The sequence below is a fragment of the Medicago sativa genome, chromosome 6 (genome assembly GCF_051527215.1).
Source record: "Medicago sativa cultivar Bolivia chromosome 6, Bolivia_mono, whole genome shotgun sequence".
Classification (NCBI taxonomy): Eukaryota; Viridiplantae; Streptophyta; class Magnoliopsida; order Fabales; family Fabaceae; genus Medicago; species Medicago sativa.
Window position 1 is genome coordinate 93,479,545 of NC_140754.1, and position 72,089 is coordinate 93,551,633.

At 33.9% G+C, this 72,089-nt stretch overlaps 3 protein-coding genes, 1 non-coding gene and 1 pseudogene across 6 annotated transcripts; 1 reads left to right on the top strand and 4 right to left on the bottom strand.

The window, feature by feature from the left end:
• Positions 1–9,289: 9,289 nt before the first annotated feature.
• On the bottom strand, positions 9,290–13,269 carry LOC146918334 (strigolactone esterase D14-like; annotated as a pseudogene). The gene is made up of 2 exons (XR_015016160.1): positions 12,767–13,269; positions 9,290–9,820 (listed from the first exon to the last, which is right to left on the bottom strand). The product of XR_015016160.1 is annotated as a strigolactone esterase D14-like (transcript).
• Positions 13,270–20,434: 7,165 nt separating this feature from the next.
• LOC146918335 (U6 spliceosomal RNA) lies at positions 20,435–20,534 on the bottom strand. Its single transcript, XR_015016986.1, has one exon. It is a non-coding gene; the product is annotated as a U6 spliceosomal RNA (small nuclear RNA).
• A 5,922-nt stretch (positions 20,535–26,456) lies between these two features.
• HCF101 (ATP binding protein) lies at positions 26,457–32,769 on the bottom strand. 2 transcript variants are annotated; one of them, XM_085719994.1, is made up of 15 exons: positions 32,660–32,769; positions 32,213–32,344; positions 30,853–30,995; positions 30,719–30,769; positions 30,318–30,473; positions 29,788–29,931; positions 29,564–29,706; positions 29,065–29,134; positions 28,728–28,823; positions 28,507–28,596; positions 28,333–28,386; positions 28,079–28,202; positions 27,514–27,638; positions 27,307–27,429; positions 26,457–26,764 (listed from the first exon to the last, which is right to left on the bottom strand). In XM_085719994.1, the coding sequence occupies exons 1-15, from the start codon at positions 32,733–32,735 to the stop codon at positions 26,711–26,713; spliced, it is 1,581 nt and encodes a 526-aa protein (XP_085576120.1). In that variant the 5' UTR covers positions 32,736–32,769; the 3' UTR covers positions 26,457–26,710. The 2 variants fall into 2 exon arrangements, with proteins under 2 accessions (XP_085576120.1, XP_085576119.1); XM_085719993.1 differs by having other exon boundaries at positions 32,213–32,347.
• A 3,736-nt stretch (positions 32,770–36,505) lies between these two features.
• VRN5 (Fibronectin type III domain-containing protein) lies at positions 36,506–43,773 on the bottom strand. The gene is made up of 4 exons (XM_085719995.1): positions 43,657–43,773; positions 39,634–40,208; positions 38,470–38,774; positions 36,506–38,058 (listed from the first exon to the last, which is right to left on the bottom strand). The coding sequence occupies exons 2-4, from the start codon at positions 40,053–40,055 to the stop codon at positions 36,863–36,865; spliced, it is 1,923 nt and encodes a 640-aa protein (XP_085576121.1). The 5' UTR covers positions 40,056–40,208; positions 43,657–43,773; the 3' UTR covers positions 36,506–36,862.
• Positions 43,774–47,693: 3,920 nt separating this feature from the next.
• On the top strand, positions 47,694–49,260 carry LOC146918338 (BURP domain-containing protein BNM2A-like). The gene is made up of 2 exons (XM_085719989.1): positions 47,694–47,796; positions 48,307–49,260. The coding sequence occupies exons 1-2, from the start codon at positions 47,713–47,715 to the stop codon at positions 49,207–49,209; spliced, it is 987 nt and encodes a 328-aa protein (XP_085576115.1). The 5' UTR covers positions 47,694–47,712; the 3' UTR covers positions 49,210–49,260.
• Positions 49,261–72,089: the final 22,829 nt, after the last annotated feature.

Genomic DNA, 72,089 nt, shown 5'->3' on the forward strand with positions numbered 1-72,089 from the left:
GTCGGCCCTAGGCATAGAGTATGTCACGGGTGCGACGACCTAGGGAACTCTCACTATGCCACGGTAGGGTTAAAAAAAATGCGTGGGGGAATGTATATAGAAATATTTGGATTGTGAGTGCAAGTGTATAACGCAAAGTTCATCGAAAGGTCCCAAACATTGACATGATTGAAGAGGTGACACAGAGGATGTTAATGTTTTTGGTACGATTTGCTATATATAACCCCGAATAGCACAAAGATTTCTATACATATCCTCCCTATAAAAAATATAAAAAAAATTTGGTTTGTTCTTTATAATGTGCAAAAAAATTATTGTCTAAGAAATTTGTGATATTTTTTTGGGTCTTTTGTTCCTAATAATGTGTCTCATTAATATTAAAAATATTGGTGATATTTATTATCGCACGAAATTGAGACATAATTTTATAACAAAACAAATTATATTTTAGTTGAAAATGGGTCTACTAGAGAAATTAATCTTAATATTGTCTTTCAAAGGTTCCAAAAAATAAAATTATATCAATATAGTATTGTCAACTTTCTTGAATTGATTGAAAGGATTGCAAAATTGAATTTAATAATAGAAAGAATCATGCGAGATTTTATTATCTATTGATCAGGAAAATGAAACCGATGCGAGATGCATTTAGGATCATGTGGCCTACTCAACTTTTTTTTGTTATTATTTTTTATCAATAGCTGCATTTGCATAGAATGTTTTGTGGTGCTAGCATAGTTGAGATATCAAATGTCAAAATTAATGTGTGTCTCATCAATTTCAATGAGGTAATTTCTATTAATCATGTGTGATAAAATTATTGATATAAGTTATTAAGTGTGCTAACATTCATCATTGAAGGTACACTTTTAAACAACGGTCTAACATTGATTTTGTATCATCAAGTAATGAACTTGTTAGATATACTTATAACATATTATAAAGGATGCATGACGTAGTTCAGTTAGCATACAAAAGGGAGTTCTTGTATTTATAATTACTTTAAAAAGTTTAACACTAATTTTGTATAATGTATTATTGTTGTTCTAAGTTTAACATTGGAGAATTTTTCATCCAAAAAGTTAAAAATTTAATTAATTACGTGTTGATATACTTTTACTTTTTGGAGGTTATTATTCTTAGGTGCTAAAATTTTTAAGTCTACTTCACATGTGCTATTGTTTCCTCTCTGCTTTTACGGTATTTTATATTGTTTTGGTGTCTATGGAGTATTTGATTTATTTTAAAATATTGCCTAAAAAAACATTTATTTGGTAGTAAAAAGTGAAAGAAAAAAAATGAAATGAAGAGCTAATAAAAATCACAACAATGAGCTAAAAAAAATTATGAATTATTATGTAAGGAGCCATTTTCTCATATTATGCATACGGCTCGTAAAATTACGGGGAACGACCTTGAAAATTCTGCATATACTTTTTTATGCCATATTATGAGTTTTTCTGATTATTTTTTGGGGTTTTTGAGTGAATTTTATGATTTTTTAGTTGTTTTTAATTAAAAAAAAGATAACAATGTTGACATTTTATAAACATAAAATATTGAATTAAAAAAAATAAAAGTATTAACTCAAATTAAATTAAAGGAGGAGGTCAATTGTATATTTTTGCATATAATCAATTACACCTACTTAAATTTTTTTTTGGTACAATACACCTACTTAATTTAATTAGTATGTAAACTAACTTTTTACATCTCTAAAATTTCTCTCTTGTATCAATATATAAAACCAACAAATATATCTAAAAACAAGTCTAACACGTTATTTTAAATGATTTATTTAATTAACAGGAGCATAAATATCGTGCCACAGCTTCAATGTACTATTAGATAATGTACTATTTGTCCTCACATCTTAACTTAAGCTTGTACGAACAATCGCATAATATACGTGAAGCGTCGAAAGCTCAAACCCCGACCACCACCAAAAAGATAAGGTACTAACTTTTTATCAATCTTAAGTTAGATACATCCCCTCCGTTTCAAAATACATTACGTCCAACTTCAGAATGCGCACTATTCACTCGACTTACTAATCGACCATACTTTTTTAACTAATGTATAAATACAAATATTAAATACGTAAAGATGTTGTTTGATTTTGTCTCGACAAATATTTTCAAAATATTAAATTTTTATAATTTTTTACTTTAGTATAATTAAAGATATTAACGGTCAAAATTGTACATTGACACATGCGAAAATGGGCCATGACTCGACATGTATTTTGAAAAAAGAGTGCAGAGTATAAGGTACTATTTTTTTATCAATCTTAGTTAATTAGATTTAAGGTACTATAAGAATGGAAACTGTCTTCACTTCCAAAAAGTCATAAACATGTTTTGTTGAACATGGGTAACTGAACTGAATAATTCAAAAACAATATAGTTTAACTGAAATCAGTGGCGGAGGACCGTATGGGTCAGCAAGTGTGGGCTACATGGCCCACCCCAAAAAAATTCTAATTTTTTTCAGGAAAATTACGAAAAATATCCTTAGCTTCGATTTGTTTTTTTTTCTAACTAAACAACCCTACTCTTCACGTTCCGTCTCGTCGCATAACTAAACTTCTCATTCTCTTCTCACTCTCTCATTCTCTCGTGTTTGCTCGTATTGTTGGTAATTGAATTTTAAAACAGCAATCTTATTTACTGGACCTACTTGGCTTAACCGAATAGGATTATATGATTGAAGGACCATATAAGATGGATGTTTCAACTTATGCATATGTCATGCCACTTTGAGTTAGTGTTTATTGATTTGTTCTTGTTTGCTACAAAGACTTTTTTTTTTTTTTTATATTGTAGTTCAATTTAAGTTCAGTTTATGTTTAACTAAGAAGGCTTTTTTTTCAACTTATGCATATTGTAGTTTATGTTTAACTACGAAGGTTTTTCTCTATACTTGTTAGTTTCTTTTTTTTTTCTTCCTTTTGTAAACTTTTAATAATGCTTAATTTCTTTAATTCTAGATTGATGCTTTTCTTAATTTTTTTCTCTTTATCAACAAATTAAAGAATTGGAAGCTACTCATCAAGTTATAGTTTTGTATTTCTCCTCTCCTTATTCTTTCAATCTTTGTGTGGAATATATCATTGTGAAATTCAACTTACTCTTGCAGTGATTTAATTGCAAGAACTAAAGAGTGAAGCAAAACAACCATTGTAAAGAATACTTCCCATATGCCATCATCAATATCTAAATGACGCAGACTATACAAAGAAGAGGACAAATCACATACTTAAACACAAATTCTGGATGTAAAGTAAAAAATGAAGATTTTTGTGGGTAATTATTATTGACATTTTTATTTTTGAGATTTTTGTGATTGTGACATTGCTCGCTGAGGTGCCAATTAGGAAAGTAGCTAAAAGCACATGTACATACCAATGAAAATGCATTTTTCTGTCACAAGGTACCTGACTTTAGGATAAGCTTCTGATAGATTTCGAGAACCTAGGAGATTTGAGTTGTGTTGTAAAACTTAATGGAATAGAAGTTGAATTAACTCAAGCATTGAGCCAAGTGAATTGTCCTTTGATAATATCTGTATATGATTTTTTTTATTTTTTATTTTTAAAAACCAAGATAATATCTGTATATGATCGTTAGCTTCAGACACAAAACGACCACTAACAGACTTTATATAATCTCTTCATGCAAATTTTCAATAGACTATGAAGTATATGCGTTCTTTTTAAACATGTGGATTTGAGTAGTTAGGCAAGTTGTCAATCTACTAATAATTGTGTTGCTTAACAAATAGACGCCTCTGCAATGTACTCAAGAAATATTGGAGGTGGTTTGCCTTCTAGGGCTAGTGCAAAATTTTGGTCCATAAATTTTGCTTAATAAAGATTCTTCAAAAAAATCTTAATAAAGCACTTTGTTTTTTGCTTTATGTGCTGGTATATCGGTTCAATGATAACGCTGGAAGCTAATATGGAATACAGAGTATTATGAATTGATTATCATAGAGTTGGAGTCTAATGGGTAAAATTACTCATTATATGCTTATCTTTTCAGTAGTAACATGTTTGTTGAAGATGCCACATATGAAATTAACCTACCCAACCCATCAATTTTGAAGCAAAGTGTGCCCCTTGGATACTACAAATGCCATTCTTTAGATCCTACGTTTTGCTTATCAAGCCACTTATAGAATCTAACTGAAAGAATTCTTGCTAAATTAGTTATTTTCTATCTTCTGTTAGTTTTCATTTATTTTCGAGAGTTTAATTTTATGATGTGTCACAATCTAACATGTTTTTAATGAAAATTTTGATCAAACTACTTATGAATGCTGGTGATTAGTTTTATTAAATTTGATTGTGCTTTTAGGATCGTTAGTTTAATTTTGTAGAAGTTGGTACAAACTGAGCCATAGGTGTTTTGTTTAAGATTAAAGATTTGAAAGCGTTTTTTATTTAAAACTATCAGCAGAGCCATTTATGGATAGTTTTATGACCTCATTGACCTTTTTGATTAACTTGATGGGAACTTGCAGGAAATTGAAGTCGATTTTAATTTTGCTATATAATCTGATTAAACAGTCGCCTATAAGCTTCATGAGAAAGGAATTACAAGTTTTATCATTGGTACTTGAGAATGTCAAGCAAGAAAGTGGCTTTTAGGTCTCTATTACAGTATTATATTTTTGGAAAGTTTGGGATGAGATCAAAACTTCAACAATTAAGTTATGCAACTCTAATTAATGTCTAGAAAGTTGTCGCCATAAAACAGTGTATACAATTTTGGTTGAGACAAAATTTCTGAAATGTGTAATATATAATATAATATTGCATCTAATTATTTTTTTTAATTACACGATCTAGCCTATTTTTATTATATGTTATATTCTGCTTTCTTTTATTACACACTATATATGAACCAATGTCGTATACAATGAAGTATTTTGTATCGTATGAACTTCTACATACAATATAAGAATCATTGAGCTTATTTTGTAATTCTCTTTATCTAACATTTTCATTAATTGTATTTTCATATTATGCTTCATTTTATTCTTTGTTACTATATAAGACCTGGCTTGGAACTATTTACCAACATACGTACATATATATTATGTGTTATATTCTACTAATTATGTGTTATATTCTACTATTGTTTTATTCCACACTATAAATGCCCGTGCGTCGGCACGGGTAGGGGATCTAGTTTTAATTAGTATGTAACTAACTTTTTTGGTCTCTAATATTTCTCTCTCGTATCAATATATAAAATATATAAAATCAACAAGATACATCCAAAAAACAATATATAATACCAATTTATTAACAAATTTAATACCTTATTTTACATGATTTATTTAGTTAACAGGATTAAGGTAATGATCGTGCCACAACTTCTAGTTCTACGTACTATTAGATAAGGTACTATATAAGAATGGAATTGACTTCACTTCCAAGAGTCACAAACATGTTGTGTTGAACATGTGTAACTGAACTGAATAATTCAAGACTACATAGCTTAACTGAAATGATGGGAATGACATGCAACGTGCAATACACTCACGTGGGGCAATGTTCTTATCTTCAAGGATACTTCCATAAAGTCCAACATTGAAATCGTGGTTCTGTCATGCGAGTTCTTACCTTAATTACATCTCTTTTTTTTGTCTTGTTCTGCTTTTTGCTTCCTTAGAGAAAACAATGAAGGTAAACAACCGTAGTACCTAAATGTAAAAATGTGCATGTTGGTGTCACTATAGTACTCTTTGAATGTATGAAAGTACAAACACATTCGAAAGTGTTTAGGCTAATGTGATAATAGCGTGTTTTTTAAGGCAAGTGAATATGCAATTTGATGTCACTATAGCGAGTTTTGATTGACTTATTTAAATTTTATGTACTCGCATAAATATCTGAGACTTTTTGAGAATAGCTTATAAAAACAACTTGTGATGATATCAATAAGTTATTTTTCAGCATATTTCTATAAGTTCTATCGGATAGCTTCTGAAAATGGCTTGCCTTTATTTTAACTTTTGTTATATAAATAGTTTATACATAAACACTTAATTAAGTGGTATATCCAATGAGGGCGTTGGGAGAGCCGATGAAAACTATTTATGACATGTCCATAATACGACGTTTTTAGTTTATTTTCATAAAAAACAACTTAAGTTTAGATGAAAAATAGTTTGACTTTATTTCATTTTTTGTTATAGAAAAAAAAACTTATATAAAGTGTTTATGCTATAAGCGTGTTTAGTGATTTGTTCATTTTTCCTAAAGATGAAGTCCCCTTTGGTGATTATGTTTCATTGCATCCATTAATTACTGAAGACGGCTGAAGAATGAGGTATGAATTATTAATTTGATATCATCATTGATCATTCTAATGTATGCTTTTCCAACACCTAACTCATGCTTTTTGTCCATATTTTATTAGATATAACCAGGTGAAATCATCATTTGGTGCACTGGTTCTTTTTGCATTAGAACGTGATGCAGCTCCTTATTAATAGATACAAAGGTATGTGGAAAGGGAATACTCTAGGTAATTAATTACCTAAATAAATTTATCACATTTACTTCAAACATTTGAAATTTATTCCAACATCAAGTTGAAGGTCACACTCCGCTTTTCCAAGGTATTGTCCAAGGTTTTGACCCTTCAACAAGTCATCCATCGTGGCATTTTCCTTAGTTAAAGGGTCCTCCGATTAGTACGTCTTGTGCTCGGGTTTGTTTCAATGAATATATGGTGATTAAATTTAAAAATAAAAAGCATCCCGGTGGGTTGAGGAGAATGAAAATTTATAAATGTCGTATGTTTTTGGTATTGTCTCGCTTTGGATCGTGTGTAAGCCATCACAGTTTTGTCCTTGGTTAAAACTTAAAAGGCATTTGATTGAGTTGAAGAGAGTCTGTGTTTGTTTAAAGACTATTCTTAAACTTGATTCTCAAGTAATGTTAGACTTTGTGGGTGAACCCAAACAAAATCTATTATTCCATCCATTTACATGTGTTAACTATACAAATCTCTACTGATGCTATTAAAAGTTTTGTCTCTTATATATTTATACTCTACTCCTCTAGAGAAGCATATTAAGCCACAATTCATTGTTTTCGGTGAAGACTGAAGACTAATTTTTGCCCTAGATACCATGTCAAGATAAACCATTTCATGTCACAATAAATTTTAACGTAACAAATTTTAAATAAACTAGTCAAGTATATTCATTCATTGCCAAATTGAAAAGTTAAAATTGAACTTGCATTAATTTCATGGAAATGCATGCTACCTATAATGCTATCTTACATTCTGGGATTATTTTGCATATACTATAGATTTTCATCTTCAAACAGGATATAGTATAATTCTATACTATTTGTTTTATGACAAACTTATTTATTGATAGTCCAAGATTGCATCCTAGAGTTCTTGTTGGTTAGAACTTATAACTTATCATTCTTAACCTTTGTATTTCTTGGCAATGTTGAGCTTGGATAGGAAGAAGCACCTATGATGGCTAGGGAAGAGAAGTCACAAGAAATCCAAACATATCCTGAAATGCTTGAGATCAACTAGGTTGCAGGAGGATTGTTTGTAGTTTCATTTGTATCCATTTGCACAATAAGCCAATTAATTAGAATTTTAAAATTTAATTAGCCTTGATATAGGCAAACATTTCTTCTTGAAAACTACTATTTCCACACGTGGAAATAAATACTATAAGTTGATAGAATCAATTTACTATATCAAGTGTTTCTATTAGTTTAATGTGTATTATTAGCTCGAGTTTCTCTGAATTAAACGTTATTGTCACAACCACACATAATTGTCAAGAAAAATGTTGTAAAGAGGAAAGCAAGACATCACCAAGATTAATCTTACAACTACTTCACTTTCGCCAAACCAACTCGAAATTAGCTTTGATATTCAATTCAACGATTAACTAATCAAATAATTCAAATTTGAACTAATTAAAAATGAGTTATGTGTAATTCGATTCATTTAGTTCATGAAGTTGACAAAACTTGTTTTACTGTTCTCACAGGGCCAAACATGTTGGTGATGTTTCATATGTAGACATTGATGGCTATATATAGATAAGAGATATTCTATTTTGCTATGATTTGAAACTTCCACAAAATTTTATACCAAAAATGAAGGCAAGAAAAGCAAGCTTCTTTTTAAAATGTTATTCTAATTTTATTCTAGTCATGTCTTGATCACCCTTTGTTATAACTTGTTAAATAAAAATATCAAATGGAGAAGTGAAAGCTTCAAATTGATTCCTCGTTAAGCAAAAGTATGGAGTCATTCGCAAGACACAATTTTTCAAACCAAATGATGCTATCGTGATCATTGACTTCCTAACCGATCTCATTTAAATTGGATTAAAACACGATTGTTGTTTGGCAGGATCATTGATTCCCTTTCTATTTTAACACGGATATGTGTCACGCTATTGTATTATCTCTATAAAGTGATATCTACATAGTAAATAATTAATGACTATAAAAAAATTACACCGTTAGGCAATGGTTACTGAATTCTTTTTCATTCCCATGTTGTTGGGTTTCTTTGGTTATTATTGTCATTTATATACATATGAAAGTTCAAACTTCAAAGAGAGATTATCTTAAGTAGTAGTATAAACAAATTGGTTAATTTAATAGTCTTTATCACCATCAACTTCGATGCATATTTTTTGGCCTTTTTTGTCAATTGGTAAGAAAGGATCTTATGGAAAACATTAAATATTTTGTTCAAAGAAGACTAGAAGAGCAAAAATCTTTGACATTATAGATTTTATGCTATCATAATTAATTACGGCGGTTTGACATTCTAGTTGCAATTGCCTTCAAAATGTGGACAAAACTATGGTCCAAATTCCAAATCATTTTTTACCATATATTTATTTATTTATCATTCCACCAATAACAAAATTATTGAAAGAAAAATAAAAGACACCAATGTTAAGATTCATATCCACCTAATGTGGAAAAAAAGTTATGGACTCACTCACAACACTTGTCATTTCCTCAAATCTAATTAACACCACAAATACAAAACTACAAACAATTATTAATTAACACATACCACACATCTATGGAAGCATTCATACAAAACATGGACACTCAAAACACTAATTGATCAACACCGATAATTGAACGTAACCACATATGTTGATGTTAGGCATTGACACGTTGCGCACCGAACCTCGCCTTCAATTCGATGCTCCAAGCAACTATTTTCACAATATAACTAAGAAACCATAGGACTATACTACACATAAATTTTACAAGCAAGTAAAATTAAATGTGCCAAAAGGAATGAAATTGAAAACAACTCTACACATACAAAACTAAACATAGCTAAGTTCAAGGGAAGTGATCAAACCCTAAAACACCCTTAAGCACATCAACAAGCTGAAGTGGAGCAGTTAGTTGAGGAAAATGTCCAAAAGTGTCAATTACCTCCAATGTAACTTTCCCTTTAATTTTCTTCTCCATGTAAAGAGCTACACTATATGGAACAACCATGTCACTAGAGGTTTGAATAATTGTGCATGGAGTTTCAACTTTCTCAAGTATATCTCTCTATAGTCACCGGCAAAACACTGTCTTGGCTAAGGACAATGGAACTTCATTTCTCATTTTTTTCAAACACTCTCTTGAATTTGTTCACAGATGGTTCATCATTTGGATCCACTACATTTGTGGAGAAATAAGAAACCCAATTTTCATAGTTGGATTCTATGTTCTTTCAATAAATTCTCAATATCTGAGCTTGTGAATCCTCCCTCATAGTCATCTGTATTTATATATCTGTATATCACATTGTCATCACATCTTAGTAACATTAAAATTTTATTCCTTGAAAATTAAAAAATGTTAAATTTAAAAGATAAACATCTTAGGTTCATGAATAAATTATTGAAAAAATGAAATAATATTCCACCACATCATTTTATTTTAACATATACTTTATTTAAAACATATGTAAATATCTATATATTATTAAAACATACACACTTCCTTCCAAAAAAAAAAATACACACAAATATCTAAATTTTTTGATGCTATGCATATATGATCATCAACACAATATAAGATAATTCAACGGTTAAATTATTTGATTTAATTTATCGTCTACACAGAACATTATTGAAGATGTAAGTATGTTAAAGTTAACATCTGATGTCAAGTGTGAACAGATCATGACCTACCCAAATGAGTATACATACTTGTACATATAAAAATATATAATTTTTATTAAATTAACATTTATAATCATGTGAAATGTGTCTATCTTAGAGAAATCGGTTTTAATAACATCAAAGGTTTTTAATGACACCAAAAATGTTTGACATCTCTATTGTTAATAGTATTTTTTTTCTCAAATCATACAAGAGAACATAATCTTTCCTAGCTGTACCTAAAAGGTTCTTTTTGTTGGGTATGAAACAATAGATAATTATAAACATGTGGAAGAAATCTCTTTGGATTTATACAAGGAAATGTCTTGGATGTATTAATTGGTGGTTCAAATTTCAAAAGGAGGGAATCTTCCAATCACATTTTATCAAAAGTTTGTGACGAAATAATTATAGTGATGTAAGTGGGGAAATGAAAATGAAGTTTTGTTATTTTTATTTTGTTAGCTAGAGGCATGTGGAACACCTGATATTTTATTTTTTTGTCGGTAGATGAAGATACAAAACATCAAATAAAAACTCACACGCATAAAAGAAAAAGATCTTGATTTCGAACTCAAATAACTACGAAAAATCTTTAACCTAACGATCTTAAAGCATTGTCAATTGAGTTAAACATTATATACTTTTTTTTATCTAAGGTAGATCGAAGTTACAAACATTAAATAAAACTCTCACATATAAAAGAAAGATTTTGATTTCGAACTCAAATAAATACGAAAAATCTTTAACCTAACGATCTTAGCATTATCTATTGAGTTAGACATTACAACCACCATATACTTATTTTATTCTTTAATTTTTATGGATGAGAGAACCAGCCGCATCAAATTCACCTTAAAAAGGAATCACAACATAGAACAAGAGTACATAAACATTTTGTCTCCCCTCTTACCCAATCCTACTGACACCATATGTTTTGGTTGGTTCATTTCAATACAGAAACACAACTCTATTAAAAATTGGTTTAAATGTGTAATTGGTCCCTGCACTTTTAACAGATTTTCGCATTCGTCCCTGCACTTTTTTCGTTCTATTGGTCCCCGCACTTTGTAAAAATATTTCCATTTATGTCGTTATCTCTTTTTGTTTAGCATTTATCACTCGCACTTTGTAAAAATATATATTGGCCCCGCACTTTGGAAAATATTGGCATTGGTGCCACGTGGCATGAAATGATTAAACACCAATACCAATATTTTTCCAAAGTGCAGGGACCAATACCAATATTTTTACAAAGTGCAGGGACCAACGCCAAAACAAAAAAAGCGCAGCACCAATGCCAATATTTTTACAAAGTGCATAAGAGACCAATGCCAAACAAAAAAGTTGCGAGTGACCAACGCCAAAATCTGCTGAAAGTGCAGGTGGACCAATTACACATTTAAACCTTAAAAATTTAGCCACTAAAATCTTAAGAACAGATACTTGGTCTTTGAATTTAATGAAATTTTAATTTACTTTTTTAGATTAAAATTATCTTTTATATTGATCTTCTCTTCAAGAACAATATTTTAGTAACTACCTTTCAAAAAAATATTTCAGTGACTAAACTAACTCACTCAAAAGAATTAATATTATTTTAAATTTTATTTAATTTCAGGTATAACAAATTATTTTATACCTATAATTTGAAGATTCAAATAATTAATTTTTTTCCTTCCAAAAAAAAATTTATGACTTTTTTTTTTACAGTTGCTAAACTAGAGATTTAGTAAAAAGGAAAATACTTTGGTTGGGGTATGATTTATATATCCTTATCTCATATAGTCTATTACAAGTGGCCTAGTTCATTTGGCATGATATGCTGTCTTTTCTCCATCACATCTATATAGTAATTAATAATTTTTATAGGGATAAAGTCCTAGGCAGTATTTTGGGAAGAAATTATTCCAATTCCCTAAAATTTAAACTATTTTATGATACTACAAGGAAGCATTTTTCATTTCAAGTTAAAAAATACCATTTCATTTCAATTCTAAATTAAATTAAAATAAAAATACATATAGATAATGAAATTAGTGAGACAAATAATAAGTACAAAAAAAAATGACAAATGTTAAGAAAGGGAATATATGCATGTTTGAGGAGAACAACAAAGGGAAAAAAGGTAAAGCTGTAAAACTGATATAAAAGAGAGAAAGAAAGAAAAATCAAGTAAATCCATTAAATATTAAAATCATCCTAGAAAACAATAACTTTACATTTCAAAGGATAAAGAAGAAGAGGAACATTTTTAATCAAATCAAATGAAAAAATTAAATAATTATGTGAGTTTTTAATTAACTATCCAAGTAACAATAACAAACAAAGAACATAGTTACAGGAGGACTTAATTCAACGATAAAAGTTTGACTTTATAAATTTTACTAGACAACTTAAATCTTTCATACGAGACAGTTCTAAAATAAAAATTTGTGTCATCGTTCTTAATAATAATTAATCATTCTCCAATTTTTTTTTAAATTAAAAAATAACATAGAACATAGACTTTTATAGAAGAAAAAAAGCATGAAAAATATATCATTATTTTCAGTAGAGTACATAACAAATATACCTTGGGGAAGCACCAACAAGAATAAGCCTCTTGAAAAGTTGAGGTCTTTTAATGGAAGCTAAACAACCAATCATACCAGACATGGAATGACCAACAAAGTTAACAACTTTAAGCTCCATTTGATCCAATAAACTGATCAAGTCATCTGCAAAAGCATCTAAAGAAGAATACTTTGAAGGGTCATAAAGATTTTGATCTTTAATAGCACCAGAAAAAGGCCAATCAAATAGAACAACTCTATAGTTTTTTTCAGTAAAATAAGGTGTGATTTTGTCCCATATTGATTGGTCTGTTCCATAACCATGAGCAAAAACTATAGTTTCTGTTCCTGTTCCTAGGATTCTAGCATTCAGAAGAGTTGAAAGATTGTTATGGTGTTCTAACATGTTTGGTTTGGTGTTTGGTTCCATAATTAAAGAAAGAGAAAGAAAGATAGAAGAAGAAAAATGAATGAAGTGGAAGAGAGGTAACTAGAAACAATAGAATGTGTGGTTTTTATTATTAAATAAAAGTGTTGGTTTGGACCCTATTTATTTATATCCATCACAATGGTCTTTTATGTAAAAACATATTGGTGTGAATGCAACCATATTGTGTACAATAAATGTGCACATCTAGTTGGTGTTTAACCAAATGCGATTTCTTTTTTTCATTCCATTTTTGGTATTTTTTTTGCAAAAATGCACCAAGGCTTTTACACTTAATTTAAAGTTCGAAAATTGTTTGGTGGATAGTCAAACACCCAATGACACCATGAGAGGGAGAAAAAAATAGAGACAATAATGTGATATATTGAATATTGATGATATGATAGAAGAGAGAAATAAAATATTAAATAGATGTATAAAATTTAGAGATGTTCAAGTACAAAATTGTTCAAAATTTAAAATAAATATTTAAGTATTTTTGTCCTTATCAAGTTAATCCAATCATTTTAAAAATGTTAACAATATTGGACCAAATTATCAAAAGTCTTGTATCGAAGAATTTATTTGACATTCAGGAGGGGAATGAGGGTGGCGATGCGAGTTGGTTTAAGGAGAGGGTGGGTAAGATAGTTGGCAATGACACGTCTTTTTGGTGTGACCTTTGGTTGGGTGGTAGTGTTTGTGTTTTTTTATTTAGGCGTCTTTTTAAATTATGTAATGGTACGGGGGATTACCATAGCAGAGAAAAGGAGGTAAGGGTGGGGGTGGATGGGTTAGGGCGGCAGTGGAGAAGGCGCCTTTTTGCTAGGAGGAGGAGCAATTGGGTAAAAGTATTTCCTCGTTACATAACATTTCTATGCAGGTTAACGTTGTTGATAGATGAGTTTGGTTGCTTAACTCTCCCTATGGTCATATAGGAAAAGGTGATTATCACATAATTTCTCAAAATGAGAAACCCATTATTACTGCACATTCTGACATCATGTGGAACAAAACAGTGCCTCCGAAGGTGTCACTTTTTGCTTAAAGACTTTTTAACATCATGATTCCAACAAAAGACAATTTATCTCGTCATGGGGCGGTGATTTCATGGAGGAACTACCTGCGATTGAGGTTGTGGAAAGGAAGAATCAAGTAATCATTTGTTTTTAAGGTGCAAGTTTTTTGGCAGTATTTGGCATTTCATTAATCATTGGTTGGGTATTTCAATTGTTAACCCAACTGATGTTTTGGAGCACGCGGTCCAATTCGGAGGTTCAATTGGTTTCAGGAAAGCAATTTGTGTTGAATTCAAGTTGTATGGTCGACTACTCTTTGGATTGTTTGGAAGGAATACAATCCAAAGATTTTCCGAAACAAAGAGTTAATGTTCGATCAATTATTGAACTATATCAATCTTCATTTTTAATGTGGCTGAAATTGCATAACTTTCAATCTTTCAACGACTTTCATTCGTGGTGGTCCAACCCTTTAACTTGTCTTGGTTTTAATACTTTGTAATGGGAAATGTTAATCAGTGCCCCCGGGGCACCGGTTAAGGAGTTAAATATAGTAATATCTTGCATTGGAAGTTGTGTTGTCATTGTATTAAAAGCTTAAAAAAAATGTTCTTTATGACTTAAAATTTTCACTTTTGGTTCTTTTTCTTCTTCTTTAGCTAATTTTCTAACGAGACATGTATTGTTTGCTACTTTTAGTTCCATTGCGGCACTACTTATACTACAAAGTGGGTTTATTTTATAATATATCATTTGGCATCTTAATAAAAAGTAATAATATTTTTTAAATTTTTATACTAGTATTATTCTATCATTTGGCATCTTAAGTGAGGTGATTTTGCACAAAAAAAATATATCTCAAAATTAAGCTATATTTTAAGAGGTGACTAATATAAACCTTTCACAAATAGTTTAAATGTGAACATTTATCCTTTTTAATAAAAAAAAAGTTATAACAAAAAACAGAGAACAAAAATACTATTACCTCATATCTTAAATCATTAAGACAACTATTATTTTTTTTTTTAAAAACCAACATTTTCTTTTAAACAAAAGGATCATATATACTTCCAAACCAACTTTGAAGCCATCCTCCATAAACTTCAACATTTTACTCCTAATGAAGACAAGTTACTTTTACTTAATTAACACGCTAAAAAACCTAAACCTTCAAATTTATTATAAACTTTTTTGGCAGTTGGAGACATTTATTTGCTTCTATAACTATTAGGTTAAACAGTACTGTAGGCAACTGTTGCCGCAAAAATATGCAGTATATAAATAGACTACCCACTCCCTCAAAAAAAAAAAAAAAAAAAAATAGACTACCCACCAAAACAAAAGAAAATTCAAACTTTCATATCTTGCAGTTTGAATTTTCGTTTACCATAGCTCCTTCTATGATCTACACCACATAATATATAGAGTATACTTGTATTATTTTCAATCTATATTTTTTTCTTAGGAAAAAAAAAAACTTCAGTAATGTTTAATAGTGAGCTTATATTTCTAAAATCTATTTTGTCTATATTTTAATAGTGAGCTTATATTTCTAAAATCTATTTTGTCTATATTTTAATAGTGAGCTTATATTTCTAAAATCTATTTTGTCTATATATTACCTAAAATCTCATCAACATCATTTTCTAAGACTTTTTATAGACAAATTTATTAGTGTTAAGTACATGAAATACTCTAAACTCATTACAAAATTTTATTCTCATACACTTACTTTAAAGACAAGATAATGAATTATTCCATCAATCAAAAAACGTAAAATATGTACTTATATATTACTCATTCCGGTCACATTCATAAAATAAAAAAATAAAAAACTTTTTAGGTTCATTAAATATTTAAGGTATTTGCTCTATAATATAGACTAAATACATTATATATTCAATAAATTTAATTTAAAATGTAGTTTTTTACTTATACATATGATCGGATGAAATATTTTCTAAGATATTTACACGATAATAATCAAACCACAAAACTAGACTAATTACTACATAATATTGTGAAAATTACACGTCATGTAGACGTACCAAGACGTCTTAGAGTTAAATTGTTAACCTAAAATGCATTAAAAAATTCAATTCCAAGTAAAGCAAACCCCACAAGGCCACAACCAAGAAGAAGAAAAAAAGATTAAAAATGGGAAAACGTAATCGATTGTAGATTATACTATTACATAGTAAAATAAACTGAATTGTCATAACCTAATCCAATAGATTAATAATAATACCATAACATATAATCTAAGGATCATGGTTCACGTAATTAATGGTTTGGTGAGGTGGGGTACTTTATGAAAGAAAATACAAACGAGAAAAAAAGATAGTTGGGACCATGATTCCTTCCATTAGGCAGAAAAGGCCCCATTTGTCGTGTTATGTTGATAGCGCCATGACACATGCATAGTGGCAAGTGAACAACTCCAATCACAACCTTTTTCCTACCACTCAAATTTAATACTATTTATCTATAACTATATTTATTGTTTATTTTTATTTTGAATTTTTTTATTTATGAAACTTGATCCACAAAGTATAACATTTAAATGACGGTGGTTGGGCATAACACAACTCCACAAAATTGACTTGTGAGATGATGATTATTCTCACTTATAAAGTGATGTTTATGTCATCTTTTGTTTAATGTGAGACTCTTTAAGACACTCTCTCACGACCAACACTATTGAGTTTGGTTCGTGGACATAAATTGTAGGTGACCCGTTAGCGGAAACTTGATAGTCGGTGGACCAACAAATCTTAAAAGAGGCTCTGAAACCATCTTAAAAATGGTGGTTAGACCTAACACAAAACCACAAAATCAGCTTATGATGTGAGGATTGCCCCCACTTATAAACAGATGTTCAAGCCATCTTTTGTCCAATGTGAGACTCTTTAACAAATCAAATAATTTAACTCAAATAATTAATCAACTTTATTATAGAACAAATCGTTTAAAAGAAATCGAGTATGATTTCTGGATATAACAATCATTAGTCAGACTATATTTACCGCATAGGCGAATTTCAGATTACCAGAATCTCTTGAAGATTAAATGAAACAATTATTAAATGAAAAATTATGCACTTCAATTTGCATTTCAATATATCAAATTTCTTGCAGATTTTTAGCATATGAGATGCATTTACATGATTCTATCTTAAATTCAATTGATATATACACAGATTTTTTTTACACATAGATGCAATATAAATCACCAATATGTCATTTTTTACTGTATTTGTTTGTAAATGATTTTTCATAATTATATACACATTGAGATATGATTATATACATGTATAAAACTTATAAAATTTTGAGAATGCATATAAATTAAACTTTTATATTTTGTCATTAATCTATGCATAACCCGACTCAATATTAGTCTTTCAAAAACTGATAGTTGATGTTTGAATATAGAACAATATGAGATTTAAAAGTATGAATATTTTGATCATTTTTATTTTATCATATTTATAGGTATTTTTTCGTTACATGCTGTTATTAACTTGGTGTTATGAGTTAGGTCATAGATTTACCATTTTTAGTTTTAACACATTGAATTTGTGTTATTTTCTATATATATTCTACTAACTTAAAGGATTGAATATATTTTCTAGTAAGAAAACTAGGATTGTGGTATTTTCACTCTTCTCTTCTTGAATTTATTTATTTGGTACAAGTATTTTTATATCACCCACTTTGCGTAAAAGAATCTTTTGGTCTTAACACTTCTATCATCCACTTTATTGCACCGCACGTTATTACTGGTTTTAGTATAAAAAGATAAAAATAAATTTAAATTATGATATAACATTAGATTGATATTATTTGAACAATAAAAGAAATTAGCATTACAAATAATATAAAAATACACCACTTGTCAGCATTGATTTTTTTTTCTTGTGAAAGAACCACTTGTGAGTATTGATGTGAGTGAAAAAAGGAAGGGAAAAAAAAAGTCAAAATGTACCCCTCAACTGTATTTATGCTCGCAAATGGGATGTTAGACAAAATAAATTATTGTTCAAAATTCAAATAATATTTCTCATAATTATCTTGTATTGATATTATATTGTATTTGCAATGCTAGATCTTCAAAATGTCAATGAATCTTTGTTGAATGATGACCAGGTGAAACAGGCTCACATTCCAAATCTTGTTTTAGAGCAGCTCCAACTCCAAGCTTCAATATTATTATTTTTTGTCTAACATAATCATGTCACATCAAGTTTTAAAAACTTTATCAAACTTTTACACCACCTAATCACTTTTCTTTGGTTTTAAGGACCACCTAATTATGACCACTTACACTCACGCACTGCAAGATTCCAAGTTCGAACCAGAATAAAAACGTTCAACCTAATAATTTTAACACTTTTAGTTTAGTTGCGGACGACCTAATCAATTATATATATACGTTTAAAATGATTTTTATATAGGCGTGTTTAAATAAGTAATTAATTTTTTCTAAAAAAATAAAAATCATTTAATTTTTTTTTTATAAGGCCAGAGCAAATTGACATAAAAAAGAATAGTGTCCAACTAAGTTGGAACCTACTCTAATCTAATGCCAATTGCTCATAAATATTATTAAAAAAAGGAAAAAAAATACAAAAAAATACATAAAAAAATCATTTAATTAAAGACGTTTTCATATGAGTTTTCAACCCTCTTTTGTACCAAAAAGAGAAAAAGGAATATTTTCTACATAAACTATAAGCCGTTTTCATAAACTATCATAAAAATTTATGGACATATATATATATATATATATATATATATATATATATATATATATATATATATGGATATGTCATTAGATAATTTCAATAATTTAATATAAACATATGTTCATGCTCTGTTTGACATGACTTTTTTTTCTTTTTCATATAATGAGGAATTCGGCCAAACAAAATTTTAAAAGATCTTATTAAAATTTGAGCTTATTTTTTATGTATAGAAGTACATATAAAAAACTTTTTAAAAAAGTAGTTGAGATGAGTTTTTTAAATCAAGTAGGACACCTTTGATAATTTTATCTATTTTATTATATATTATTTAACTCAAATTATACCATTCTATAGAAAAATAAATTCTAAGTTCAAAATCATTGCCAAACAACTTTAACATTATTTCTAAACCTCTTATTTTTAACTTTAATTAATAAAAAAAAATCTTCTGTATAACAAATATTCTTACATTTTTTATGTTAAACTATTCTTACATTATACCATTAGATTTTTATTTCTCATCATTATCTCTCTCTTTTTTTTCTTCTTCAATATTTTCTCTTTTTCATTTTTCTTAATAACATTTTCACATTTATTTTTCTGAGGCAGAGAAGAAAGGAGGTGATATTTTTGTTTTTTGCATAGAACTATAGGTAATTCTAAATTATTCCCAAGACATCAAGGGAATCAAGCATTTCTTTTTTCATGAGAATCCCATCTTAGATACAACAATCCAGTTATAAGAATTTTGCCGCCCACCTTGTCCTTTTTGTCTGCGGATAGTCCAAATTATGTGGACAAGGCAAAAATGACACAATTTTTTTAATACACGGAATATTCCTTACCCACTTTCCTATACAAGCTAAGCTATTATGGATCTTGACGGTGCAATTTGAATCGATTTTGAGATGAAAAAATCATCTAATGTAAGTATAAAATTATGAGTATTGACTTCCTTACCCACTTTCTTATATAAGCTAAGCTATTATGGATATTGACGGTGCAATTTGAATCTATTTTGAGATAAAAAAAAAATTATCTAATTTAAGTATAAAATTATGAGTATTGACTGTGTAATTTAAATCGATTTTGAGATAAAAAAATTATATAATATAAATTAAAATATAAAATTATATATGATAATTTAAATCGATTTTGAGATAAAAAAATTATATAATATAAATTAAAATATAAAATTATATATGATATTGTTCAGTTTAGATGACTCGTTTAAAAATATATGATCCATTTTAATTTAGTGTAGTTTAATTTGGATGGATTTTTCGATATTCAAATTATAACTACACAAATTATTCGAATTATAACTACACATAGTCATGTATACGTGGGGGATAATATGGGAAAATGAATGTGTGAAAGTATCATAAAAAAATATCATTCATCATATAATGTGAGTTGAGTCATGCTTGAATTGAGAGTATGAATGACTGTGTGGTCTTGAATGGAAATGTTTTATTATTTTTTTTAAGGAAAAATAAATTTGAACCATTTCTCGATTTGTGCATGTCATCGTTGCGCATAAGTCATGTTAATCTTTGTATCGTTCCAATTTTATCAGATGTCTCTGAAGGGACGTTTAATTAATTGTTCGTTTGTACACGTTTAGTTGTATGTATGGCTTTACTTGCATGTAACATGATAACATATGATCAATTAGTAACATATCGTAGGCTTTGTATCTGAATTGTCATGTTATGTATGTTATCTTACAGGAGAATAACATGTTCAGATATGTGTCCATGCATTTTACGAGGTGCCATAATATGCTTCTTATGTCCTTCAAATGTTACTAATTGCTTAACATGATACTAATTGCTTAGGACTAATGTGTGTTGTGAATACGACACAATGCATTTCCAAGCCCTAAATGAATGTATGGCATATTTTGCAACTTAGTGGATTTCCAACGTCTATGTAAAGCAAAAGTAGGTGAAGGTATTCACAAGATACTATATCTCATTTCCCTAAGTGTTAACCAAAAGTCACTTATCTTGACCTTATGATTCATCCAACAATGATATGCCAATCATGTCGGATCATCTTCTCAAAGACAACTTTCCACCAAAAACACTACACTCCCACATCCACAAATTGAGGCCTATCCAACATAATAAGATATAGGGTTAATTAAGTAAAGAGAAATGATATTTGTACAACCATTTTGATACAACTTTTGTACAACTTTTTCTTTCATACTCACATTATGTTTTTATTCTCTCTCTTACTTTTTCTCTCTATACTCTGTTGGACCAATAAAAAGAGAGAACAACAAAGTTGTTTCAAAGGTTGTACCAAAATGGTTGTTAAAATATCACTACTCTTAAGTAAATGGTCCTTATAAATATTCAGAATTTTGTTTTTAGTCCCTATAAAATAAAATCACACTTTTTAGTCCCTGTAAAATTTTCCATCAACATTTTTAGTCCCTGTAAGAATTTTACGTCAGCATTTTTGGTCCCTAAAATACTAAAGAAAAATGTCACAAGGACTAAAAAGTGTGATTTTATTTTGTAGGGACTAAAAACAAAATTCTAAATATTTATAGGGATCATTTACTTAATTAACCCTAAGATATATCATTATTTATCACTCACTCTCCTCATTCATACACCGACTTCATTGTTTGAGATCTTGTGCATATTATCCCAGACAACGAGCTCATGCCACCATACACCGTCATAAAACACATATGTTCCACTCTCACTCTAGTCTCATGATCCACCTAAGATCACCATTCAACCCACTTTTGTTTTTGTAAACTAATGTATTGATCGTGCGTAATTACGGAGATTTATCCCTTGAAGTAACTGAGTTTCATTTAAAATAGATTCCGCACAACATATATTTTTTCATATGCAACGATCGATGGTGACTCTATCCAAACCCTTCCATTCAATTTTTACCCCAAAATCTTGAAAAGGTATTACGAAAGTTGTAGGTTGCACAAAATTGAAGTGAAAAGACATTAGGTGAATTGGAGCAAAATGAATTAATGAAACAAAGCTTAATAGCTCACGGATTCTCTAATGAAGAATGTCACAATCATACATAAAACAACATTTAATGTCACAAAATTAAAAATGTCTATCAAAGAAGTTGAAAATTGACCAGCATGAACAGACACTTAGGTAGGATATTTAAAGCTATATAAAGGAAGAAAGGGTAAGGCTGCTATTTGTGTGTGAAAATGAACCAATCCTTCATTTTGGACCCCAAAAAAATATCCTACTATGTCTATTTTTTCATTAATTGGACGGTTCCTAATACTGTTAACTACTCCCTCCGTTCCTTTTTAAGTGTCACTTTTGGAGAAATTTTTTGTTCCTATTTAACTGTCACTTTCAAAGTTCAATGCAACAATAAATGTTGTTTTACCAACATTACCCTTAGTTATTTATTGTGGAGAGAGAAATATATGAAATAAGATATTAAATGACTAAGGCTATTATAGTAAAAGTATAGATTATTGTATAAGAAAAAGTAATATTTATTGAGTGTCTTGGTTTGTGTAAAATGTTAAAAAGTGACACTTAAAAAGGAACGGAGGTAGTACTTCAAAAGTGGGTATGTAAGTGAACAACATGTTCAATTTAATGTTACCTTTTCCTTTATTCCTTTCCTGAAAAAAAATCCATAAATATCTTCATCCCCCAACCATTAAATTGGATTATATGTGAAAGAGCCTGTCCAATAAATACCTGACTTGGATAAGATTGAGTTAGTTGTAACATCTTTTACACTTAAATGAGAGGAAATGTACTTCTAGAAAATTGAGAAGAGAATAAGAGAAAATGGGTATAGAGTTTATGTTATTTGGATCAAGGAAAAAAGTGAATAGAAAGGAAAATAAATTTTGCTTTTTATTTGTTTGATTGTATGGGATATAAGAAGTTCTTTTTGACAACTTCATCGATCGACATGGTGAGAAGAAAATAGAACCCTTTTTAAAGAATACATTGAGCAGTTGTGAAAAAAAAAATGAATTCGTTGAGAAGGATTCACAAACTCACTCATAAAAGTGGATATATAAACCATTTTTATTGTAGCCGAGTTCGATTCCTAGCTGAAACAATCTTTAACCAGGTTTTACTTACTTTTCGGTTGAACTTCGAAAAATAGCCTAGAAAATATGCTATGTAGTGGTTAGATTAAACCATTTTCCGATGACATTTCCTCGGAGGGTTCCTCGAAAAAATTGCAAGGACAATATGTCCTGGAAAAATCAAGACATAAAGATTGCGAAGACAGTGTTGACATAGGACCAACAAAAAAACATACTCCCTCCGTTTCAAAATACATGTCCAATTTTTGCAATGTGCACTATTCATTTGACTTACTTTGATCATACTTTTTTACTAATGTATAAGTACAAATATTAGCATGTAAGATGTTGTTTGATTTGTCTCGACAAATATTTTCAAAATATTAAATTTTCATAATTTTTTACTTTATATAATTAAAGATATTAACAGTCAAAATTTTGCATTGGCATATGTGAAGTGGTTGACTTGGACATGTATTTTGAAACGGAGGGAGTATGTTTTAGTGTTAAGAGATTCAATTAACATAAATAATATCTCAAGCATAAGGTGTTTAATGGATAGACACAATTACAAAGTTCATAGCTACATAAATGTGCAGATAAATATAGAAAAATAAAAACATAACCCGCACAAACACTCTTGAACAAAAATCCAAAACCACATAAAAACTAGTACATCTAAATTAGACAAAATTCTACAAATAAAACTGAGAATCCTCAAATTAATCTTTCACACGCACGCACGCGCGCGTGGACACACCCACACACACACTATCGAATCAACTCATGAATCAAACTAGTTAAACTATATATAGTTCAAGTTAAGCTCATTTAGTTAACAAACTTAATTTTCAACTCAAGTTTAGCTCATTTGGTTCATAACCAAGTTCAACGAGTTAATTGTCGAATCGAGTTTCATATTGTGTTCGAGTTGACTCAGTTCATTTTCAGCCTTAGTTAATGAGATATTTTTGGTTGTAGAGCGGGAATAGTATGATGACTTTGAGGCGGATTACCATGAACAGCATAACAATAAACAAGAGGGTGATAGAAAGATGATGAAGATTGCACAATGTTTGGAGGAATGACGAAAGGAAGAGTATAGCAATGAATAAGTGGAGAGCATTGAACAATTTTGCGAAAATCTCTAGCTTCCGAATTGCCGTTATTTTTTGGTTGGATAACATGTAGGCTTAAGATGGCATTGAGAAAAAGGATCATGCTAACCGATGCTTCCGGAGTATTGGTTAAGAATACTAAAAAAAGAAAGTTTTAAGTTGAAAATAGTACTTTTTAGACTTTTGAGAAATTAACTGCACAAGTTCCAATACCAAATTACTATATTTGCTTCCTTAATCAGTGTAGGACATCGGTTAGCATTTCCCTTGAAAAATGAACACCAACTCTTTTTCGGTGAAGAGGGTGATAAAAATATGGTAGAGATTGAACCATGTTTTGAGGAATGGCAAAAGGAACAGAGTAGTAAGGACGAAGTAAAAAATATTTCCCATACTTTTTTTTTACAGAAGCATTGTGTAAAAATGAGTAATTAGACTGATTTACTTTGTCCTAAAATGTTTGAAAATGACCTTTTATACTATTAACAGAGGTGAAGCCACATTTAGGCCAGAGTGTTCAAGTCTTAGCGTAGTTAAATTTTTATGACAATTTTAGCTCATTTAATACATATATTAAAATTGCATAATTAAAATAATTATTATTTGTTGTAATAAATAAAAACAAATTTAACTATTTTTACTCTATTTTTAATGTCACTCCTAAAACACTTTTCACTGAACTTAGTAAGTAATTTTTTTTATTTCTAATGACTATTAAAATTATCATAGAAAAGTTCACACAAATTCAAAAAGATTACTTTTTTGTTTTTTTAAGAGAAAAGTCAAGAAGATTACTTATACTCCCTTCTCCCGGCACTACCAAAAAAATACTCCCTCCTCTCCTCAAAATTTTTTTTATTTATCCCTCTATCCTTTATTATAAAAAATTTCACAAATATAAAAAAAATGGTTGTACCAATAAGTTTGTCAAAATGTGTTATTTTTACATAATTGCTAGAATTGTTAAAATGGGTCGGATCCACAGGGTCCCCCCCTTCGACCCTCTATTTTAATGAGTGAGCCATATAAAAAGTTTGGTCAAACACTTATTTGGGTTTTAAGACTATTCAAAACACTCCCAAACAAAAATACAAAACTACACTAGAATTAATACATCATACAAAACTACACTAGAATTAGTACATCTAAATGATACAAAATTCTACAAATAAAACTGAGAATCCTCAAACTATTCTTTCACACACGCACGCACGCGTGCACACAAGCACACACATACACTATCGAACCAACTGATATATCATACATGTTAAACTATATATAATTCAAATTAAACTCATTTAGATAACATTTAATTTTCAATTTAAGCTCATTTGACGCAATCCAGATTCCTTGCCATAAAACATTGATCTTTAAAATTTAACCAAGAAAAATTAAATATAATATTCATCAATCTTTAAAAAACACATAACCTAGAAAGTTTCGTTTCATCGTTTTGATTTGATACAAAATAATGAAGTAGTAACTAACTAATAGTATTTTATAAGCAACTAATCTACATAGAAAGTACCAAATTTGAAGTTAAAACAGGTGAAATCCATCTCTAAAATACAAAATTTCCATCTCTAAACAGATTAGACACAACATAAGAAATGGAACTTGGTCTATTGTTAATTAAGTCGTCATTAAGATATTAAAAACAGGTTTTTTTTGTTCGTCTATAATTTAAGATGGAAGTGTTCCATCTCTATCTAAATTTTTTGTCTCTAAACACGTAATTCCATCTCGAAATTTCGTCTCTTTGAAGACAAACCAAATATACCGTCTCTAACATTAAATTATTTTTTTATTATTCTGTCTATAATAACATCTTTAGTACTCTTTGTAATCAAAGATAATCATTGTCCTTCCTTCAAAAAAAGATAATCATTGTCCTCATGAGCTTAGCTCAGTTGGTATGGATAATGCATAATATATGCAAGGTCCGGGGTTCGAACCCCGGCCACCACAAAAAAAAAATCAAAGATAATTAATCATCAAACATTAACTTGAGGCTTTTTACTTGCAGTGAATAGCATCTAATAGTTCATCAAATGGTTTTCCTTATATTGTTATTTTAATCATTGATTAAAAGATAATCAAGAGAAACTAAGACTCGTTGTGACACTTTCGATAATTTACTTACATTTTATGAGATCAAGATTCCTTGTACTTATCTAAATTTCTCAATAAGTGTAGAGTTAGTTACTTTTGCTTACAATTAAGACCGAAGAGAGTAATTGATATTCGCAACATGAGACCCTAAACACAATTAAATGAATTACTAATAGCTTGGGCAAAACCAAAAGGAGAATGTTTTATGATACAAAGCTAGTGTGTGGATGGAAATTTATGATTCATATTTCTGTTAAATTTTTATATGAGGATTCATTGTTGAGATATAAATGCTTTACTCAATGGAACAAAAGACAATAAGAGAAAAACTAGAGTTGCTTGCTCAGAAAATCTCTTTAAACTCTACCAATATATGCTTCTACTGGTTGAAGTAGATTTGAAGAACTCTTGAAGCTTCTATATATCACTCATGAATCTCATGTTTTCAACAGAAAAATCATGCTAGTGTGTAGTTGCTTCAAGAAACACCAACTAACCGTTCCATTGTCTGAAGTTGATCATAAGGAGCAATCTGCATCATATGGTAAAAAAGTCAAAATCGACTTTAGAGCATATATATAGTTGCTTAACACTAAACAATTAACAAATTATAATAGAAAAGTATGAAAGATTATGATTATAAGTTAGTAAGGTAAATCTCTATCAATCATTTATTTTTAAATAATAAATCAACAGTCAAATAAATGGGGATCTGCATTACAGGGCCGGCCCAAGGATAAGACGACTAAAACCTTAGCTTTAGGCCTACTATTAAACAAATTAATTGCTACTCGTTTTATAAAGCAAAAAGACCACACATGCCGGCAAAAAAGTTGAACCTAAAGCAAAATGGCACTTTAAAGTTTGCTTTAGGCCTCATTCATCCTTGGCTCGACTCGGCTGTGGTGTACTGTTTTTAACAGAAGGAACACATGTATTAGGTTTGAAGACTATTCTCTTTACATAAAGCTTAGTCCAAACCATATTTTTAGCCGAGAACAATTGATATGCTAATAATATACAATTTAAAGCTTTCTTTTTCAATGGAACTGTCCAATCTGATGAGTACATTACCTGACTAAACCCATCAGGCCATGTTATTGAAACGGCATAATTTCCCATTGGCCGAATTTCTTCAGGTTCAATGTAATCAGGAATATCGGTATACTGCAATTTTTGCTCCCCCGTCCATTCATCCTGTTTAAAATGAGAAGGATAAAGTTAGCTTCTACTGATATGAATAAACAGCATTTTTTTTGTTTATCTTAAATATCAACATACCACACTCTGAGCAGACCGATCATTCCGTCTCACTGTTGCAGGATGCAGAAAGAATTCTTCATCTGAATCTGGTACTTTTACTCTAATTGCCTTTACTGATTTATCGTAGGTCACAGCTGTTGAAACTGAATTGAAAATAACAAAAAATATATCAATCTTAGAAAAAGCATGAATGCTAGAAGTAAAAAATTTGTATTAGAATGCATTAGGTATTAGATCAATAAACGCATGCAAGAACACAATGACTAATCACAAAGCTCGGCCAGTTGTGCCTCCGACAACAAAGTGACTGCCTCACTTTTTCTATTTGCATGTATACTTAATGGAAAAGAGGCCTACTTATCGGAAAATACAAGCCATAATCAAATAGAATAGAGCGGGAATAAACATTCATAAGATAAGATTTATTAGTAAGAGAAAAACAAGTAAACATTTCAACTACCGAAAATTGAGCAGTGATTTTGTAATTAAATGAATTATAAATTTCAAAACTAGTAACATTCAGTGAACAACTAGCTTGAGTATGCATTTTCTTGTCAAATGTCATCAAGCAGGAGTAGAATACCTTGTTGGCGTATTTTAGCACACTGCTGCACAACACATACTCCTAGATTTTGGAATATCTTGGAAACATCACCTTGAGGATCAGCCACCACTTCAGGCATTCCACTATCTCCAGAAGCAGATAGCTGTGACAATTGTTCAAATAAACTCAAATCTTAATTCGCATTTAGCAATATAGCAAGAAGCAAAAAACATCGAGAGAAGAGAATAAACTAAAGGTTTGAAGTATAATAGGTGAAGTAACATGAGACATACAGTCGGTCTAATAGGGAGATCAAATAGATGCGGTATTCCAAACTGCTGAACAACCTGCAAATATGATGGAACAATCAAACATGTGTCACAGAAAGTACATAATTGTTTTTATATTACGCATCATGAATATGATTAAGAAAACAAAAAGTTAAAATTCAGAAACGATATCCATGCCTGAGATCCTGAACCTCTACCAAATGGATAGTATCTTTTTCCATCAGCATCAAAATGGCACATGTTCTCGACAACAGCTACACAAGGTACCTTTTACATAGACAGAAAAAATAATATACATAAGTATCAAATGTGAATAGTATCAAGTATGTGTTGGTTAGAAGCATGAGATTGGAAAAACAAAATGTAATAGTTATGTCTTTGAAATGTAGAAGAATCACCTTAAGCTTTGAAAACATCCGAACTCCTTTTGCAACATCGATGAACGATAGTTTTTGAGGAGTGGTAACAATTACAGCAGCAGTTAATGGGACTATCTAAAAAGATATGCAATCAAAATCAAAATGAATGAAAATTAGAAAGTTAAAAACAATGGCAAACCATTAAAGGAATTATTATGTTATTCCATTTTCATAGTCACATGTGGTTACATTCACTTATTCAATTTTCTCAAATTACTACTGGTGTCAACGTGTCAGTGTCGTGTCTCGTGTTTGTGTCAGTGCTTCAAATGTTAAAATGTTTTGTGAAACAAGCTAAAGGAGTTCAAGTTAGAACCTGGCATAAAGTGAGTTGAATGTCTCCTGTTCCCGGAGGCATGTCGATAACAAGGTAATCAAGCTCGCCCCTACATTGTGTAAACCAAATCAAGACTACATATCAAGCATAACCTATTAGGTTTTCAAATTAATTTCTGGAGAGGACTAAAGTAAAGATTATTATATAAACATGGTTAATTTAAAAAGATCAAGTAGGTAGTTCGGTTAGCGACTAAGTGACACCGAAAGAGTTTAAACAGGATGTCCAAGGTTCAATATCTGAAAGCAAACACAACCACTAACTTACTAACAAATATCCAAAAAAATAGTTAATTTCATTTTCAATACATACTCTAGGGTAGAGTGGACCAATAAACTTGAATAACGTAAAACCTATCACATAAATCTCATGCAGAATCTTTTTAAATAACATGATTTGTTAAGGCAATATAGCATGTAACTTTTTCCCTACTCTATGCATAGTATATCGTTTTTTTATGTTTTTCAGAAATGCATACCACTCAGTAGTAGTGAGAAGTTGGTTAGTGACTCCAGAAACCATAGGGCCACGCATAATTGCACGTCCTAGACCAGCAAATCCAAAAGAAACCAACTTGACTCCCATGTACTCGGTTGGAATGATGGTCTTCTTTTCTGGATTCTGCAGCAATACTCAAACAATAATGTTTTTTGTACTTCCCTATATTATACATTTAAAAACACATGGTTTATCATATGTTACCATTTCTAATATTCGATTTTCCGGAGAGACCATAGTTGGTAAGCTTGGACCATAAATATCAGCATCAAATATACCAACTCTAGCACCCATATCAGCCAAAGTATAAGCAAGGTTTACTGCTACAGTTGATTTTCCTACACCACCCTGCAAATTTTGGTTTTGACAAAATTTAATCATGATTCATGACACAAAATGCAAATCATGTAATTAGATTAACTAACAGTTCAAAATAGCAAATATGGTTGGGACACTATGGTTGTATTGTTTTTTCAGAAGCATTCTTCAAAGGCATTTAATATACCTTAAATGTAATGTATTTACAAGGACGAAAAACAAAACAAAAGTTACATAAACTAAATGTAAAATAATCAGGTGCTATATAAATGATCTGTTTCGTTCATTTAGATACGACAAAGTCTTTAACTTCAACAGGAGTAAAGCACAAATTTATGGAAAAAATATTGACAAGAAAGCAGCTGAAATTATCACAAACAACTTTAATATGACTAATATATGATGAGGAGATTCACCTTGCAACTGGATACAGCGATAATATTTGAAATTGTCTGTAGACCTGCTGGAAGTTGTTCTGCAAATAACGGTTTTGCTGGCTGTGCAGACATCGTAACATTGACATTCTTGACCCAAGGGAGCACTGCCACCACCTCATTTGCCTGCTGCTCAAACTGTCATGTGCATAAATAATCACTTTGTTGTTTCTCAAAATCACATGAAACTCAAATATCATATATGTAGAGACTGGAAGCCGTACATAATCAAGTGCGAAAATATTCATTTATTTATCATGGAAAATATATGCAATGTTTCATTTTTTATCATCCCTTCTATATGTAATGAGTTTATAGAACAAAAGTCTACCACTCTAACCTACGTCAGATATGGCTCAAACAATGGCAATTGTGTCATTTACCACGTCCTTGATCGGACATGCTGGTGTAGTGAGCTCTAACCGAAACGACACCTGCGATTCAAAGCAAAAACTTCTTGTAAGAACATTGTCATTCACATGTGTTGCAGAAATCTCGAGGCCAGTGATTTTAAGACCTCTCCTAGAGCTTTATCAATCTGCAAATCTTTCACAAATCCACAAGTAACAATATCGGTTCCAAAGTCTGGATCAATGATCTGAGACAACGCTTTCAACACGTCATCCTCGGCTGTTCCAGTTGATACCGAGGAATTTCCAACTGCATATATAAGAAAACATTAGATGAAACTATAAATCTTAACTTGATACACAATCTAACTTGTCTCAATTTTTAGCATTCAAAAGTCTAAAGCACTTAAACACAGACTACGCACACATCCTTGGTGATTCCTCTAAAACGCAAGTGAATTAAGCAGACAGGAAAAAAAAAAAATTACTGCCCAAAAGAACATAAGAGTCTCTATTCACTTCATCACAAAATAGAAGTATAAAGCTGTGCATGTATATGGCTCATAGTTTCCTGATAAGTGGACAGGTTGCTTGGTTTAGGAGTAATGTTGTAAATTGGGCCGAAATATTTAAACACAAATTGTCCTCTGTAAACCCTAAGCTTTCAGTGATAATAGGTACTGCAGTCGCAGACGTATGCACAAATTGCCGAAATCTGTGATCAAATATCGTGTGTTCTTTGTATGCGTTTTCATAGCTATTTACTTTTGAACTAGGGTTGATGTTCTAACACTTACAAACATGTAATGTGATAACTATTCAACAAAGTTCTCATAAGCTTAAGGTTTATCAAGCATTGGCTTTACATTCATACATACATACCCCATCTTTATAAACCAGTTCCAAAAAGCATACATATTTAGGCCTGTTTGGATTGTCTTATTCGAGCTTATCTAATGACATAAGCACTTGCGAGACTGTTTGAGAGAGCTTATGAAAACAGCTTATGACAAGTCCACAAGCTATTTTCAGCTTATTTCTGTAAGCTCTCAAGGAAAGCTTATGAAAACAGCTCATAATCTTCATATAAATTATAACCTGTTTTCATAAGCTATCCTGGAGAGCTTATGGAAATAAGCTGAAAACAGTTTATGGACGTATCATAAGTTGTTTCCTTAAGCTCTCCAAAAAAATCTCACAAATACTTATGTCAATAGATAGGCTTAAATAGACCAATCCAAGCTGACCCTATGGAGGCTATAACTTATAAGTTGTTTTCCTAAGCTCTCTCAAACAGTCTCAGAAGTGGTTATGTGAGTAAATAAGCTTGAATAAACCAATCCAAACACACCCTAACTTTAAATAAAGCCCATAAAAATGATGTTTTAACTAACCAAATATCCTTATTTACAAAACTTGTAAACTAAAACCAAAGTCCAAAACTTTTCCATGCAGTTAAAGCCCTTGAGTAAAATCAATTATATTCCATTCCATACTTTCAACAGAAAAAAGTTAGAAAAAAATTACCTTCAACAGAAGCAGCTCTAGCAGAAAAAGAGCTTTTCAAGATAACCCTCTTATTATAAGAAGTCCATAATGAACTTTGCTCCCTTAGAGAAAAACCTGAGCACTTTACATTCACAGAAGAAGTAACCAAACCTGCTAAAAAAAAAAAAAATTGAAAATTATAAGAATTCATATCATATCATATCATATACTTTATAGTAACACTTTCATATCATATATAACCATCATCATATATTAAAGCCAAAAATCACAACAAAAATACATAAAATAAGAAAATATGATGAACATTAATATCAGGTGATATATATAATCATATACTATGCAGTAGGTTCAAAAAAACAACAAAAACAACCAAAATCAAGACAAAGAAAAAAATATACATGATGAACATTAATATCATATAAAATATATAATAAGCATATATTAAAAAGTGGTAAAGAATTATACTGCATGTTGATGAGTGTGGTGGTTTTGAGGAATGGATAGAAAAGTGTGGTGAAGATGAAGCTTGAACACTTTGCATTGTGAGTTGTGGAAGATAAAGTGTGACAGTTTGTGAGCCTCATGTTTCAGTTGCCATTATGTTATATATATGTTTTTTTTTTTTTTTTTCTAAAATATTTTATCCTGTTTCTTAAGCCAAAATAATTTTTTAAGAATATATGTTAAATTCATGGGTTAAATAAGTAAATAGTCCTCCTAAATATATAAACATTTGATTTTATTCTCTTTAAAATATTTCTTAGGTTTTTGGTTCTTCTAAAATTTTTCATTCATAAAATTAGTCCATGCTCTACATTGAGAACAGAGACTAATTTCATGGATGAAAATTTTTGGAGAGACCAAAAACCGAAGAAATATTTTAGGAGGACTAAAATCAAATGTTGATATATTTAGAGAGTTTATTTATTTTTGGAAGAACTTTGGATTACAAAGACCTTAGCTAGAAATAAATGGTTAAAGACAAAAAATAAAGATGAATTCTAGATTCAAAAATTTCAAAATTTAACTTTAAATTTGAATAAATTCCAAAAACGTCAAAGTCAATTCGACACATATAGGATCACTAATAACTCCTCAATGAATACTACAATTTGTACCCTTTATTTTTGCTACTCTAAAGTTCCAATCATTTTTCTTTTTTCTCTTGAAATACGAGTAAACTTAATCTTTGAATTATATAATACCATGAATTTAGTTCTTAAAAGTATTTATATTTTAAAATAAGTCTTGGATTTGTGAATTTAGTTTTTAACATTGTCTAGCAGTATTAATATAATTGAAAGCTTTGACAACAACCTACAATTTCAAAGAGTACATTGACGATTCACTCCTCGAAGTATATTTCTAAAAGATATACATGAAGTTATAAAGCAACACGTATTTCAAATGTACTTGCGAACTTTTTTCGAAGGGAAAATACATAGTTCCATGTACTTCAAAACCTTTATTACAATACAGTGAGAATAAACTAGAGTTAGATGACTCGTATAAATAATTCTCATATTTGTACTCTCTCATATCTTTTATTCATTTCTATCTTTGTGATGACTCCAAGAAAAAATTGCACAATCTATTTTTCCATTGCATTTGATCTAGAACCATGAATCCTACAATTACTTATAACCAGGATAGAAGTTTGATAGTATTTGTTAAGGTAATTACTATATAACTAGTTGCTAGTTGATATAAAGTGCATTATACACATTATAATCAATTAACTTCCATGTTATCAATTTCATATTTCATATTTCTCTCATTTTATTATTCTCTTTGTTGGCCTCTACCATACTTCGAAACATGGTATCAACGTACTCCATATCATGTTCTCGTGAGTTTAGCTCAGTTGATAGGGACAATGCATAATATATGCAAGGTCTGGGGTTTGAATTCCGGACACACAAAAAAAAAAACGTACTCCATATCATTGTGTTCCACAAACAAAGGTCATATGGTTTTGCATATTTTTCCTCATTTGGCAGCACCAATGGATCATAACATGCTGATAAGCAACAAACGAGAATTTCCAAACTTGGAACCACAACAACACCAAAGAACTACTCTCGGGTATTGTCGTAATCTAGACTGTGGTATTATATAGATGCTTTGTAATACCGTAAACTTTAATTCACTCAAATAATACGTAGAACTACAACCGCTCTGTAATCGTAAAGGTAGACACACTTAACTGTCTAAACAAACGATCGTGTTCCATTGTTAGCGATTTGTATTTTTTTTATTTTTCTTTTACCAGCTGTGTTCTAACATGAATGTGCCACCTTTTTTTTAATTATCCTTACTTCTTTAGTTGGTTAGTAATGAAACATTCCAGCTTTGTCTACTTGACCATGAGCTGTATCTCAAAGTCTTTTGTTTAAGAAATATCTTAGCTTGTGGACAACATGGTCGAGAACTTCAGGAGTCAACATTATCACTAATTTGCACCAAGATATATTTCAGAAAAGAAAATTTTCTTGCAACAAAATGTCAAGTAGTGCAACAGCCAGCCACCTTATAAGTTAAGCACATATTGTTCACTCCTTCGGTATAAATGAAATCCACTGATTTTTGCAACCTTTGAACCATCAACACCAAGTTGTTTGTGTTCACTGAACAAAGATCACTGCCATGTTTGCCTTTGGTGGGTTGGAGTCTCACTAAATAATCAAACTAAGTCCCAAGGAGATGATGCATGTCATTACCTTCATTTGATGAATGTATATGACTTTTTCCTTTATCAGTAAACTTGCATAATGGTTCACTTAATAAACTTTGCATACTCACTAAAATTTACTCACCTCACTATTTATATTACCAAGGCAAAACCAAATTGTCACTAAATTGTGCATTATTAACATGAAATCTACACTGCAAGGTTAGGTTTCACTAGATGTATCACTTTGTAGGTATTTAGATTCAGCTAGGTAACCATCAAATTAAAAATCCATATAATGTATAGCAAGGCAAAACCTGGCAAGGCCGGTCCCAAACCCGAGTAAAAGGAGAGGGTGGTGTTAAGCCTCGACAGCCAACATAAAACTTTGTCGAATCTTTATGACATGGACCACATACGAAATAGTGAATGCTAGGTCGATGCCCATAAGCAACGTGTTGTATAGCTCGAGTACAATGTCAAATGGCCAACCCCACTTAATGGGATAAGGCTTGGTTGTTGTTGTATAATGTATAAGGGACATATGTACAATGTCAATTTGCCCTAGGTATATACTTTTCTTGCAACAAAAAGTCAAGTAGTGCAACAGCCACCTTATAAGTTTAGCACATATTGTTCACTCCATCAGTAGCAATGAAACACATCGAATTGGCGGGCATATTAGATGGCTCACATGAGATGGAATTAGTTCTGTCCTCAAGGACGTTTGCCGCCGGTGTCTATGGATGTGTAGGGGACATGTACAATGAACCCGTGTTCGGTGATTCCGGTGAGAACTCGTCCAGTTTGTACTAAACAAGAATTTTGCAGCCATAAACACCAAGTTTGTGTTCAGTGAACAAGATCACTGCCATGCTTGCCCTTGGTGGGGGTGGAGTCTCACTATAAAGGATCAAACTCTAGACTATAGAGTACCCAAAGGAGTTGATGCATGTCATTACATTCATTTGATGAATGTATATGACTTTTTCTTCCTTTATCAGTAAACTTGCATAATGATTCACTTGATAAACTTGCATACTCACTAAAATTCACTCACCTCACTATTTATACTACTAAGGCAAAACCAAATTGTCACTAAATTGTGCATTATTAACATGAAATCTACACTGCAAGGTTAGGTTTCACCAGATGTATCACTTTGTAGGTATTTAGATTCAGCAAGGCAACCATCAAATTAAAAGTTCATATAATGTATAGCAAGGCAACCATCAAATTAAAAGTTCATATAATGTATAGCAAGGCAACCATCACATGTTCAAAGATTCACATAATTTTTCTTGAAAGTTATATCCATCTCCATACAAACTTTAAATATATGAATCACTATCAATATTTATAAAGATATATAGATGTAAAATTTTCACATAACTTATAAAGATATATAGATGTAAAATTTTCACATAACAAGAGTAATGTGAAACTTTAACATGGTAGAATATTTCAACCATTAAAGTAACTCGCTGAGCTAGATTTGCATCTTCTCATGTTGGAATTCAACATGAAGAGATTATGTTGATAATCTCACCATTAAAACGATAAATCACGGCTTCTTCAACTGCCAGCTCAGCAGTGACACGGCACAAACGACAAAACAAGATGATACAGAGAATGACATGTGACAAGATGAATACAATAAAGTAATCATATAATGTTGCTTGTCAAATGAAAGCAAATGATAAGGTTCAACAGTAAATAATTAATATCTTCCATGATAAAATATCATAATTGAAAAGAAAAAGAAAAAAATTGCAGTAATTAGATAAATGGAAAATGCCTTCTACATCCTGAAACTTCAAGTCCATTGATCCCTCCCTCCAAAAGAAAAATGATTCACTGCCTCTGCAGCCATGATTTCAGGACAATCACCTTGTCCTAATAATAATGAATCACAATGAGTTATAAAAAAATGCCTATACAATGAAGGCAAAAACAAAATAGCAATTTTTTGTAACATGATTCCACTCACACCCTTCTTAATTTAATGCCACAACCTTGTTATTGAATCCATTTCTTGCCCTCTTGTTGGATATAATATCAGAAAATGAGTCGACAAGTTGACCTGCCAAACTACTCGGATCATCGATCAGTGTCTGAATGAAAGTATTAACCACCCTACGCTCTTGTTCCGTTGCCCTCAAACTAAACCATGTAAGCAATTTCAGCCTAAACTCTTTCTTCATATGACCCTGACATTCTAGCCAACGAATTACTTTAACACAATACTCAAAGTTCTCATCTAAGGAGAACGAACCATCGGGTGCATGTAAAGGAGAACCGTTTATTAAGGTGCTGTCACAATCATGTGCTTCTTCGTTTGTGCTTGCTACTCTTTTCCTACTTGCACCTACGACTATGCGGGAGTCAACAGCAGGAACTTCTTCGTTTGGTCTCCAGGTTTCGGAACCACCGCTACCATGTGGTCTTGCTAGGTTTTTCTCTAAATCATGAGAGGCTGCATCATCATCTGCCTCAACAGCCTGCTGCAAAGTGCAACCATTGTCTTCATCCCGAGAAGACTCAAAAGGAGGAGTGAGTTCTTCGTTCAAGTCAGGCACAGAAACAACATTCAGATCAAGGTCACGAGAAACCAAATGCACCGATCGCTCTTCCGGATGGCTAGGCTTGATCGTTTCAATTTGACCACAGCAATTTTTTGTATCGGCACGGCAAAACCCCTCAAGGCAGCCTTGTTCTTGAGCCCAAGCAAGGTGCAAAATCTTTCCAAGGTCTCGAACCTTGAATCCGGGGTAAGTCATTGAGGGATCGATCTCCAGTTTGGAGCCCGGTTCACTGCCTCCTCCAGTTTCAGTATCATCCTGTTTAGCATTCATGTCAATTGATGAAGTCGGTTTCTTTACCAATATCTCAACGCTTTTGGTGAAACACTTAGCCTCAGAATGACCATGGTCGCCAACATCTGTATAAGATACAATCCGAAAAGAATATTCTGTGCAAGGCTGGAGGTTAGATATCAAAATCCTCCTCTGATCTTTTGGAAACACACAAACAGGTTCTTCTGTGTGTGATTCACCCCTAGTCTTGTAATACCATAGTTTGAATCCCTTAATGTCCTCAGAAGTTACGTTTGGCATTTCAAGTAAAATGATTTTAACTGAGTTAGCTGTCACCTCTTCAAACACAAACTTGCAGGCAGCAGGAAGTGAACCCTCTGTGAGCCAAAAGGAGCTTATCATGTTAAAATAACCGATAAATCAAATTTAGAACTCATTTGTTACAGATTACAAAAAAAAAAAAAAAAAAATTGCATTCAACAATTTAGAGATTAATTTAAGATATTTTTAACAAAAGCACAAGTTGTTTTGTATTTGTCAACCGTAGTGAAAATCACATTTTTTTAAAATCATCTGTAAAAAAAGGATTTTCGAGAGAAGCAACTAAAAACTGCTTTGCATTTGAAACAGGTTTTAGATTTTTTTTTTTTAAAGCTGTAACAAACAGATTAAAACTATCAAAAGAAAAAAAAATTAAGAAAAAAGCTATAACAAACAGGCCCTTTAATGGTTAGTAAAACAAATTATATAACACACACACATCAGAAAAGGAGAGAAATAGTTCCAACCTTTGGATTCTGGATTGTCATCAGTGGCCAACCATTCATCAGCTTTCTCAATAGCAAGGGAACAGAGTTTCTGCACATCACTGGCAATAGGGAGCCTGCTGACAATGCCACGTACCATCTTGGAAGAACCACCGTCAACAGGACCAACTTCCTTTTCCAGTTTAGCCTTTGCCTCTTGTACCATGTCATGCAATTCTTTAAATCTCAAAGTACCGTTCAGAAGCCTGAAGCTCAAATATATCCTATAGCATAGTACATCCACACGCCGAGCATCTTTCGCTATATTTAGCTGCTTCTTCCAGCTTCTGTAATTTTATTAAATATGAATCACCAATGTCATCCGATAAAAATCAAGTTCTAAATGTAATCAGAATAACAAGAAAGAAAAGAACACAGAACACAGATGAATGAGAAGAACGAAAACAAAAACGAACCAAGAAAGAAGAACTCAAACAGAAACAGAAAGGAAGGAGAATACAAACCCAGTGGCAGATCTAGCCCAATCAATTTCACCTACAACGTATACAAGTTTCCCCTAATTTTTTTTATTTCTACAGTTCAGGGCTTAATCAATTGAGAGTTTGATCAATTCAAAATTATCATATAAAGATGAAAACAGTCAACAAACTGTCAAGAAATTGCAAACAAACCTGTTAGAGACTGAGAAGGAACGTTACTGAGAGAGAGGAAACGCCGCGACTGAGAGGAAGAGGGAAGCTGCGATTAGGGTTTATCGCGAGAGTGAGATGAGAACGCGGCGTGATAGGGCGAGAATGTGAAAAGGAAACATAAGACTGAGGGTATTTGAGTAATATCCTATTATTATTTCTGAAAAAAGAAAAAGAAAAAACTTTTTTTTATTGGGGTACCATGGCATCCTTAGGCTTCCAATAAAATATAGAGCGCTTCACGGGCCTACGGCGTGCCAGTGCAGGGCCACACTGCCACGCAACACCGCTATAGCAGCGCTATTGAGACAACATACATCAACTGGATTCAATTTTGTATTGAACCTAGATACGACTCACATGTATCGTTCCTTAATGGTAGAAACACAGAAATAATTTACCGAAAGCGTCACTATACCAACAGCAAACAACAATAAGGGGGAGGGAGGGCATACATACAACATCCATAACACAGCAGGTGAAGAAAATTACTCACCCAAGTATTCCAGTAACTTTACCGCAGGAGGCACAACAATAACCACCATCAAGTTGCATCAGCTGTCCATGATCAACAACTCCAACTTTTTCATGATGAAGAGCACATTCAATATGGCAAGACAATCCACATGAGTCCCCTTGAGAAGATTCACTGCATACCAACCAAAGACTAGGATCCTTGTTATCATCGAAGAGATGGCAAATACAGCAAGAGCACCTCCTACAGAATGTGTCGTCTTTGGATAGAACTGCTCTACAAGCAGAGTTTTTACAGATCCAGGAGTTTGAATGTCCGTAATCAGAAGGAGGATCAGCAGGTGGTACAAATCGAATAGGGTTTTCCCCCTTGCGAAGTTGCTTCCTTGAGCACTGATTGCCGAGGCCGGAAACTTTTTTCGAGTCCTTTTTCTTTTCAGTCATCCTGCTTTTCTGAAGAAATGTGCTTGTCTTTATCAAAGCAGGTTCGAAGAAGTTCCTTTTCCGACCGGACTTCAGAAACTTATGAAGGAGTACTGCACTGTTTGAAGCATCATCTGAATGACCATTTTTTCCAGAGTGCTTTGAACATGAGAACTGGAAAGAAACAACAAGCAATTGATAAGGGTAGATAATATGCAAAATACAAGAAAATTCAGAAACATTTGCAAACTACACGCAGATAATATACATAAAGCTGATTTGATTTGAATATGTATTGTAAATCTAAACTGTTTGATTCATAAGTGGCGGCCTTAAATTAACTCCTGATTAGAACAAACTCATTGTTATCAGAAACATTCATCATTGTATCAATGTAAATAAGATATTGAATCCATATCGACCTTAAAAAAGCTTTCAATGTTTTAAAATATCGATGTTGAATTACGAGTTGACACTAATATTATGCTAAATCATGAAACAAAAAGGATTATTTAAGGGAAAGAACAAAAATGACAGCAACTGTATGGAGGTATTTCAGTTCAAGAAAAAGAGCTGGAATCAAGTTCCTCCAGTTGATTTGCACATATCTTCGACAAAGAATCAGATTATATAAGTTATCATAACATAGGAAATACTACGATAAAAAAAAATTAGTATGCAAAAGTTAATACCTCAGAAGCACCAAGTCTTCCCTACCATAAAAAAAGAAAAGAGATATCTTGACAGAGTTGACACTAGGAACATATCACTATAGTCAACAATATTGCGACTCCTGGACGAGAATCCAAAGCCAGTATATATATGATAGAGTTTAGAATAACCCTTATATAGACTAGACTTTTTGCAGGAATAGGAGTAACTGTAAACACTTTAATTATAATTTATTATGCGCGTATCAACTGACACCGGTGCAAATCCGCAAATCTTTAGACACGTAGACCATTCAATGTATTTTTAAGGAAAGTGCCTTTCATCACTCATTGATCTTCATCGATACTAGACTTTTCATACCAGAAATAAATTTCAGTTTTGATAACTAACAAGAGAACAGAATCATGGTTAAAGAAGTCATTTAAACAAGGATTAAATTCAACAATCACTCCAATCTCTTTGTATTAATAACAACATAAATTCTAAACCACACAATTGGGAAAGTTTATATCATATATGTTACATAATTATATTCTATGCATAACAGAAATACACATTAATTAATGCATTAATATTTCATAATTGTGTATGAAAAAAACAGAACATCACAGATAGATCAAAATTTATTTTGCTGCGTTTTAAGGGACAAAATAAATAGATGTTTATATTGTGAATATATATAGGAAAGACCAAAAAAACATATCCTATTAAAATAGTAACACAGATTGGTTTTGTAGAGAATCATCATAGCCTCACCTAATTTATTACTGAAAATTTGAATAAATCTTATGCCACATAATTCATAGTTATGTTTTTCCTTAATAATATGCCACGTAAGGTTCACAAAGTAAAACACTTCCGTATAACAAAAGAAAAACAGTATACTTTAACTTAGTATGATTTCTTTGTGGACGTTCGTTCCTCTAAAGTCCAAAATTATTGATTTTAGTCACCGTAAAATGAGCAACTTTTGGCTTTGATTCCTGTAAAATATTTTTATTGGTTTTTCATCACTTTAAAATAAAAAATCGCTACTTTTGGTCTCTAACATTCACTTTAGGTTGAGCCAAAAAAAGTCTCCGGGGTCAAGATAAAATCTTAGGGAGTCATATGCTAACAAGGCACCACCGACGTGATTAGGTGCCACCTGGAGTGGCCACTTGGTCTTGTGTTGGACACATAAGTAGTTAAATGAAGCGGCAAGACGATAGCGAAAAATCAGATTTGATCCCAAAACAAATATACTTACAAGGCATATCATAATATAACTCCGTTTTAGGATCATAATTATAATACGTTGCATAATATGAGACAAACAAATTTCACATTTCGAATAACAAAAAGGAAACAAATATCATCAAACACTCAAGTAAAAGTTAAAAGGAAACAAACCACAAGACTATAAAGTGAAATAATGATATAAAGAGTAAAAAAGCCTTGCAAAAGAAGCAATATATAACAACAATTCATTGGATTGAAACTATACATAAAATTAGTTTTAATCAGGCAAGAAAGCCAAAGAAAGTAAAACACATTAAATAACAGCTTCCACAAACAAATCACACGTTAAGTATCTTTTCCGAATCCTCTCCAAAAAATAAAATGTATCTTTCCCGAAGTCCAATTTCAGAAGGCATTTTAAATCATGTTCATTTTTTTTTAGTAGATTAACATGACACCAATGAAAAAAACAATAATAAGAACAAAGGAGTGTGTTGGTGATATGCATGAACTATCATTACTCCGATCGATCTCAGATAAACATAAGAAAAAAAGATAACATTTTGTGAAGTCTGAAAGAAAGTTGAAAAAACAGCATTAACCAAAACAGCAGCATAACCACTAGATGGCTTTGTGTACAAATTCCAATTTCCAAAAAGATCAAGAACAAACATCTATTATCAAACACTTCAAAAATTTATCATGGATTGTTCAGTTCTGTTTGCCTTTCAATATTAATCACGGAACCACGGTTCTTACACACCAATCTCACAATGTAACTCATAAATAAAGTACAATAAGAAAGAAATACAGATATGCATAATCACAATGCAAACTAGCAACTATAGCATTATTTGATTGATGAATAATCCTTTAATTTAGTCCTTGCGGCAGATTTTCATATGTTTAGAGACTAAAATGACAGATTTCATATGCTTAAGGGTAACCATCAGGACTCTTAAAAACGGTAACCAACCGATGAAATACCCTTAAAAGTTATTATTTTTTAAAAGTGTTACTATCTCAGTGCCAGTCTCGAACCGAGTACCTCTAGGTTGTAAAACAAACTTACAACCAAGTGGCCTCACGCGAAACCGACAACAAATGAGCTCTAAATTGAGTTATCAATTGATTTGATTGATGGATATATTAATTAATATTAAATTAAAAATAAACGATTAAGATCAAAATATAAATCAGTCTCCAACACAATTGTATTGTTTCGCACATTTAATTTAAAAACACAATGTATCATGAAAAATAGACTCAAATAGTCAATTACAGTTATGAAAAATAAAACAAACCTATTATTATCAATTTATCATTATAACAATAACTATTTACTCAAAACAGATGAAGAAAAAAAACCTATAATAATAACACCACAATTTAGAGCCATGAATGAAAAACTGAACATAAAAACAAAACAAAACAAGAATAAAAGATCACACATCTCAATTTAACCACTCATTCAATAAGCATTGCACATATCAACAAAAATAGGTCAAAAAAAACATCAATTTTAATATTTTAAAAAAATAATCAAAATAAAGGAAAATTATTAAACAAATAAAAAGCACAAATTTTTACAAAAATCAAAACATGGGCAAGAGGAAAATCAGAACAAATCTATAAAGGGTACACAAAAAAAGAAAAAAAAAACATAAAAAAACATAAAAACTTAAAAACGTCAAAATTAAGGAAAAAGGGATGAGAATGAAAGAGTTACCTAAAGGAGAATGAGGATTTTAAGGTTATGAATCTGAAATCTTAAACAACACAAACACACAAGACAAATTTGGTGGTTTATGTTGTTGTTAGATTATGTTGTTGTTTCTGTGATTTTGAGAGAGAAAGAGAGAAAGGGTTGTGTTTATTGGTAGTGTTTATAGGTGAATGAAGTGACACGCGCTTAAGATGGCGCGTGAGGAAGTTGTGGTAGTTTTTTTCTTCTTCCTAGGCTCTTATTGTTTGGCTGCATGGGATTGGTTAGTCAGCTGTGTGAAGTTTTCAGCTTATGTTACTTCTTTTCATGTTTTTCAGGTTTTTGTTGATGTTTACTTTTGTGGACATTATTGCCCCTATTCTTTAAAAATTAAATTTTAAGTTATTTCAAAGTTTAGTTATGTTCTTAGAATAGGTTTTTAAAATATTATACACGGTTAAATTGTTGACTGATGAGCATACTAAAAATCATGTTCAGAGATAATATTTCTAAAACTTTTACCATGAGTCACTAAAGTAGATAAAGTAACATTATATTATAAGATGAGCACGGTGGCTGACATGTATAGGCGTCGTTGGTAGGTGGGAGGGGAGGCGTGGAGTTGGCGTAGAAGACTGTGGGCGTGGGAAGAAGAGAGTCTAGAGGAGTGTAGGAATTTAATTGATAATGCTTTTGTTCAGTCTAATGTTTCAGACAGGTGGTAGTGGGATCCAGACATTTATGATGGTTACACAGTGCGAGGTGCTTACAAAATTCTGACAACACCGGTGTCCCCCACTGTTGGTGCAACGGACGAATTGGTTTGGCATAAGCAGGTCCCTATGAAGGTTTCCATCTTTGCCTGGAGGCTGCTGAAGGACAGGTTACCGACTAAAATTAACTTGCAGAGGCGTGGCTCTCTTCCGGCTACGGCAAATACTTGTGTCTCGGGTTGTGGATTGGTTGAATCGGCATCACACTTATTTTTACACTGCGAGGTTTTCAGTTCTTTATGGTATCACATCAAGTATTGGATAGGTATCTATGGAACAAATCCTCAAAATATCATGGATCATTTTTATCAATTTATACATTATTCTGGTTATTCAAAGGCTCGACGGTCGTTTCTTTAATTGGTTTGGCTGCTTTGTGTGTGGCTTCTGTGGCATGAACGCAATAACAAGTTATTTAATAACATTGAAACACCTATAGATCAGCTTTTAGAAAAGGCAAAATTCCACTCTCTATGGTGGTTAAAAGCTCATAACACTGTTTTTGTTTATGGTACTCAAAGGTGGTGGTCGGATCCCTTATTTTGTTTGGGTATTGTCTGACCTCCATTCATGTAAATTCTGTGCATGACTGTTTGATTCTGGGGTGGCTCCTTTGGTACACCTTGTACTAAGGAGTATTACATCGCCGTTGTTATTATATCCCATTTTTATTTCTTCAAAAAAAAACATTATATTATATTATCAATATTTATTTATTTTAAAAATTACAGGTCTTACATTTACTGCTTCTTAATGTCCTAGCTTAGAGCCCTAACCGATTGAAGGTTTAAGAACATCAAAGTGAGTAACAATTATTATTAGTTTAAGTCTAAATCTAATCAACAATTGAATGGTTAATGTATTCAAAGTGTTAATGTATTTATTGTTACCATTTTTTTTTCTTTTCGAGTGTGACAATTATTAGGGGTGTGTGTTTGTGTTAAGGCACTCTCCTTGGTTTCTCCTCTCACAAAATAAAAAAGGTTCTTAACTGTAGGCTTGATATTTATGACTTTCTTGAAAGAAAAAAAAATCTTTACCCTGGATTATTTTCAAAATAAAACTCTTCTAAAAGAAAGAGAGAGAAAAACTATAGAGAAAAAAAAACTCTTCAAAATAAAATTCAACGTGAGTTAACTTACGCTGTGGCACTTTGGTCATTTCAGTTGAGAATGAACGTTTTTTGTTGGGAGAAGAGCATAATTCATAATTCATAAGTTATTTGACTCATGTTGTCGAGCCTTTTAAGGTTTATTATATACTCTTACAACATTTTGACAAGTTATGTCATTGATGAAACATTAACAGTAACGATATATGTATTTGTTTTTATAACACATAGTACACTCCCTCTATCAATCTATCTATGATTGATTCATACATTGACATGCTTTGAAAACGAAGACAAAGAAAAGAAGCATTACATTTGCATTGAGTTGGAAAATTAAAAACCAAAAAAGGGCACAAAACAACGAGTTAAATTCCATGAGGAATTGAAAAAGTGGGTATGCATAAACCCTAACCACCCCCCAAAGAAAGAGAGCGTGATAATAACCATAGAAAAGATTGGAAGGCAATAAGAAATAAGAAGAATAATCAACGAAAATACAAGCATAAAGAGTAAGGCAAAGATTATGAATTTCAAGGGGGGGAGAGAGAGAGAGAGAGAGAGAGAGAGAGAGAGAGAGAGAGAGACTCGTCATGCAAGTATATAACTAAAAGAATAGCTATCTAGGCTGAAATAAATGAAATTTGAAACTCCAAGCCCGAGCCTCCTCCCTCTTTCTTTCTTGGATTTCTTCCACTCCTTCTTATCCTCAATTTATCTTCTCTTTTTTGGATTAGTGTGTTGCTTGCCGACTTTCCGCCATGGTGAAATTCGGATCGCTGAAGAATAAGAAATTGTTGATGTTACTCGCGGGGTGGCATGAACATGGGCGGTAGGGGCGGCTCCGCGGCTGTCCATGCCACAGTCAAATGTAGGAAGAAACTAAAGTCATTCAAATAATTATAAGGACACAATTTTCTTCTCATTTACTCTCTCTACTCATCGTTCCCCTTTTCTTTTCCTCTTCTTAGATTTATTTAGATTTATCTCTCTTGTTTAGATTTTCATTCCTCGTTTTTATAAATATATTTTTGAGTTATGATAATAAGGCACGAAATTAGACTACTATCACTCTAGATAAATAGCCCCATATCTATTGAATTTTTTTCCCACAAAAAACTGTCTATCATTGCGCAACTATACACAAAGACTAATTTGATTAAGTTGAGTATGAGCATAATGGATCTAAACGCTAAATCCTTAAAAGATTTAACAATGTTAGCTTTCAATTTCAGACATTGGAATAGATCATTTGAGAAGCTATCTAAATTCCTAATACATGATTGATTAAAAAAGACTAAATTGATTATCTGAGCTTTTAACTTGATTTTGTAAAAAACAAAATAAAAACAAAAAAATTAGGAGGGGAATTTGCAACAACTTTTTTGGCTCCAAAAAGTTGTCTAAGAGACTAATGAACTTTTATAAATAAGAACAAAAAATTAGTAAGGAAAGTTGCAAAAACTTTTTTGGCTCCAACAAGTTGTCTAAGATATTTAAGAACTTTTATAAATAAGATAACATATGCGACCATTTTCTAAAATATTAAAGAAACAGCAAAAAATAAGGAAAGAAATTTGCAACAACTTTGTCTAAGATACTTAAGAACCTATGTATATAAGATAAGATAAGAGATCTTTAAAAAAGGCAAAAAAAATTAGAAAAGAAATTTGCAAAAACTTTTTTGGTTCCAAAAAGTTGTCTAAGATACTGAAGTTGATGAATAAGATGCGACCATTTTAAGAATAAAAGAAAGAAACAGCAAAAAATAAGGAAATAAATTTGAAACAACTTTTTTGACTCCAAAAAGTTGTCTAAGATACTTAAGAACTTTTATAAGTAAGATATGCGATAATTTTCTTAAAAAAATAACAAAATTAGGAAGTAAAATTACAATAACTTTTTTGACTCCAAAAAGTTGTTTAAAAGCCTTAAGAACCTATGTATATAAGATAAGAGATCTTTAAAAAAAGCAAAAAATTAGGAAAGAAATTTGCAACAACTTTTTTGACTCAAAAAAGTTGTCTAAAATACCTAAGAACTTTCAAAAGTAAGATATGCGATTATTTTCTAACAAAATTAAAGAAACAACAAAAAATAAGGAAAGAAATTTACAAGTGAGTGTTTTTTTAAAACGAATGAAACCTCAATAGCAGCTATAAAAAGGTTATAGGTTATTTCAAGTGGAACTCATTCTCAATGGTGAAGATCCCCTCAAATAGACGAATGATGGCTCCTACGTTAACACTTCACTTGCTTTCTTTAGTCCTTTTCTTCTTTACGGTAATTAAATTATAAACTGTCTTATTAAATTCTTTGTAGTATAACATGGTCTTTTAATATTCCCCAAGAAAAAAACATGGCCAACACATTTTTTTTACAAATTAATAAACTTATATTTAAGAACATTGAACAATTTTTTATAAAATTTATTTTTTATAGAATGTGTGACTTTTGTTTTGACAAACTAGTGAGTGGAGTATTTTGCAATGATGCCAAATTCAAGGAAATCTCACCTAAAAAAAATAATTCAAGGAAATATCTATATATCCTTGTACAAATATATTTACTTTTCAACATATAATTAAGACTTATGTGTGACATTTTTTTACTCATATTTGTTTTTCATTTTTTCCCTACAATTCTTATATTGTAATTTCCATTTATATAATTCCCTTTTCAATATAACAACTACACTAATTTTTCATCGTTAAAAGTCCTTGCAATTGAAACATATAGTATTAATTTCGCTAGTTAATTGGCCCCTAATATTCTTACTTATATCATTTTTAGAATGGCCAAGGCATCAGTGCTAGAGACTTGCCAACTCTAATATGGTATGGTGGTCAAGATAAGCAATCCAACGATCCCAATCCATTTCCATTATTATATTATGGTGGTCAAGATAAGCAATCCAACGATATTCCCTATTTTCCATTAGTATTTTATGGTGGCCAAAAAGCCAACTCAAAATTTTTTGAAGATCACCCATCTTCGAATCTTGATCACACAGAAGCTTTCAAATTAGGATTTTTCAATTTGGATGATCTTCGTGTTGGAAATGTAATGACCCTCCAATTTCCGGTCCAAAAAATTCCTCATTTCCTTACAAAAAAGGAGGCCAACTCAATGCCTCTCTCACTCTCACAACTCACAAGAGTTCTACATCTCTTGTCAATCCCTCAAGATTCTCCACAAGCCAAATCTATGAGAAAAACACTTGAACAGTGTGAGAAAGCCATCAAAGTCAAAGGGGAGACCAGGATGTGTGTCAACTCTTTAGAGTCTATGCTTGAATTTGTTGGCACAATAATTGGTTCAGAAGCCAAATATGATATTCTCACAACAAGCAACCCATCAACCACAGCCATCCCTCTCCAGAAATACACCATTTTGGAAGTATCACATGACATTAATGCTCCAAAATGGGTTGCTTGCCATCCCATCCCATATCCATATGCCATTTACGGTTGTCATCACATAGCTACTGGGAGTAAAGTGTTCAAGGTGTCTTTGGTTGGTGATGAGAATGGAGATAAAATGGAAGCTCTTGGAATGTGTCATTTGGATACATCTGGTTGGAACCCTGATCATAAGTTATTCAAGACACTAGGAATCAAACCTGGGAAGAATTCTTCAGCGTGCCACTTCTTTCCTGTAAACCATCTTTTGTGGATTCCAAAATCCACCATGTGAAGAAGTTGATCTATCTAGATCTCTATGTAAAATAAATAATAAATAATAAATAATGTGCATTAGTTTTTTTTTTTTTTAATCGGCAAAATATTATTAACCAACAAGCCCGTGCAAGACGCACTAATAAGCTCGGGTGGAGAAAAAAATACAAAGAAGGGGAAATCGGTTGCCCAACAATCACCGGCTCGAACAAAAACCCCTTTAAAAAACCACCCTAAACACAAATGAACAAACCACTAGAGTAATGACGCAGGCATATACAAGTGACAGACCACAAGCATACCCCTGCGTCAACACCAAAGGCAGCCGGAACAACAACAAACCAGCCAAAACCTACCAAGCTAACAGCCACCAAACACAAACCGAACTGCTGCCACAACCGCACCAGCTAGAATAAACACAACCGACCTGCTGCCACCACCGCACAGCAGGAAAAAACAGCTGCAAAAAAGAAGAAACAGCAGACTGCAGCCGCACCAAACATAGCAGAAAATGAAGACAGCAGCTGCCAACCTGCAGGAAGTCTCGACAGCAGCCTCTACCTGCACACAGACCCTACTTGCGCATCAAACAATCCTGAGGATTCCATTCCCACTCATAATACAAACAAGCCGGAACCTTAGATCGACTCAACAACCACCTCCAAGACAAAACCTTTATCTCATCCACAACCTCCTCCCACCTAGTCACCACATTGTTGAAAATACAATTGTTTCGCGCACTCCAAACCACCCAAACCGCCGCTTGCCAAATCATTCTCAAGCCGTTTCGAATCTTTGTAGTCATCATCCCACCGCTCCAACACTCCCAATGAATAAACAAATTTGGGGGCATTAGAAAGTCAAGGTCTAACCAAACCATTAACTTCTTCCATACATTCCTCACCAAGTCACAATGGAGGAAAATATGATTAGTTGTTTCGGCCTCCAACCCGCACCAAACGCAATTAGAACCAACATCCGAAGGCAAACAATTGCGTAACTCCAAATTCCTTCTAGAGGGGATTCGATCCAAAAGCGCCTTCCAAACAAAAGCGGAGACTTTAGAAGGAATTCTGGCATTCCAAATATTACTAAAAACAAACTTCTCCGCCTCCGAGTGGTTACCCTCCAACCTCCCTCCCTCTTCCAACTTATCATACATGGATTTGACCGTATAAACCTCCGCCTCCCCCAAATTCCAACTCCACTTGTCTTCGTCATTCGTCCCCTCAAAACCCTCCAAATCGGCCAAAAGATCAAGAAGAAGATTTTCTTCCCACACAAACAATCGCCTTCTCCAACTAAAACCCCACCTACCTCCGTCTTCACCAACCTCCCTCATCTCCGCCACCGTTGCCTCTTGTTGGTTAGAAATAGAAAAAAGTCTATTGTATTTAGATTTGAAAGGAGTAACCCCTCTCCATGTTTCTTTCCAAAAACTTGTGTTAACCCCATCCCCCACTTGCCTCTCTATCTCATCATTAAACCACCCCTCCTCCCCTCTTTTATCAATGTTGGCCAAATCCCTCCACCACTTTGAAGCGCTAATTGGGCACACCTCCTCCCCTCCTACCAACTTAGCACAAATCTTCACACCATACCTCTCCACAAGCACTTCCTTCCAAAGAGCATTCTCCTCATTCACCAACCTCCACCTCTACTTCGCTAGCAAACTCAAGTTCATCAACCGCACATCCTTCACCCCAAGGCCCCCATGTTCCTTTGGTTGACAAACCACACTCCACTTCACCCAATTAATTTTCCTCCCTCCCTCCACTCCACCCCAAAGAAACTCCCTTTGGATTCTAACTATCTTCTTCCACACTTTAACCGGCATTTTGTAGAAAGAGAGGTGAAAAATGGGAATAGCATTCAAAGTGGAGTTAAGAAGAACGATTCTCCCTCCAAGACTAATATACTTATTGCCCCAAGAGTTCAACTTCTTAGTAATATGCTCCAAAAGTGGATCCCACATTGAAACTCTTCCGGAATTGCCTCCAACCAACAAGCCCAAATAACGGAATGGAAAGTTACCTTGATTACAATTCAAAAAATTGCACGCCATCTCCATAAAATTTGGGTCGACATTAATACCCATCAAGCAACTTTTATAGAAATTCACCTTCAACCCCGAAGCCATTTCAAAACCTCGTAACAAAGCCTTTAAAGTCCAAAGATTCTCCACCGTCGCCTTCCCCATACAAATCGTGTCATCGGCATATTGAAGATGAGAGTACACTTTTCCATCTTCCTTCATCTTGAATCCTTGAAACAAATTAACCCGGATAGCATTCCTCATTAAACCACTAAAACCTTCGGCCACCAAAAGAAAAAGAAAGGGGGCTAACGGGTCTCCTTGCTTTAAACCTCTATGAATATCAATTTCTACCGTTGGACTACCATTAACAAGAATCGACATACTCCCTCCACACACACATGCCTTCATCCAAGCTATCCATTTTTGGCTTAAACCCACTCTCCTCATCATGTATACCAAGAACCCCCAATCGACGGAGTCATACGCCTTCTCAAAATCAACTTTAAGGATCAAGCACTCCTTCTTGAATTTCTTTGCATAATCCACAATTTCATTAATAACTACCACCCCATCCACCAAATACCTTCCTTTTAGAAAGGCCGATTGATTCGGGGAGATTATCGGATTCATAACCTTAGCCAACCGCCTAGCCAACACCTTAGCCAAAAGCTTGTAAAGGCACCCTAAAAGTGATATAGGCCGAAAATCTTTTAATTCCAATGGGGAATTGATTTTAGGGATCAAAGCCACAAAATACGCCAACATCGCCTTAGGAATCACCTCATTACCATGAAATTGATCAAACATAATTCGCACCTCCCCTTTGATAAGATACCAAAATCTTTTGATAAAGGCAAAATTGAAACCATCCGGACCCGGGCTTTTATCACCATCACTATCCTTCACCACTTCCTCAATCTCCTCAAGAGAGAAAGGAGCCACCAACCCCATATTATCCACATCACTCACACTCTCAAACGGCACCCCATCTAATCTTGGCCTCTCCCATGAAGATGCCGACACATGATTAGTAAAATAATCCACCACTACCCTCCTCACCTCCATCGGAGATTGCACCCAATCGTCACCTTCCCTCAAAGCCTTAATAAAATTTCTACTACTCCTTGACTTAACACACTTATGGAAGTACTTTGAGTTAGCATCCCCTTCCTTAAGCCATTTAGAACGCGCCCTTTGAGCCAAGTTTGAATCTTTAGCTTTTAAAAGCCTCCATAATTCCCGAAACAAAGTTTTACGCCCCTCCACTTCTTCCTCACACAACCCTACTTCCTCCCCTCTTACATCCAACTCAAGAATATCCCCCACCGCCTTACTCACTTTAGCATCCAAGTCTCCATAGACACCATTATGCCACTCCTTGATGATAAGTTTTAAACTTTTGAGTTTTTCTTTCAAGACAAAACTCATCCAACCATGTCTATGCATCCCCCTCCAAGCATCCTCCACCACCCGCTTGAAATCCCCATTCTCCAACCAATAGTTATTAAATCGGAACGGTTTCGGACCCCAATCCCATCCGGCTACTTTGAGGATTAAAGGACAATGGTCGGAGACATCTCTAGGTAACACCCAAAGAGAGGAATCCCCCCACAAACTCCCCCACTCTTCGGAGATTAGAACCCTATCAATACGGCTCATTGCTCTACCATTAGGATGGTACCAAGTATATCTTCTACCCAACACATTCAAATCCTCCAAATCAACATCCCGCACAAAATTATTAAAGTGAAACATCTCCTCCCGTTGAGTAGAGGACACCTCATCATTCACACCACGACGTTCATCACTACTACACACCGTATTAAAATCCCCTAAGATACACCACGCTCCCTCCCCCAACGTCCTTCTCAACTCGACAAGCCTATCCCACAACCTTTTCTTAGCTGGTAAATCACACTTTGAGTAAACATTGACAATGTAGCATCTATGCTTCAAAACTCCCCAATCCAAGCACACCCCCACATAACCCTCTCCAACAAAAACCGAATTAGTTACATTATTAGTATTACTCCAAATAGAAAGAATACCTCCACTATTACCTTCGGAAGGCCGAAACGCCCAATCGCAATCCTCCCCTCCCCATAAGTTTTGACAAAAAGAAGCTGTAACCTCCTCCATCTTCGTCTCTTGGATAGCCAAAAATTCGACCTTATTACTCCGCACTAAATCTTTAATTTTATTTTTCTTTGAAGCACCCCCCAAACCTCTAATATTAAAGGTTGTAATTATCATTGGATACCCGATCTTCTCTCCCTTATGACCCTCTTTTCCACATCTACAACCTCCATTTTTTCCAACCTATCCTTATTTTCCTTCCCCGGTGTAGTGAACGAAAAACTCATCACATTTTGCCTCTCGAACAAAGATGAAGCCTCCAACTTCTTCAAAGGATCTATACCCTCATTCATCAAAGGTGATTCCGGAACTTGGGTGCCTTCTTCATCAAGAATTAGTCTAAGCCCCGAAGATGGAGAGGCCACCAATCCGGACCCGTTGCCACCATCATACTTCTTCCTCCCACTATGTCCCGCTACTACTCCAAGGGAATCTGTCGAGGCAGCCTTTGATCTTGACTTCCTTGAATGTTTGTTACCGCCATCCAACTCCACTTTTAAATCAAAATTACCCATACCCGACGAAATGGATTTTCCACCTCCAAGTTTCTTCTTGTGCCTCCGTTTTGTTGACTTCAAGACCTTCCTTTCATGCTCCTCCCGGAGATCCCCTACGGAATCGCTAAAATCAGAGACGTCCGAGTCCTCCGAAGTGAAACGAACATGGCTATTGACTCTTCCCACCTCCCTATTGCTACCTTGTAATTTGCAAGAAGCCTCTCCATGTCCCTTACCACCAGCATCCAAAGAAGGCCCAACAAGTTGGATTGGCCCAATAAAAGGAATATTCCTTTCAGCCAATGGGCCCACCTCTCCTAGCATCTCACGCGCCTCTTCCTCAAGTACCACTACAGCTTCTTCACGCGCCTTGCCCCCTTCCAACTTGTCCGTCCCACCTTCCCTCACCTGCCTCTCCTGCTGCTCCACGTGGCCAACGGTAATTGGGGGGGAACTATGTGAGTGAGACTTCTCCCTTACCACATTCAGATTTTGTTCCACAACAGCAGGCTCCGTAGCTTCCACATGGGTAGGCTCAAGGCAAAAAGTTTTCTCCAAAAGGTCACCACAAGTCTGGCCCTCATGAAAGGTTTCCTCTGACAAACCCAATTGTCCCCTCAGCATTAAATTTTGGCAATTTGAAAAATGACCAACCACCTCTGGTAGCCGTACGGAAGCTATCCCTCTAGGGCTAACCTCACTACCTCCTTCAATGAACTCCGGCAGAACTCCACCTCCTACACCTCCATGAGAGGACTGCGACGACACCTCCTCCCAATTTGACTCCTCCGGCCGCCTCGAACCCATCGCCGGCACCACCTCCACCCTTAACTTTTCATTAATGAAGGCCAGAGAAGATGAACACACACAAATCCTAGCCATATCGAATCTGTTGAATCCTATGGTTTCATCATCAAAGTCCACAAACTCACCAAAGAAAGCTCCCAAGTGCTTGAAGGTCTTCTCTTCCCACACATGCAGAGGCAAACCAAAGATTCTCAACCACACCAACCTGTGTTTTGCCACCAAATTAGGAGTCCAACGTTTGACAGACTTGAAAAGGCCTCTCCACCAGGGATCACTCCTACGATCAGCTTCTTCAATCACCTTAGGATCTTCAGCTTTCAAGAGGACCATATTTGATCCCATGGAAGTCACTCCTATCTTCTTCAAGCCACCCAACATCAAGCTGTGCAGAACCATTTTGGCCTCCCTATGGAAAGATAAAACTGCCACAAAACATGACTCAAGCTCCTTCAACCTATCTTCAGACGGTTGCACCACCGCCCGTCGCAGCACCGTCGGTATAGCAACTCCACTCTGACTCTCTTGCGCCACTACCTGTTTAAAAGACATCTCCTTTGACACCACCAGCCCACTTCCTACTGTCACCGTCTTCCTAACCGTTGTTGGAGCGACAGTCTTCCCCTCTCTCCCGAATTTTGCCTTGTTCACCTCCAACCTTGAATCCCCCAACCACACATCCCCCAGGCGGAGCTCCAACCCCTCCTCGTCATCAACATCCTGAAATTTGACGAATCCAAACCTGCGTCCTCGGCGATCACACTTCAGAGGTACATACACCTCACCTACGTGACCAAAACGAAGAAAAACTGTGTACAGCTCAGAGACTTTGAACCCCTCCGGCAAGTTGGTGAAGAAGAACGACGTGGTGGGCTGACCATGGCGGTTGAAATGAGCCCGTCGTTGTTCTTTGGCCGGTCCTCCTCTCACATTTGTGTCCCTAATTGTCCCTTTCCCCCCCTTAGTTTCTCTCTCTAGGTTCCTCTCCCCTTCTCTCATGCTCAAAAAAAATGTATAAAGATCAAATTAATGTGCATTAGTTTGTTAATGCATATATGTGTGCATGAGAAAAGGATGTACAACATGAAGGTGAGAAAAAACACAAGAAGGGGGGTTGAATTGTGTTTTTGGAAAATTCTTCGTTTCTCCTAAAAACTGAACACACTGATCAGAAGCTAAGTGAGACAGCTTCTGAAGTGATAATCAGAATCTAAATGCAGCGGAATAAATCAGAGAGAGAGAAGAAGAACGACACAAAGCAATTATACTGGTTCCTTCCACAATCCGGAAGTAGTCCAGTCCCCCTTGCACTTCCAAGGAGATTTCACTATGAGTAATATCTGATTACAAATGCTCAAGCACACAAGCAAGAGACTTCCAATGCTCAAGCACACAAGCAAGAGACTTCCTTTGCTCAAGAACACAATCAAGAGACTTCCTGCTCAAGCACAACTGCAAGAGACTTCCTAACTAAACAAAATTACACAGAAAATTGTTTAAGGTTGAACACTTGATATACAATCAGAGGTGCTCACAATACAAATCAGATACAGACTCAATGGACTTAAGAATTTCTAAGATATGACTTTGAGACACAGAAATTCTAAGTGAATGCAGAACAATTTCAGCAGAGGTTTGGTACTTGTGAAAATCTTTTTGAGTCTTTCGTTCAGCGTTCTTGCATTACCAATTCTCTAGGTCTTCACTCCTTTATATAGAGGTGTGAAAGAGACGTTGTGAAATTGCCAGCACACCAAAGAGTCGTTGTTGAAGCTTGATCTTTCACCAATGATCTTTTGCCTGATTTGGTTGTTGTCCTATGAAGAACCAATTTGAAATCCATTCCTTATCCAAAGGAACATCTATGCAGGCGAGACCGTATTCTGGAGCTGTTTTCTTGTCTTGAAGTGCAGACACAAAACAGAGTAGTGGAGAACGTGGTTGTACAATTCGTACAAAGTACAATGTCAACGCTTTCGTCCAAATTGCAAACACATGCCTTCAAACACCTTTGAAATGACCGTTGCAAACTCCACTAATCCTTTGTTTGTGTTTTCGAATCCAATAGACAGCTTTTGCATTGATGATTCTTCAATTCTTGATTCTTTGCAAATCCAGTTGATATTCAGCTTCTGGTGAAATGGCTTCTGATGAGGCAGCTTCTGATGATGCAGCTTCTGATGAGATGACTTCTGCAGCTTCTGATGATGCAGCTTCTGATGATGTGACTTCTGGACCTCTTGTCTTCAGGAGCACTATTCTTCAGGAGCAGCTTACTTCAGGAGCGCTATTTCTTCAGGAGCAGCTTGACTTCAGGAGCGCTTTTTCTTTAGGAGCAAGTTGCCTTCAGGAGCGTCCAAGCTTCAAATTTTTGTTGTTTCCATAGCTCTTTATTTGCTCATTCAGAACCAATGATGATGTAACTTTATAATTATGGTCCTGTACACTTGAACAAATATTAGCTAATCCAATTTACAATTTTTAATACCTTGTTATCATCAAAACTCTTTAAGGTTTATTGTTAAACACATTTTGTTCCAACAATCTCCCCCTTTTTGATGATGACAAACAAAAGTATTTAAAATTGATCAATTGTTGTTAATCTAATTAACAAGTTGACTTTGGGGTTCTGAGGTTTGTAAGCTCAGAATCTGAGGTTTGTAAGCTCAAACTCCCCCTGAGTCTGATAGTCTTTAAGGTGAGGTTTGTAAGCTCCCCCTAAGTTCTATCCAGGTTAATTAAATTCATTTTGCGCGCAATAATTATTATCAGAGCTTAAAAGCAAAACTGAATCAATGAAAGAATTTACTTATAGATAAGAAGAATGGTTCAATTAACTTTACTTGAATTTTGATACTCCTTCGTTCATTCATAGCTTATACCAATAAGGTAAAAACATAGAAGTTTTTCAAAAATTTCAAATGCCATTAATGGGGCTCAGAGCCTTTAAATACTTGTCACATATACTCCCCCTTTTGTCATTATCAAAAAAAATTAAAAAAAATCTAAGCACAAAATACAAAAAGATATGAGAAAAACTCAAACGTGAGAGAGTATACTAAGCAATGAACTAAATAAATCAGAGCAAAAATCATGTATATTCAATTGTCAGAAGCAGCTAAACAGTCAGAATCAGTAAGCATTCAGAAGCAAAGAGAATTAAAACAGAATGGTTTCAGAAGCAAGGACTAGGAATTCAAAACAAACAACAAACAAAAAGAAAAACACAAGGGTGTGCAACTAAGTGTTGGTTTGATGTTGTTTCTTCATCTCCTCCATTTCTTCAATCTTCTTCTGCAACAGTTCTTCAAGCTGTTGTTGCCTCTGGAGAAGAGCCTGATCCCTTTCCTTAGCTTCTTGCTGCTGCTGTGCCATCTGTTTCTTCAGAAGCTTACACAACCTTGCTTCTCTGGTCAAGTAATCCGTTTCTAAAAAGAAAGGCTGGTTTGCCAGGAGCAGTGTAGAACTTCTTATTCTGAGACTCTGATTCAGATGCTCCATTAACTTCCTGACAGAAGCTTCCTTGCTTCTGATGCACTTAGCCCTTAAGCTTTCAATTAGCTCAGTTGCCCGGTTCTGAAGTGATGCCCAGGAGTCTTCATATGCACTTGTGAGATCAATTGTCCTTCGTTGATCCACAAGATTAAGCAATTGACTAAGGATTGTCTGAAGCTCAGAATTGATATATCCAGATTCCAGGATGTTTGTGGGTGGATGTTCAAGGATTTCAAGATCAGAATCACTGATTTCTAAGTCTTGAATAGGGTTAGGAACTGGAATGGTAAGGTGTGTTTGTGTGTTAGAAGATGAGGGCTGGTCAGAATCAATGTGTGTGGTGGAGGTTGAGGCTTGAACATTGACTAGAGAGATGTCAACATCCATGGGAGTTGGTTCAGGAGAGTGTTCAGGTAAAGGTTGAAATTCAGTTTCAGATGGTGGTTGTTGTGGTGAAGTTGATGTTTGAGTGTTGAGTTGGGGGTCAATGGTAGCTGTTGGTGATTGTGGGGGTGTTGTGGGTTTATGTGGTTCAGGTGTTTGTTGATGAGGGTTTTCTGAAACAACATTTTCAGAAGCAGCTGCTTCTGGAGTTGTTTCAGAGGCTTTTTCTGAGGTGGATTTGTCTATGGGTAACTCACCTGAGTAATGGAGAGCAAGATTGTCTAAGACAGAAGTGTCTTCTATTGGTTCAGGTACAGATGTTGAAAAAGGTGAAATGGGGATAGAGGTGACTGGAATCTGAATTACCTGATCTGCAGGGCCAGCTTCAGAAGTGATCTCTTGTGGATCAGCAGCTTGAGGAACTACTTCTGAAGTTCCCTCTTCTGGAGCATTTTCAAACATGAGCATCATATCGTCTTCCTCATTGTCTTCAGTGGGCTTACCAGCAATGGCTCTTACTTCAGCCAATTTATCTTTGTAGAACCTATCACAATCTTCCAATCCCAAGGCCTTGAGCTTTTCATCTCTTTGATGAGTGTATTGTGCTTTTAGATCCTTTTTGTCTGCAATAAGTTCAGAAGCACGTTCATCTGCCATCCTTTTCCTTATTGGAGTCATCTCAACCATAGGACTCACAAGTTGAAGGGGAGCCTTCTTCTTCTTCAGCTTGGGATCAGCCTCTTCTTTTTCCATTTCTTCGAGAGCTTCCTCCAGCTGCTCTTGAGTGATTACCAAGTCTGCCTTACCTTTTCTTCTCTTCTGAGGAATAGAAGCAGCACCAATCTTCTGCATCTTTCCTTTAGTAGGAGCAGCATCAGATTCAGAACTAGTTCTGGCCCTTTTTCCTTTAGGTGCATCAGAAACAGCAGCTTCTGACACAGCAACTGCTTTGGCCTTCTTGCCTTTTCCTTTAGCAAGAGCAGCTTCCTCCTGAGACCTCGCATCTTCCTCCAAGACGTACTTAGCTACTAATCTAGCTAAGTGTTCAGGATTACTTTCCTTAACTATGGAAGGAAAGTCTCTGATAATCTCAGATTCTTCTGTGGTCAACTCCAACCATTTCTCATCTTTAGGAGCTTCTTTGAAGAACTTCATAGAGTGTAAGCTCCTGCTACTGATAGTCCTTTCAGCAGTAGAGACTTTGAAACATTTATCAGAAGCACTCCTTGTCCTTTTTAAGAACTCCAGCACCCTTCCTTGATGAAAGATTTCAGACAGCAATCTTCCATAGGGTACTTGTTTTCTTCCTCTGATAGTGCTTTCATTTATGGCCCAGCAGAGATGATCCATTACATATCTTGGGAAGTTTATCTTTTCCAAAATAGCCATGAAGTAAATTGCTAGCTTCTGTTGATTGTTGGGTTGGTCAGATCCTCCTGCTCTTTGAAAGAAGCAATCATTACTGAATTTCACCAACATCCTGTTGTGAATCTCCATTTCAGAAGGCTTTGCATCCTTCTTCCCACCCAAAAGAGTGTTGTAGTAACCTTGTAGCAGGACATCTTCCTTCCTGACTATTTCTTGGAATCTTCCCTCTGCATGCCTTCTACAAGCTTTAGCTATAACTTCCTCAGTGATGGTTATAGGAATGCCCATCACTTCAGACCTTATTTCTAAGCTGTCAAATGATGTAGGATTCATATCCATGACCATTTTCCCTTTCTTTGACCCAGCTTGTTTGCTTACAACTTTTGCAGGCTTTTCATTGTACACTTCAGCTTTTAACCAAAAGTCCTTGACCAAATTCACATATGTTGGCCCATTTAGCATTCTGAAATACTCAGACAGCTCCTGTGTTTCTATTAAGCCTTCCATGTTTACTTCGTACTTCTTGAGTGAAGTAAAATCCACTGGTGACTCTATTTGGACTATCAAGGATTCCCATGGAATATCCATAGTCTTTTCTTTGTAGATGGACCCAGATTCTGATACGCTTTGCTTGTTTGAAGTAGATTCTGAAACTTTTCGTTGCGAGCTTGATGATGCCATTTGATGATTGACGAAGATTTGAAGAAGATGAAGATTTTTAGGGTTCTAAGGTTGAGAGAATGCGCTTACTTCGCAAACGGTTTGAGAGCAAATGTGTTTGTTGTGAGTGAGTAGTGTGTGAATTGACAAAGTGTTAAAAGTAAAACGATTGCAATTCAAAAGAGACAAACAAACATAACATTAATGACAAAATTGGGGGCGCGTGAAAAGTACTTTCAAAGCTTTTAAATCATCATTGCCCTTTTAGTTATACACCAACACATACAGGCCACGTAAGAAGTTCACAGAGTAACTACCAAGTTAGTGGGCCAGAAGTTACTTTAAAAAGTAACTCCTAACGTTTCCACTAATCCAACTATTCAGAAGCAACAAATCCAGCTTCTGGACTTCAGATGCTGATGTCATCATCAGAAGCGAGTTTTCCTCAGAACCTCAATAAAGAGCTTCTGATGGACTACTGCTTCTGAACTAACTTCAGAACCTAAAATCCTATTCAGGAGCAAGCAAACATTTAATCAGACACGAAGTGCATGTTCAAATTTTTCTTAATAAAATCAAATCTTTCAACAGTTAAAGGCTTAGTAAATATATCAGCCCATTGATTTTCAGTATCAATGAATTGTATATCTAAAATTCCTTTTTGAACATAATCTCTGATAAAATGGTGTTTGATTTCAATGTGCTTAGCTCTTGAATGCAAAATTGGATTTTTAGACAAACAAATAGCAGCAGTATTATCACAATAAATGGGAATACTGTTAGCAGTTATCTGATAATCTTCCAACTGATGTTTCATCCAAAGTAGTTGTGTACAACAACTTGCAGCTGAAATGTATTCTGCTTCTGCTGTAGACATAGCAATAGTTGTTTGTCTTTTGCTAGCCCAGGATATAAGATTATCACCCAGAAATTGACAATTGCCACTGGTTGATTTTCTTTCAATCCTATCACCAGCATAATCAGCATCACAGAATCCAATTAGCTTATAATCTAAGGATTTCCTATAAAGGAGTCCAAGATTAGTTGTTCCCTTCAAATACCTGAAGATTCTCTTGACAGCAGTCATATGAGATTCTCTAGGATCTGATTGGAATCTTGCACACAAGCATACACTGAATAAAATATCTGGCCTAGATGCAGTGAGGTATAACAAAGAACCAATCATACCTCTATACAGCTTCTGATCTACTTTAGCTCCTTCATCTTCTTTGCTCAGGTTGCACGTAGGATGCATTGGAGTGTTCATCACTTTACAATCTTCAAGTTTGAACTTCTTCAGAAGCTCCTTTGTGTACTTTGATTGATGAACATAGACTCCATCTTTGCATTGATTGATTTGAATGCCAAGGAAGAACTTCAGCTCTCCCATCATGCTCATTTCAAATTCATCCTGCATTAACTCAGAAAATTCCTTGCAAAGAGATGCATTAGTAGAACCAAATATTATATCATCAACATATATTTGCACAACAAGAATATCTTTCCCAAGGGTCCTTCTGAAGAGTGTAGTGTCAACCTGTCCTCTCTTAAAATCATTTTTGATTAAGAAATTACTTAGTCTATCATACCAAGCTCTGGGAGCTTGTTTCAAGCCATATAGTGATTTCTTCAATTTAAAAACATGGTCAGGATATTTAATATCCTCAAATCCAGGAGGTTGCTTAACATACACTTCTTCTTCTATGACACCATTGAGAAATGCACTCTTGACATCCATCTGATATAATATTATGCCATGATTAACTGCATAGGAAAGAAGTAACCTGATTGCTTCCAATCTTGCAACTGGAGCAAACGTTTCAGTGTAATCAATGCCTTCTTGTTGACTATACCCTTGTGCAACAAGTCTGGCTTTGTTTCTTGTTACTTCACCTTGCTCATTCAGCTTGTTTCTGAATACCCATTTTGTTCCAATAATGTTCTTGTGCTGAGGTTTGGGTACCAGATCCCACACATCATTTCTTTGAAATTGATTCAACTCTTCTTGCATAGCTAGGATCCATCCATCATCTGAGAGTGCTTCATCAACTGTTGTAGGTTCAATCATTGAGATTAGTCCAATCATTGACTCTTCTTGTCTGAAATGTGATCTTGTTCTTCTTGGACTATCTTTGTTTCCAATGATTAGCTCCTCAGGATGTGAAGACTTGTGTTTGAATGTGTTTCTGGGAGGATCTTCTTGATGTGAGCCATCTTGTGCTTTATCAGAAGCAGTTTCATCTTGCGCTTCTGATGTGGGTTCAGCTTCTGGACTATCTTCAGACTCAGCTATCTGATCAGGTTCTGGAGTAGCTTCAGGAACCTGTATCTCTGCAAAACTTTCACCCTGCTTTGAAGTTTTATCTTCAAGCTCCTTGTCATCAAATTTAACGTGCATAGATTCTTCAACACAGAGTGTTTCTGAATTATACACTCTGTATGCCTTTGACCTTTCAGAGTAACCTAAAAAGATTCCTCTTTGGGCCTTGGCATCAAATTTCTTTAGGTAGAGCTTGTTGTTCAGAATGTAACAAGTACATCCAAATTGATGAAAGTAAGAGATATTGGGTTTTCTTCCTTTAAAGAGTTCATATGCTGTTTTCTCCAAAATAGGTCTAATATAGATCCTGTTTTGAACATAGCATGCTGTATTCACTGCTTCTGCCCAAAAATGTTTTGGTAAATGGTTTTCATGAATCATGGTTCTGGCCATTTCTTGTAAAGTTCTATTCTTTCTCTCTACAACTCCATTTTGTTGTGGTGTTCTAGGAGAAGAGAATTCATGGAAAATTCCATGTTTTTCACAAAAAGCTTCAAATGGCTCATTTTCAAATTCTCCACCATGATCACTTCTGACTTTCAAAATTTTTGATTCTTTTTCAGATTGAATTTGAGTGCAGAAGCTACTGAATACATCACACGCAACATATTTACTCTTTATGAATTTCACCCAAGTCCATCTGCTGTAATCATCAACAATGACTAATCCATATCTACTTCCATATAAGGATGCAGTACTTACTGGTCCAAATAAATCAATATGGAGTAATTCTAAAGGTCTTGAGGTTGAGACAATGTCTTTGGTTTTAAAAGATGATTTCACAATTTTCCCTCTCTGACATGCACCACAAAGTGCATCTGAATGATAGTCAATGTCTGGTAGCCCTTTCACAAGTTGTAACTTACTAAGCTTAGAGATTAACCTCCAGTTAGCATGTCCCAACCTTCTGTGCCACATCCATTTCTTATCATTCACTGATAGTAGGCAGATCACCTTCTGATCAGCCAGTTCAGAAAAATTGATTTTATAGACATTGTCAACTCTCTTTCCCTTGAACACAATGGATTTGTCTTTCTTGTTGATTACTGTACAGTTGGGTTTTTCAAAAAGCACATCATAACCATTATCACAAAATTGACTTATGCTCAAAAGGTTATGTTCAAGACCATCTACCAACCATACATTATTAATTGAGGTAGAGGAATTACCAATAGTTCCTGTACCTATGATCCTGCCTGATTGGTTGCCTCCAAATTTCACATTTCCTCCCTCTTTCATTGTTAGGCTGAGGAACATGGACTTGTCTCCTGTCATGTGTCTTGAGCAACCGCTGTCTAGGTACCATGATCTTTGCTTTGGCACTGCTCTTAGACATACCTGCATCATTGACATTTTTAGATTTAGGTACCCATTGTTCTATGGGTCCTGGAAGGTTAGTACTTAAGGCTTTACTCTTCACTTCTTGTACCTTGTGCTGTGAGTTGGGTTGCTTCTGATTAACCATCACCTTAGGTTTTGGTACTTCAGAAGCAGCAACTGTCTTCTTCTGAAACTTAGACTTCAGAACCCCAGATTTTGGTTTCACCAGACTCTGAGGAATAGGTTCTGATCTTTTCAGGATCCTAACCTTTGAAGTTTTGGAATCAGATTTGATCATAGCCTTTGACTTAGAGTTCTTTGGCTTTGAAGTAATCTTAGCCTTAAAACTGGAAGCTTCAGGTTCTGATTGAACAACAGTTTCCAACTCAGCCCCTTCTGGTACAAAGAATGTTTTCAGACCTTCCTTGATGCATTCACAACAAGACTTTAGATTGGTTTTCTCCAGTTTCACTTCTGGAAAACCAATTCCTCTGCCATTGTTCTTGTAAATGCTATAAATCATAGAAGCCACTCTGCTTCTGTCAATGCCAGATATAATGAAGTCTTCAAGAGCAATTTCATGATTACTTAAAGGTTTTTCATTACACTTTTCTTGTAGCTTCTGACATAAGAACCTGAGCTGGTCTTCATATGTTTTACACATGAAGTCAAAGCCCCTAAGTCCCTGTTCAGAAGCTTTCAGATCCAATAGAGTTGATTTTTGCTGTTGTACCAAATCAGCATATTTTTCTTTTAAATCCTTCAACTCATTGGTTCTTACTTCAAAATGTGTAAGAAGTTCTTTAAGTGACTCAACAAGTTCATCTCTGGGAATTTTGGAATATACCTCATTTTCATCTTCTGAGTCTGAATCTGATCCAGCTTCTGAAGTTGCTGTTGCTACCAACCCAACAGCTACCTTTGCATCTTCATCAGCTTCCTCTTTATCAGATCCAGATTCACTACCCAAATCATCCCAGGTTGCCATTAAACTCTGCTTAATCTGCTTCTTGAGTTTGCTTGGTTTGAAGGTAGACCTCTTTGACTTGTCCTTTGACTTTTCTCTTTGAAGATCAGGGCATTCAGCAATGAAGTGACCTGGCTTCTTACAGTTGAAGCATCCCTTCTGATCTTCTTTCCTTGAGCTTCTGGAGTTACCCCTTCTGGAGAGAAACTTTCTGTTCTTCTTGGCCAGATATTGAAGTCTGTTTGAGAGCATGGCCATTTCTGCAGCATCTGGTTCAGAATCTGAACTTGACTGTTCTTCCTCTTCAGATTCAACCACTTTGAGAGCTTTTGATGACTTGCCTTTGGATGGAAGAGCTATTGATTTACTCTTCTTAGTAGACTCATGTTCATTAAGACTTAACTCATGAACTTTGAGAGAACTAACAAGATCTTCGACACTTAAAGTGTTTAAATCTTTAGCTTCCTCAATGGCAGTCACTTTTGGTCTCCATCTGGCAGGTAAGCTTCTGAGTATCTTGCTTACATGATCAGAAGCAACATAGCTCTTCTTTAGAATCTGTAGACCAGAAACTAAGGTTTGAAACCTTGAGTACATCTCCTCAATAGTTTCATCATCCTTCATTTTGAATAACTCATACTGATGTACAAGCAGGAGAGCCTTTGCTTCTTTGACCTTCTTGCTCCCTTCATAATTTGAACAGAGAGAAGCAAACATAGCTTTAGCAGTGGATTTGTCACTCATCTTCATGTATTCTGCTTTGGGTATGGCAGTGACAAGAGCTCCTCTGATAATATGATGCTTCTTGTAAAGTTTCCTCAGTTCTGGAGTATGTTTCTTTCTATCCACAGCAGCTCCTTCTTCATCAAGGACTAAACTACCAACGCCGTCTTCCAGAATATCCCACAATTCTTCATCTAGGCTCATGATGTAACTGTAAAAATTGGTCTTCCACCAAGAGAACTCTTCAGCATCTCCATTGAACTTTGGAATTTTTCCAACACTGGTTTTCTTACTATCACTATAATCATGTGAGACATTTTTATAGCTAGTATCACCATCAGGAGGAGGAGTAGTCATGTTTTTCTCAGATCTTTGACTGTTGCACGGTTAAGTGATACACAACAGACCAAGGCTCTAGATACCAATTGAAGGTGAGAAAAAACACAAGAAGGGGGGTTGAATTGTGTTTTTGGAAAATTCTTCGTTTCTCCTAAAAACTGAACACACTGATCAGAAGCTAAGTGAGACAGCTTCTGAAGTGATAATCAGAATCTAAATGCAGCGGAATAAATCAGAGAGAGAGAAGAAGAACGACACAAAGCAATTATACTGGTTCCTTCCACAATCCGGAAGTAGTCCAGTCCCCCTTGCACTTCCAAGGAGATTTCACTATGAGTAATATCTGATTACAAATGCTCAAGCACACAAGCAAGAGACTTCCAATGCTCAAGCACACAAGCAAGAGACTTCCTTTGCTCAAGAACACAATCAAGAGACTTCCTGCTCAAGCACAACTGCAAGAGACTTCCTAACTAAACAAAATTACACAGAAAATTGTTTAAGGTTGAACACTTGATATACAATCAGAGGTGCTCACAATACAAATCAGATACAGACTCAATGGACTTAAGAATTTCTAAGATATGACTTTGAGACACAGAAATTCTAAGTGAATGCAGAACAATTTCAGCAGAGGTTTGGTACTTGTGAAAATCTTTTTGAGTCTTTCGTTCAGCGTTCTTGCATTACCAATTCTCTAGGTCTTCACTCCTTTATATAGAGGTGTGAAAGAGACGTTGTGAAATTGCCAGCACACCAAAGAGTCGTTGTTGAAGCTTGATCTTTCACCAATGATCTTTTGCCTGATTTGGTTGTTGTCCTATGAAGAACCAATTTGAAATCCATTCCTTATCCAAAGGAACATCTATGCAGGCGAGACCGTATTCTGGAGCTGTTTTCTTGTCTTGAAGTGCAGACACAAAACAGAGTAGTGGAGAACGTGGTTGTACAATTCGTACAAAGTACAATGTCAACGCTTTCGTCCAAATTGCAAACACATGCCTTCAAACACCTTTGAAATGACCGTTGCAAACTCCACTAATCCTTTGTTTGTGTTTTCGAATCCAATAGACAGCTTTTGCATTGATGATTCTTCAATTCTTGATTCTTTGCAAATCCAGTTGATATTCAGCTTCTGGTGAAATGGCTTCTGATGAGGCAGCTTCTGATGATGCAGCTTCTGATGAGATGACTTCTGCAGCTTCTGATGATGCAGCTTCTGATGATGTGACTTCTGGACCTCTTGTCTTCAGGAGCACTATTCTTCAGGAGCAGCTTACTTCAGGAGCGCTATTTCTTCAGGAGCAGCTTGACTTCAGGAGCGCTTTTTCTTTAGGAGCAAGTTGCCTTCAGGAGCGTCCAAGCTTCAAATTTTTGTTGTTTCCATAGCTCTTTATTTGCTCATTCAGAACCAATGATGATGTAACTTTATAATTATGGTCCTGTACACTTGAACAAATATTAGCTAATCCAATTTACAATTTTTAATACCTTGTTATCATCAAAACTCTTTAAGGTTTATTGTTAAACACATTTTGTTCCAACACAACACAATCAACATACAAACCTGGACTTGTTGCAACCTTTAATTACTACTCCATATTAATTAAAACTTTAATGTTTAATTAACTTATTTTGTGTCATTTTTTTTTACTGAAACATCTTTTGTTGTCATTATTAAATGATGACTAACGCGTCATTTTGATAACATTGCACTCTTTAAGTTAGGGGTGTTCAAAACCGAACTAATTCAATAGAAAAACCGCAGACCAAATCAACACAAAGCAAAACCGCGAAAAATCGCATTTTGTTTGGATGTATTCGGATCACTTTTTTGCTCAACCGCATGGTTTGGTTAGGTTTGCGGTTTTTAAATCTATGTCACCTAGACCAATACTCATAGAAATTCAATGGAAACTTTTATAAAATGACATATTTTTTCTCTTGTTAAGTTTTTTCTTTTCTTTTTATTTCAAAAATGTATTTATGTGCTACTTGAACTTTTAGAGAATAATAAAATTTTAGTCTTTTGCATTTCTCAAATAATAGAATTACTTTTTGACCATATTTTTTATTTTGGTCTATGTTGTTTGGTGAAAATGAAAATGTAATGTTGAATGAAATTAACAACATTTTTAATTATCTTTTTAACTCGATTTTAATGTTGGAAATAAAAAATTTGTATTGTTTTGAAAAAACTGCACCAACCGATCCAACTCAAACCACATTTGTTTGGTTTGGTTTAGTTCGCATTTTATTTTAAAAGTCAACCAAATCAAACCAAACCGCATGTTTTTTTATCTTACGGTTCAAATGACTTTTAGCCTCAAAACCGAACCAAACCGCATCACGAACACACCTAATTTATAAATCTTTGCTAATAGTTTTTCTTATTGTTTTTCTAGGTCTTCTTATACCTCTTGTATTATGACTATCTTCTACTGATCTATTCTTCTTACTACAGAATCTACATGATTTCTCTGTACTTGTGCAAACCACCTGAACCTATTTTCCACACTATTGTTACTATAGGTGCTACCCCAACTATCTCCACAATGTAGTCATTTCTAATCTTAACTCATCTAGTCTTGCCACACATCCAACGCAACATCCCCATCTCTGAACACTTACTTTATTCTTGTGTAGGTTCTTAACCGCCCAACACTTTGTTCCATAAAACATCAATGGTCTAACAAATGTCAGATATTAATTCACTTCAACTTAAACGATATGTTTGTATCACATAAAGCACATGTGGCTCTTCTCCATTTCAAACATCCCATTTGAATATGATGATTTACAAGTGCTTTTATTTCTTTGTGTTTTTGTACTATGAACCCAAGATATTTAAATTGTGTAACTTGTATGATAAGATCTCCAACTTTCACATCTAAGGTATAACTACTTCGCCTTTTGCTGAAATTACATTACATATACTATGTTTCGCTTCTACTCAGACTAAAATCATACGCTTCTAAGACTTGTCTACAACATCTCATTCAATTGATATTATATAAATATTGTGTTAAAACATATATTTTTAAAGACCACATTAAAAATTTTGCTTTAGACCTCTTAATCTGTTGGGCCGGCCCTAATTATTGAATTGATTATTTAATATCTAAATGTTCATGCAAAACAATTTCTATGAACATTTTTTGATGCAAAGTTGTATGGGTAGTGGGTGTCTCATCTTTCATATAAACCCAAAATATAAGTGCCCCTGAGCGGGAGGGGCGGACCATCCAGGACACCAAGTTTTTAAGGGTACCAAAATTATTATTTTTACTTAGTATTACATACATATATTTCTTTTTAACTCGATTTGATTGATTCTAATGAAGAAAAGATTTAGAGAACCTTATTTATGAATGAATCTTTTGAAACAAAAAATATAAGAAGAAAGACATTTTATAACTAAAAGGCACAACTTTATTGATTCGTCTAGAGCATCAAAAGTATTACGAGTGATCGTGGCAGAGCTAGGGAGGGACAAGGGGAGGCCATGGTGGCTTTCCCAAAATCCCAAATGTTTCACTTTTAATAGGTATATATAAACATTTTTACCTAAATGATACGTGAGCTTAGCTCAGTTGGTAGGGATATTGCATATTATATGTAGGGGTTGTGGTTCGAACCACGGACACTCCATTTCTCCACATTAAAATGTGTGAGTTCTAGCCACTAGACTACTTAACAAAAAAAAACATGTACGTCAAAATGTCAAGTGTGTGTCCAATGTAGTGCTAAGGGAGCACACATATGACTTTCTTGTCTTGAGTTCGACCCCTGCCACAACAATTTTAGCATTTCACTAATAATTTTTGTATTTTTTAAACAAAAAATGCCAATGGGCTGATGGAGAGTTTTGAACTAGGAAATCTTACCCTATACCCCGACATATGTACTTTTACCCCTACAAATGTTTGAAAATTCCAAGTTTGCCCTCGTTGCTGTTTAACCTTTTTACATATTGATTTTGCGCCATCACTGTTGTAATACCCCGCATGTAAAAATTCAGTATCAGTTATTTTATCATTGAAAAATTTAAGAGAAGGACAAAATGGTATCAGAGCAGACCTCTCCCAGTACGGTGTGTGTAACAGCCCGGTGGGCCCCTCGCAAGGCACTGCACCCACCGCACTGCACTGTTACTCACAAGCTTAATCACTAGCCCCCTCACCATACTAGTGTTTTTGCCTCCCGTGGGAATCGAACCTAGTACCTGGGGATAAGTACTACTTCAATGCATTCCCACTACCAATTGAGCTAGTAGTTCAATTGGTAGTGGGAATGCATTGAAGTAGTACTTATCCCCAGGTACTAGGTTCGATTCCCACGGGAGGCAAAAACACTAGTATGGTGAGGGGGCTAGTGATTAAGCTTGTGAGTAACAGTGCAGTGCGGTGGGTGCAGTGCCTTGCGAGGGGCCCACCGGGCTGTTACTATAAAAAGTTGTAACGCCCTCCTTTTTATTTAATTATTTTTATTAAGTTAGAGTCTATTTATGTGATTTATTTATTTATATGAGGTGTTAGTATTTTATTATGTGGCATTATTCTATTATTTATTAGAATATGATAATTATTATAGTAAGTAAATTTGGAGGTAGTTTTGAGATTAGATGTCTTTTTATGATTTTGTCGATTTATTTTGATGAGTGATATTTTGTTATGTTATATGTTGGTATTTACTAGAATAATATATATTTGTTATTTGTTAGAGATATATTTGTTATTTGGTGTAGAAATATATTTGTTATTTGTGAAAGATATATTTAATTTAGAAATAAATAAGATTATGAGGATTATTAGTGTGAATTGAATTGGGGGTTAGAATAGAAAGAAGAATAAGTTGTTGGGCTTAAATAGATTTGGGAAGAATATTTTAGTATATTATAAATAGAGAAGCTTAGGTTAGAAAGAGTTTACCTTAAACCGCTTTTTGGAAAAGAGGAGAATAAGAAAGAAGAGAAGAGAGAAGAGAAGAGAAGAGGAGAAGACCTTAGGAAAGAAGAACGCTGCTGTTGATTCAGGAATTAATCTAAGGTGAGGGTGAGACTATCTTGCATTAATATTAAGTTGTTAAATCATTAGATTGCATCTAACAAGTTGGGGAAAGTTTGTGAGAATTTGAGAATTAGGGTTTTGAGAGAGATTTGATGATTAGATGATGAAAACTAGTTGAATTGATGTAGAAATTATGTACAGACCTTAGATAATCCATAGGATGATTATTGGAAGTAGTTTTGAGGTTAGAACCATGAGATTAGGTGAAACTTGGAGAAAATCTGCATTCTGCCCGAATTTTGATATTAAAACTGGAATTGATCGGTGTCGAATTGGTCTTAGGTGTAAACACGGAAGTTGTAGGTATGGATGTTAGCTTTCTAATGCCGTTGGTCTCACGTCAATAGGATTTATAGAACTTGAGTTATGGTCAAATTACTGCACGTAGGTCACAGTGAATTTTTATGGACTTTCAGCACAACTTTTCCAAATTTAAAATAAAAACTGGTGTTGATCGGTACATAATTGGTCTTAGGAGTAAACATGAAAGTTTTAGATAATTTTGTTAGCTTTCTAGTGGCTTTGGTTTGACGTGAAAATGATGTTTGGTCTGTGAGTTATGATGAAAATACTACAGGGAGGTCTTAGCGAAATTGTACGGTGACAGCATTCTCTGTTTCATGTTTTTGCGTTTTGTTCATATGTTTCTGTTTTGAATTGATCTTTGTTGTAAACATGAAAGTTGTTGATATTTGTGATATCTTTCCAGTAGCTTTGGTTTGACATGAAAATATGTTGTGGATAATTTATTATGTTTTTACAAAGATACATAGTGAATT

Bases quoted from the DNA above. Each gene is read 5' to 3' on its own strand.
- HCF101 (XM_085719993.1), bottom strand. From the start codon at position 32,735: ATGCAAAGTGTTCAAGCTTCATCTTCACCACACTTTTCTATCCATTCC. The intron at 32,348-32,659 runs GTATAATTCTTT...TTTTTTTTTTAG, and splicing joins ACCACACTCATCAACATGCA to CAGGTTTGGTTACTTCTTCT. The intron at 29,932-30,317 runs GTGAATCTCCTC...CAAAATTTGCAG, and splicing joins TCGCTGTATCCAGTTGCAAG to GGTGGTGTAGGAAAATCAAC.
- VRN5 (XM_085719995.1), bottom strand. From the start codon at position 40,055: ATGACTGAAAAGAAAAAGGACTCGAAAAAAGTTTCCGGCCTCGGCAAT. The intron at 38,775-39,633 runs GTGAGTAATTTT...ATAAAATTACAG, and splicing joins AAAGTTACTGGAATACTTGG to AAGCTGGAAGAAGCAGCTAA. The intron at 38,059-38,469 runs GTTGGAACTATT...TTTGGCTCACAG, and splicing joins TGACAATCCAGAATCCAAAG to AGGGTTCACTTCCTGCTGCC.
- LOC146918338 (XM_085719989.1), top strand. From the start codon at position 47,713: ATGGTGAAGATCCCCTCAAATAGACGAATGATGGCTCCTACGTTAACA. The intron at 47,797-48,306 runs GTAATTAAATTA...TATCATTTTTAG, and splicing joins TAGTCCTTTTCTTCTTTACG to AATGGCCAAGGCATCAGTGC.